Source organism: Aythya marila (assembly GCF_965140915.1).
Source record: "Aythya marila genome assembly, chromosome: 9".
Classification (NCBI taxonomy): Eukaryota; Metazoa; Chordata; class Aves; order Anseriformes; family Anatidae; genus Aythya; species Aythya marila.
This window is the reverse complement of record NC_139050.1, coordinates 5,202,755-5,267,303: the sequence shown is the minus strand read 5'-3', so window position 1 is coordinate 5,267,303 and position 64,549 is coordinate 5,202,755. Positions and strand designations below refer to the sequence as shown.

The 64,549-nt window shown below is 41.6% G+C and overlaps 1 protein-coding gene across 2 annotated transcripts; it reads left to right on the top strand.

Moving 5' to 3' along the window:
* The first annotated feature begins 3,897 nt into the window (after positions 1 to 3,897).
* ACSL3 (acyl-CoA synthetase long chain family member 3) lies at positions 3,898 to 51,148 on the top strand. 2 transcript variants are annotated; one of them, XR_014318121.1, is made up of 16 exons: positions 3,898 to 3,946; positions 14,300 to 14,401; positions 17,844 to 18,265; positions 24,279 to 24,456; positions 30,134 to 30,243; positions 31,984 to 32,122; positions 33,867 to 34,017; positions 34,609 to 34,732; positions 34,987 to 35,058; positions 35,889 to 36,028; positions 36,658 to 36,830; positions 37,880 to 37,954; positions 38,993 to 39,184; positions 40,417 to 40,531; positions 44,549 to 44,742; positions 44,941 to 45,061. XR_014318121.1 is itself a non-coding variant. In XM_082767275.1 (16 exons), exons 3-16 carry the CDS (start codon positions 17,915 to 17,917, stop codon positions 47,101 to 47,103), a joined length of 2,142 nt encoding a protein of 713 aa, XP_082623401.1. In that variant the 5' UTR covers positions 3,899 to 3,946; positions 14,300 to 14,401; positions 17,844 to 17,914; the 3' UTR covers positions 47,104 to 51,148. The 2 variants fall into 2 exon arrangements, 1 of the variants encoding a protein (XP_082623401.1); XM_082767275.1 differs by lacking the exon at positions 44,549 to 44,742 and adding an exon at positions 46,940 to 51,148 and having other exon boundaries at positions 3,899 to 3,946; positions 44,941 to 45,098.
* Positions 51,149 to 64,549: the final 13,401 nt, after the last annotated feature.

The window sequence follows — 64,549 nt, the reverse complement described above, 5'->3', positions numbered from 1 at the left end:
ATATTACCAATTGGTCTACTGAATAATTAATCATTTGGGAGATGTTGCCAGAGTTTGCTGCTTTCCAATTTCAGCTTAGCAACTTACTCATTTGTTCCTTTATTTGGAAACAAAAAGCTTCACGGATAAAAATGAGTCAAATGTACTGATACGTAAGTGGAGACTGTTCAGCACAGAAACCTCATGCTGCTTTCTCTAGGAGAAAAATAAATCCGTCTTTTAAAACAACACCCCCAAATTAGTAGTTGTGGGAATTGATCACTTCGGGAACAGAAGCAGCTTCTGCTGCCAGAACCTGCAGCCCAGCTGGTTTCCCTGCCCCCTGCACTATTGGTTCAGCCTTCTCCGTGTTTTAAGAGGGCATTTGGAATGCCACTGCCAGGCTATCTTTAGAAACAGAGCATTGCAACGCCAATTTGATTGTTTAATTAAGAAATGCAAGGTGTGCGTGCCCTTTTGCTGGATGGGTTATTGTTTGTAGCCAAAACAAAGTAAGTTCTAAGCAAGCAGTTTGAAAACTTCATCTCTTTAATGAAAATCATCTCTTTAGTTAACATCTTCTCTTTAGTTAAAATCCATTTAATTTGAGTAATACTATTTTCATTTGTAATGCTCAATAACTTATTGAGTCATGGAGAAAGCTTGCTAATTATAGAGTCATTTATTTTTCACAAGTCTGAAGGCATACAAAAGAAATACATTCTATCCAGACGAAGAGACTTGTCCTACCCAAGTCCTTTAATTGTCTCTGTTATTTCACATAAGAAGTCAATTTGGTTTTAGTTTAACCATATGCACCTTCTTGAAGTTCTTAATTTTGTTTGTGTCCCTCCAGGGATTTTTAGCTAAAAGCTTTCACATCTGTTATATCCGTGGCACTGTTGTTTCCCCCTCTGGCTTCTTCCTGAGTATCAGTACGCAGCAGTATGCTCATCAAAGATTAATGCCAGCCTTCCACACACATCTACCCATCCATAGACTCTCCTCTTTCAGTGCAGCTCTTACTTTTGTTTTTATTAATTCCCACTGGATATTAGTTTGAATTGGCCGTATTTAACAAGATAACATTGCTTCTCTGTTCTCTTTCCTGATGAGTCAGTTGACTGCATTTCCTAATCAGTATTTTCTTAAGCTCACTTGCAAGCTCCCCTGCTAGTTACTACTTGCTATTCCTTCTCTGTTGTTGATCAAAACATATGGCAGCGTTCCTTTTCCCTTCACTGGACGCCTGAAACTTTTTAAAGTGAGAACAGTTAATGAGTGTTTCTTACTGGAAACTGAAAAAAAAAATAATCAAGTGTTTGTGAATATATTAATGCAATTTGTAGGAGCCATGTATGTTTTCCCAGAAACTCCTTTACTGCCTGAATGTGAAAGAAACTCCTTTGCTGCCTAGGGTGACACAAGAACTTCTTTATTGCCTTTAATTGTGCTGCTGTGCCTTTTTATTTAAAATATAAACTAGCTAATATTTTAACTTGGCAGTTCTTATCATCGTGCATAGTTTGTATAGGAAAGCTTGCAACCTCCCACGGTCTCTAACACATGCACCTTATACAGGAAAAGCGTTCCAGTGTAAAACACACATTAATTACACTGCTATCCTCCACACCTTCCAAAGCCCAACTCTGTACCAAACTGTGTTCAAGCAGAATAATATGGTACAGTCCCTGAAATCAGGTAAAACTTTGCCTATGCTAGATGGGGAATCTATAAAGAGGTTCAAAAGAATACTGAATATATGTAGAAATCTGTTTACATCAGTATGTTGTCATGTGTTTGTGTATGTTTAAAACTTAGGTGTCTCTAGCTCTGGAGTTGCTTAATCAGCATGGACTGCAGGTGATCTTTCACCTCTGATGAGGGAGCACAGGGAATGGCAGGAGCCAGGCTGTCTTACCTGGAGCACTGCCTCCAGCAGCTGCCAGCACTGAACAGGACAGAGGAAAGTGTAAGAGATGTCACTGTAGATTAATGGAATTGGACACAATCGAGCCTTTTAAATCAGAACTCCTTAGAAACTGGTTTGATCGTTAATGAATGAAAACTTCAAAACCTGTCAAGATTTCCTAGTTCGTTCGAGGCATTTTTGTTGTTACTTGAATGGCTTACTCCCGTCTAAACTGTCTGAAGATACGGAGTGCACTGGACAGCTTTTGGGGACATAAAAAATGCTGTGTTCTGAATGCCTGACGTATAGTCCTGCCCATAGGGCATCCGGGTGGGGTTAGGCCACTGATATTTGTAGAGCAATGAAAGTACTTTGGTTGCTTTGGTTTTGTAGCAAGCTCATCCGATACAGGCATGGAGCGACTGTTTGGATAACGTAGCTGTTATCTCACTGAGTACTTCGATAGGATTCAGATCTAGCAGTTTAATGAAGGGTCGTGTTTAATTTCAAGCTGTGTTTTCCATGCCTTTCTCAAAGCGGGGCTTTTGCCTAGGTATTGTGGTGTTTGGGCACTGGTGATTACTCAGGAATTCAATGAGATGAGTTCTGCCCCGTGCCACTATCCAGTGTTACATTGTCCATCTTCTTTTCTGTAAAAGAGCTTTCCTTGTTTTATCCTGAAAATTCTTTGCCTTGATTGGAATGTGAAAGTTTACACGAGCCAAATGTAGGACTCCTTTCATATTGAGATGTCATATTTATTAAGTTTACTTTGTCTCTATTGATGTAAGTGAACCCTTTGGCAGAAAGCCATCGAATTCTCTCCTGTTGCAGAAATGCCCACATGTTCCATCTTTGAAAAAGGAGGTTCTTCTCCTGCCAAGTGTACTTATCTTTTTCGTTGTTGTTTTTTTTTTTTTTTCTTCCCCAATGGGTGTGAAACTGTTTTTCTGTGCTCCTACCCATCCTTCAGCTAGCATCTTTTTTGGCTGGGCAGTTCACCACCTCCGTGTCTCCAATGTCTCCTGTGGATAACGTGTTCTGCTTTTCAGAGCTGGTCTCCTGTGTTCCGCTTCTAAATACTTGGAAGAAATTTTTCCAGTAACCGAGGTGACTTCAGCTGCTCTTTGGGTGAGAAGTACGTACCCTGTTAGTTACCTTTTAGGAAGAGTCGGCATGTTTCTGCCACTCAAGGGCTCCACATGCAACCAGAGATGTAAGGCGTGTTTTTTCCTCTGAAATGCATGGTGTTTGTGAAGGGAAGGGAGGAGGGACTTGGTGGGACACATGCCGTGTGCTGCTATCCATTGCAGTGTATAAACGTGACTCCCTGCCGGGTGAGCTGCAGGTGAGGCTGGGCTCAGCTCTTGCCCTTATCACTGAAATGCGCCTTTCGTGGTCCTTGTGCTGCTCAGGGCTGGAGGCCGTGTGAGAGAACCCGAGCTGTATGTATGGGGAGAACAAACCCAACCCTTCCGACAGTGGAGGCTGCCACCAGGGCCGGTACAACCCCCAGCCTGCTTTAATTACATCTTCTGGGCTTGGGAACGCTTTTTCCATCTGTTACTTTTATTTGGTTCATCTCGGGCAGGTGCTCAGCGCCTGTCTGTCCGTAACACCTTACGCCAGTGGCTTTGTCTTACGCTAAACAAAAACCTTTAATTTCGAAGGAATCCTCGGAGGACCTGAAGAAGCCACCACTGACAGCACCCTTTCCGCTACTTTTAACCAGGAGCCCGGAGCCCCCCACCCAAAACGCGCCCCAGGTGCGCCAGGGGCTCCCTTCGTGCCCCCCCCTCCTCCCGCCCTGCCGCCCCCTCCCCTCAGCGCCTCAGGCCGGCGGGAACGCGCCGCGCAGGCGCAGTGGCGCCGCCCCGCCCCTCCCCTCCCCGCGCCGCGGCTGACCTGTAGTAACCCCAGCGCCGCCCCGCCCCGCAGCCCGGCCCCGCGCGCCACCGGGCGGCAGCCAATGGGGAGGCTCCGTGCCGCATACGGAATGAGCGCGCCCGGCGGCCGGGGCGCGGGGGCGCGCTGCGGGGCGGCGGCGGCGGCGCGGTGAGTGCGGGGCGGGCGGCGGGGCCGGGCCGGGCTCTGCCAGCGTGGCCGCGGCTCGGCCGTGCCGAGGGAGCGGCCCCGGGCAGGGGCAGGGGCAGGGGGCGGCCGGGAGGGTAGAGGGGGATTTTGGGGCTGCGGGGGTTTGGGGCTGCGCTTGGCGGTGCCCGTAACTCGCTGCGAAGAGCCCCGGGAGGAGCTCGGCGTGTGCGCGGTGGGGGTGGGTGGGTGGGTGAGGAGGGGGGGAGGTGAAATGCGGGGTGTTTGCGGCGCGTAGCGATGGGACGGCAAAAAAAAAAAAAGAAAAAAAAAAAAAGAAAAAAAAAAGTATTTTTATTGTATGGCTTTTCTGGCCTGCGAAACGGTCTCGCTGGCACCGAGCGTGGAGTCCGCGTGTTGACGCGCGTTCACTCTGCAGCTCCGGGGGTGTCGGTGGGGCCGCGGTTCGTGGACGGAGAGCACAGCCGGGGGCAGGCGGCCCGCAGGCACTGCGGGGGTCCCCGAGCCACATCGCGGCCCCGTGGGGCCAGCAGTGGTGGCCGGGCACGGTGGGGGCGCTGGGAGCTTCGTCCTGCCCTCGGGGTGCAGCCCGGCTGGGGCCATGGGCAACCCTGCGGGAGCCTCGTCGGGTTTCCTGGGCTCTGAAGCCGTGGGAGGTGCGGGCAGGGTGGCAGCCCTCGGGGCTGGGGGATCTGTGGTGGAAGGGCTCATCCCTGCTGGGTGTCCTGGTGGTGGCCGGGCTCTGTGCCTTGTGCTTGGTGTCGGCTGGCTGGCGAGCTTGAGTGGGTCTGGGGGATCTGCTGGTATCTGAGGCACCACAACCAAACCCTGTGCGGGTCCAGTCCCCATTAGGCAGCTGCTCACTGATGGGCACTGTCCCTCCGAGAGCAGCAGACCTACCAAATAAATCTGCGTTAAAGCAGCCCGCACGGGCCGCAGCGAGCTGTCACCTGGCTCTGAAGGCTGCGCTGGCTCCAGGCATCCCCTTCTGCCCAAAGTTACCACAAACAGAATAAACCCTCAGCCTCACCAGAACAAAGCCGGGAGCAGGCACTGGCGGCCTGACATCGTGTGCCTTTTGGGGCAGGGGGAGGCCTGCCGGGGCTCTGCCCGAGCACTGCCCCCGTGCTGAGCGTGTGCCGATGAGCTGAGCTGCCAGGACAGCGGCCTCAGCCCTGGTTCCTCTTCCCTGCGGTGGTGCTGGGCGCTTCCCGTCTCCTTCCTCCGTCTGGAGGGTCCGAATTGCACAAAACCGCTTGAGAGGAGCGTGGCGGGATGAGCACGCTGCTGTGGGTAACTCCTCGACTTGCGACACGTATACAGCCATGATGCCCTGAGGAGTAACTTCTCAAATCGAGGGGTCTGGCTCAGCCTGAATCCTAAAACAAAACAAAACAAAAAAAAACCATAATGGTCCTCACTGGAAAGCCAGTCGTCTTCAAAGGAGCACCTTCCTGCCCGGTGGGAAGCTCTGTGCGTGCACACATGTAGGGCTGGGCTAGGGCTTTTATTCCTCCTTTCAGCAGACCAGCGAATAATTTGGGCCGTAATCATATTAAAGACCAAGTTTTTATCAAAGAGTCGTCAAGACATCTGAAACAAAGCAACACGTGTGGCTTAGGACAAAACGTGAGGGCTGCGGAGAAATAAAGCATCCTTGTTCAGGGAGATCCAGATAAGGAATGAATTTCCAGGAGGGACCGCAAAGAATTAAATCCTGAATTGTTTGGAAGAGTGACTCAAGCCCCCCTTTCCCAGTCAGTGGAGAAATGGAGGTGTTTTCGGAGAGCAATTCAGAGAATTTACGTAAGATGCTGAATGGGGAGCTGCCTGAAAGCCAGCTAATGAGAAATAGGAGGCAGAAGGATTTGTGTGGAATTTAGGCCATCTGAATATGGCCCTAAGATGCGACTTAGTACCACTAAGTAAGGTGTATTAACACTAAGAAGACTTGGCTTCGATTTCCATCCATTTCGTGTGCGGCAGGTTACCGAGCAAATTCTCCCCGTGGCCCCGTGTTAATGTCCATGAGATGGGCAGCGAGCGGCCCCCCCTGCTCAGCAGCTCCTTGGCCATGTTCAGGGTGCTGCTGCCCCCGGGGCGAGGTGTGTGTTGGTACATTGGGGTGGTGGAGGGGTGCAGGGCCCTCTGCGGTGTAAGGAGAGGCGGCAGGACCCGGCCCCGCTGAGCCTGGAGGTGTGGGGGGCCTGCTGGTACCCGCGGGGAGGTTTTGGGGAGAGCAGAACCAGGCTCTTCTCAGCATTAAGTGGTGGGAGGCTTCTGCCCGCGGGGGCATCCTCGTGGAAGTTTCTGAGCCAGCACTCAGATTTAGGGCTTCGTGCAGGCTGGCAGTGCAGGTTTGCTTATCGTACACGGAGGAACAGAGCAAGCACTCCAGGCTATCTTAAGAAGCTCTCAAACGGCAAAGTTGTATTTGTTTAATTTTGCAGTTGGAGTTGAAAGAGCTGCTCTTCGTCCTGAGGTCCTGATCTACATCGTGGTTTGCACTGCAGTAAGGCCTGGAGGGCTCTTGAGGGTTTCAGTACTCTGCTTTGGGGAACCCTGTGGGATCTAACAACTTCGAGGCTGTTGAAGGAAACCACCTGGACAGGCCATATCTGTCATACCTCCCGAGTGACTGTTACTAAGTCCAGAATGACAGGCGAAACAGAAATCGAGATCTCTGAAGAAAGCTCAAGTCTCGTTCTGCGTTAGCTTCTAAATCAGTTAGGGAAAAAATGATCAAAATTCAGAACTGTTTTGCAGCACTCTTCATTGGTCCTTGGGAAGGAAGGGATCACCCTCACACGTGTCCTCTTGTTCCCTAAGCGAAGCTGTAGCTCGCGGGAAGTCCAAGTACTGCCTGGGTGTCTGTAATCCCACAGGAGGCGGCAATTTGTCAGCACGTGTGTGTGGGGAAGTCATGTTTCAGTGTTTGGGAGTGTTGTTTATTACAAAGACATGCTGTTAATTACAGCATCGCATGCGGGACAGACTGACTTGGCAGTTTTATCAGTTTCCTAAAAAGCAGGAAAGATAGCAAGGTTTGTCAAAAGTTATCGAGTTGCAGATTTTCACTGTTTATAGTCAAAAGCAGCAGTAACAAACTGCAAGCGTTTTCCCATTTCACTTGAAAACTGGAAACTGAGTTATTTTGTTTTTTCTGGGCACGGTGTAAGTACCATGCTTCCCCTGAATGTGTCTATCTAATAGGTGAAACCAGGGTAAGACCTGGAAGGGGAAAAGAGAGAATAAAGAGTAGAGGCAAATTGATGGAGATGAATATAATATAGCAGTAGCAACAGCTCTTCTGCACCCTTAAAGGAAAAAGTTTTCTGCCTTCCTGCTCCCGAGAACAGGGAGTAGAACTTGCTGTGTTTTGTTCATGTTGGGTGTTGAGAGACCTGCAAGAAACGTTGGTGTCCAGAGGGAGGTTTTGCTTGGCTTCTTTGCTTCTTGAGCAGACTTGAGAGCAGTTAGCACAGCATCATGCGTCTGAGTGCATGGTGGCATAAGGCTTGTTGGAGCAAACATATGGTGTGATTTCTACGAACCCTGGTTTTAAGAATATATTCTGTGAAGCGGCGCCGCATGGTCTGCAGTTGTTTCACCAAGCTGTTCCTAAAATCAAAATTTATGGGCTCAGAGAACCTACAAAAAAGTTGGAAAGTGGAGCATGCATGATGAGTTCTTAAAAGCTAGATGTGTGTAATTCATATTTGGTAAAGAAGTCTGTAATCTGTGTTCTCAGTATATCGGTGCACGAGAGAGGCAGAAGGGAACAGGGAGAAGCTGGAGGTTGCGAGGGTTTTGCAGGAGGGTTTGGGTGGTTATACTCCCAGATGTACAATGCGTCTGCTGCTTTTGTCTCCAGATTGTGTCAGGATTTGTATGGTGAGTGCTGAGGAGGAGACGGTACGGCAGCAGGCGTAGGAAGGAGGCAGAAGTCCCCGCAGTGCCGGGGCAGGGAGCTTGGCTGCAAGTTACGTCTGTTCTGCAGCCCCAAGTTCACAAGCTGCTTGGGAAGCTCTGTCGCCAGGGCTTGTTGTTTATTTCTAGCTTCATCTTTGATTGTTCTGATGAAGTATTGCTCCACTGTGTTGTTTTAGGGATGCTGCAACTAGAGAAATAATTTTTCTAATGGGCAGCTTTGAGATATCTAAAAATGTTTTGCAGTGGTGATAACTGTAGGTTTGCTTTTTTTTTTTTTTCTTTGTAGAGAACGATGCTTATGGAGATTTTTTTCTAGTTCTCTTACAATCTGCATAAATAGCTTAACCTGATAACGTCGAAGACTTTTGCAAACAGCACAAATCTGCTTCCCAACCAAGTGCAGCAGCGTTGTGACCCAGGCTTTGAGCCTCCTGGCCACAGAGGTGTTGCCTGACCAAGGCTGGTAGTGGGAGGTGGAAGGTGGCCGCAGGCCTTTTGCTCAGGAGCTAAGGCAGACAGTCAGAGAGGCACTTGTGGCAGATTCTGTTTTAAAAAATCTGTCACTTACCAATTAAAAAAAAATTTTTTTTTTCAAAAAGGAAAAAAATTCTGCCCACATCCTGCGTTGTGCAGTCACAGGTCCAGTTCCTGAAAGGAGAGATCTTTCCAGCTGGACGTCTTCTGTGCATGTGCCTGTGATAAGAGTTTGATGGTTGAATTTGTATATATTTTAATTACATAATTAGCTTCATCTTTCACGATTCTTTTGGGGATTTTTTTTTTTTTTTTTTAGTGAAAGATGTAATTATGTCTGTGTTTGAAGTGTATTTTAGCTGCTTCATGAGCCCCCAATTTTATTTCTGTTCTTATATTCTAGAAATGTTTAATAGTTTGTTCTGGACTTCCAATTGTCAACTTCTGTTGATCTAGTTTGACCATCTGCATAACGCAGGCAAAATGATTTTGGCTGAGCATATTCACAAAGTTCCTACAAGTGCTGTTGGTACACTGGCACTTTTCTTCTTAACAAGGTCAATGTTCTTGTTTTAAAAATAGTGGTGAAGACTCCGCACAGCCAGGTACTAGAATATTTTGGTCTTGTTTGTGTAACCAGAGTCTGAGGGTGTGTTTATTTTTCCCTGAATAGAAAAACAGGATTCCTTTCTGCCAAAAACTGTTTACCTACATAGCATTTGTATACCAATTCTGAACTAATGACTTAAATTATCTCCTGTGAGCAGGTAATTACCTCCTGCTCCTCTTTATCCCCTCCAGTCCACATCACTGGGTGCTAGATGTTACCCTTGTTTTCAGCACCTGGGTTTTTAAGTTTTGCTTTTAAGAGTGACACATGAGGAGCTGGAGCTGAGGATCACACTCTTCATGTTCCTTTGTCTGGAATAAGACTCCCGATAGTGTAATGAGTCCCTGTTGTGCATTTGTTTCATGTTGAGGAATTGTCAAGCACGTTCATCCCGGATCCTGCCTGGCTTTGCTTACAAAAAAGCAAGAGGGGATTATAAAAAGAGAGGAAATGATATTCACTCTGATGCAGCCAAGAAGGGTTGTCCTGATGTCCTCTTAGTTCTAGGGTTAGAAAATAGGATGGTATCTCAAACGAGATGCCATCGCTGAAATGCGTCTGCAGCCTCCTGGTGTCTCATAAGTCATGGCTTGGTTGAGTTTTAGCCTCTTGGAAATCTGGAGTTAAATAAGCCAAGTAATTTTTGAAGATGAGGTTATTAGGGGAAAAGTGTTTTCTGTACGTTGCAGCACGACTGGAGTATATGTTCAAATATGATCCTGAAGTATTTCTCTAAAAACACAGCTTGGGAGCCAATCTGTAAGCGTGTTCTGGAGATGGGATTTCACAGATAGAAACGTGAGCAGTCTAGTAAACAGAAGGCTGGTGTTGAGACTTTTTTGACTTTTGTAACTTGGGATAGAAGACTGCAAAAAGTGTGCTTCAACTTTTCACGTTCACAGAATTTAGGATGAGTGAATTTCATTTTTGCCCTTTCTGTTCATGCTCAGAGAAAGCTCCATGGCTTATGCTCTGCATTTATACGCTCTGTTATGGATGCTGCTTCTGGTACACCTTGCCTGGCCCTTGCGGAGAGGTTCCCTTCATGAGGCATCAAGTCCCCACAGAGTCTTGTGCCAGTGTTGTCCTGCGGCTGTCATTTTCCAAATGACAGCTCAAAAATGTGCCGTTTGCCTGTCTGCCTAGTGGCTCAGGGCTCTGTGTTGAGAGGGACTGCTACAAAATGTAGTCTGGAACCTGAAGGTGAGAAGGTGGTGGACCCCTCTGGGGACCTGGGCCTCCCAGCGAGGCCTGCCGGCCGGGGAGAGGGGTTCCTCCTGCCTGGGAGATGCAGACACCGCAGTGGGGGGAAGGAAAGCAGCTGTTGGTGGGAACAAATCCATTACATATTTTGGTAGCAAGTCCTTGTAGATGAATGGACCCCATGGTGTTACAAACAAGAAAATCCAGCAAGCAATCGGAGCCTTCCTGAGGAGAGGAAGTATATGGAAAAGTCAACAGCTCAGCCTTTTGAATGAAGTGGTGAAACGTGCCCCTTTATCAGTTGGATGGCTTTAATCATGCTGAGGATATCCTTATTGCTTTCAAGCGTGCTGTGGAATTCCTCTTGAAAGTGTTGTTCCACTGGCTGATATTTTTATTGTGAGGAGCTCCTTTAAAGGCTTGGAGTAAATCCTTCACTTTTTCTTCAGAAACCTGTAATGTCAATTTGGTGTCTCTATATTGCTTTGTTGCTTGAATTAAGGGTATTCATCTACTGCTTGTTCTCTGAAGAGATTCTGCGTTAAGGTTATCCCTAACAGAAGCCCATCAAAGAAAAGAAGTGTTAGAGAGAGAGAAAAATCTAACATAAATACATGTTCTTACCAGATTTTGGAGCTGGCCACTGATATTTTTTAAAAGGAATATAGGATAATGGGTAATAATTTTTACTGTCACACTATAGTAAAATAATTAATCTAAAAGTAAGTGAAAATGTTTTTGTGCATGCTAAAAATGGCTAAAAATTTCTGGTGTTGTTAGGTTAGATTTTTGTTCTGATCTGACAAATATGACTAGAATGCAGCATGCAGCCAGATTTTATATACAGCAACAGAACTTCTGTTTCTATTTTAATGTTTTAAATAACTGAGCCTGTTTCATACCTTGAGGTTTCAGATTTCCCATAAATAAGAGGACTGATCTGAGGCTGTATTTTGTAGTAGCAAATGGCACATCACACCATTCTGGTTGTTCCTTCCATTCGGAAGAAATGCAGTCTGCCTCCCAGTGGAAGTACTTAGGGCGATTGTTTTAAGTGACTGCAAAATGATGGAAATTTGGAGAATGATAAATCAGCAGTGATAACTGACTGGCTACTTATCCCCAACCTTTGGCTACTGGAGAATAATTAAGCTTCCATTTTATTTTTAGACAGAATTTTTCCTTACTATATGTGTAGTGATATCGGTGTCCTTGTTTAACTGCTCTTCCATATATAATTCATAGTGTTTTAAAAATCTAATAGTGGACTTGGGAAATGGGAATTTGTGTCTCTTTTTGGCAGCTAATGTGCAGATATCAAAGTTACTTTGAGATCTTCAGCAGTAGTAAGGTTCATTGCCCATTAAATTTTTCTTTGACACAGAAGTGAAAGCATTAGCTTTGTGTGGCATTAAATACATCTCTTAAATGCTGTATTAACTGCTTATGAGAAGGGATAAAACCAATATACTGACAATATCTGATGAATTAAAAGTGTCTGAAATAAGACACTTTTTTCCTATGAAGCAATACTATGTAGTGGGAGGAAAACAAGTCAAGGATGTAGTTGCAGCACTGGTTGTGTCCCTGGGCTAGCCATTACTTGGTTGAATGGCTTTGAGTAACTGTGTTTATTCCTCTGCTTTTTTCTCTGTGCTAGGGGTAGCAGTGTTGGCAACTTTCTGGGAAGTACTTTTGTGTTTGCTGACAACAGTTGCTACCTGTTTTTAATTTCTCTTCTTAGTAGAAGATATATATGTCAATCCATGAAATCCTTGGCTTTAAAATGTTCCGAATAGGACCATTCCTAAGATACACAACTGCAGTGTAGTTGTTTTTATCAGCTGATTTTAATATCTTCAAAGGTTATTAATGCCTCTTAGCTAACAGTAGCTTTAGGAGTGCCTGTTCAAGTATTGCTCCCGAATTACCTTTTTCTGCAGTATTAATTTTCTGGTGACTTAGGTTCCTGCAGTGTCTCACCCTAGGCTCCAGTAAGCGTCAAAGTTGACAGAAAGGAAAATCCACCCTTCTGCATTGACGGGAAGGTTTAAAATTGGATCAGCAAGCTAATCTGACTCCTTCCTGGCCACACAGGCGCTAGTGTGTCGGTACAATGGGGGCAGAGAGATGGATTTTGCAAACAAACGATCTGTTTTCATTAGCGGCCCAGCGTTAAATCTGCTTGAGCCGCATCAAAACCCTACCCTCATGAGCAACCCCGGCTGCCCCGGCGGCCTGTTGGATGCTTTTCCTGGGAGCTGCTTCATCCCAGGCCATGGCTGGTGTGTCTGCGGCCACTGTGTGGGCCCAAATGAGTCCTAACTCCTGCCAGTGCTGCCAGCACGCCTTCCTGGGGGTGTCTAGGTGGCTTGGGGAATCTGCTTGTGTTTGTAGGGTGTTTAATCTGGGGAAGAGGAGGCTCAGGGGAGACCTCATGGGGAGCTCTCTACAGTTACCTAAAAGGAAGCTGTGGGGAGCTGGGGGTCGGCCTCTTCTCACGGGTAGCTAGTGATAGGACTAGAGGCAATGGCCTCAAGTTGTGTCAATGAGGTTTATGTTGGAAATGAGGAGACGTTTCTGCTCAGAAAGAGCAGTCGGGCACAGGGACAGGTTGCCCAGGGGGGTGGTGGAGTCACCGTCCTTGGGGGTGCTCAAGGGAAGGTTGGACCTGGTGTTTAGGGACATGGGTTAGTGGGTGACATTGGTGGTAGGGTAATGGTTGGACCGGATGATCTTGGAGGGCTTTTCCAACCCTCATGGTTCAATGAAAGGCCTTGGGCTTGGCAAGCCCTGTGGGGCCAGGTGGGGCTGCTCAGGAAGGGGCAGGAGTGCGGGGTCCCAGCTCTTCCCTTCCACCCTGCTCTGGGGCTCTCAGGGATTTCCATCCTCTCCGTTTCCTCTTAAGAAATACGCAAAAACACTCTTGCTGGAGCTGCGAGGAACATCTGTTTCAGATATCACTGTCTGAAACTCATCTTGCGGAATGGATATTGGTGTATGTTACAATTTTTTCTCCTGACAACATTCATTACCTCAGGATACATCTCGCTTCATATTGAAGGGAATTTCCTGGTGAAACAGAGGCTGCTAGCTACTTCTGCGTATTTCATTTTCTTCTGTACAGACGAGTACATTAATATTTATAAATGAGTAATGGTAATTTCTTTTAGAGATCTTTGTAAAAATAAAAAGTGCACTTGCTGAATGCTAGCAACGAAATGTTTAAAGTCCAGATGGAAACTAGCAGAGGTTAACTTCTAATGCAGCTTAAGTGCTGTATTATGTGCTTTGTTACATTGTCGTGAGCTAGTTTTTTAACCAGGGTGTCAGACAATACATGCAGATGCTCCGATATTTTGTCCAGTAAAGCCAAACCCTGTCGCAAACCCTTTTTTATCGTTTCTGTGAATGTTAACAAATCAGTTCCTGTCTGTGAGATTCACTGATGTGAGAAATTTTGCGTGTGCTCCTGTGACATGAAAACATAGACTGAAGTGTTCATGAGTGGGGATGTTGGAGCCCTGGGGTGTGAGTTTGGTCATGGGAGATGGCTTAAGTTTGGTCATGGGAACTTGCAGGAGTTGGGTGGGAGCACCTTGGGAGCTCACCTCAAGGACCAACGTTTCTGGGAGCCGGTTTGCTGGACGGACAAGATTATCTGCTTAAGAAATGAATAGCTTTGTAAATAATAAGTAATGGGAAGTGTTTACATTTGCTGTGTATTTAAATGTGAATTGCTGGCACAGGTTTTTAAGTGTGACTTGTTTCCACAAGGGGTGTTAAATAATAAAGCCTTGATGTATAGTAGAGCAAAGTCAATGCGTGTGATGATTACCGTTTTATGTAACCTTCCAGGAATATTTATTACTAATGCTGAAATGTATTTTATGCAAGGATAGGTATATTTTTTTTCCACCCAGAATGGTGGAATCAGCATTACAGTGAGAGACACCAGAGAGCTGGAGTTTGTCAGGGAGACAAGTGGCACAGGCTGCCAAATCTGATGGGTGTTGTAGCAGATTTTAACTTGGATATAGCTGAGATTTACTTATTTATTTATTACAAAAGCCCAGTGAAAGAGCAGAGGATGTGTTTTGCAATTGCCATGTTTAATTGGGATTTTCCATTTTCAGATTTTGCAGTTGCCTGTGACAGCACCTGTTGAGTAAACTGAGACGGGAGCACCTTGTATCAGCTGTTGTACCAGTACCTGCCACAATGAGAAGTTGCATAAGGTTTTCTTTTCTTGTTACTTTGTGATTTTATTGTAGTGTAATTACTGTAAGCAGGTCAATTAGTAAACACATTCCTGTAAGGATTTTATCTTTCATTTAACAAAAGTTTGCTTTTAAAACTAAAGGGTGTAACAGTATTAGTGTAAGAAGTATATCAGGCCAAATCACTGATTATGCATTAAGCAGGATCAGTCGTGAGCACTGCCGGTTTACTGCCCCAGACCCTTCAATGAGTGTGCAGGTTGCCTTTTCTCCTCGCTGTTGGGGAAAAAAAACACAACAACAACAGGAGAAAAACAAAGCAAAGCATGGCCTTACTCTGCTCTTTGGTGACGGCTTTGTGCAGTAGAATTACATAAAACCAGAACAGCTGTTCTGTGCAGAAACATTTGCATCAACACCTTTTCTGTAAAAGTGCTTTTGCATAAATTAGCAGCTCTTTCCTGCAGGATTTAATCAGCCAGTCTTTCTTGCATCACTGGTCAGAGCTTGAAAACCGATTCCTCAAACCGCCCAACACTGTTGCATGGAACCAGAATACATGCATGTTATTTAAGAACCTGAATGTTTACAGCTACTCTGCAGAGCGGACCACTAACTTCAAGATGTTTTCACGTGCATCGTGTATTTTTATTTGTCAGTGACTAAATGGGAGTTAACCAAGAACAAAACTCAGGTATTATAAAGGCAGTGGGCTTTGTTGCAATGAAATAAACTAGCCAATACTCTACTAAAACTATTTCGGATTCCATTCTTCTCTGCCTTCTATTCCCTGACCCCGAATGTTGGGTTTACTTATCCTCCATCTCTTTATGATCAGAAATATGTGTATTAATAGATTGACTGCAAGTTGTAACTTCAAGGATATCTTCAAACAAATCTTAGAATATTATAAAGATAGGAAAATTGAGTCTTACTTGGCCCATAAGGCAAGAAACCATATTTGCAAAAGATACTCCCTATCTTAAAAAAAAAAAAAAATATATATATATATTTGAAGTGGAAAAATTCTTTTTCGTAAGGGTTAATTTTTAAAATAATCTGTTTGAAATAAGTTACTTGTAATAGCCTCAACTTAACAAAGGAGAAACTGCAATAACTAGCAACTTAGGGCAATGAAGGTTTATCAGAATTGAGTTCTAGAGCTGGTTTCTGTGCTGTATGCTTGATTTTTCTGAACCAGAGTGACATTCCCAAGTAGTTCATCTTCACCTGCCCTGTTGGAGCATTCCTTAGACCTTTGGTTGCAGTGCAGCCATTATGAAATAACAGGTTAGCACAATTTATGACTTGCAATTTAAAGAACTAATTTCCAAGTTTGTTTGTTGTGCAAGGCTCCAGTTAAGTCAGAGGAGAGATGTTAAGATCAAACCTTGGTGTATTTGTTTATTTTTTCCCCAGAAAGTGTGGAGAAGTTACCTTTCTCATTCTGAGGCAGGAATAAAGCTGTTGAAAGGTGTGCAAAATGAAATGGAAAGCTGTTATTCTAGAAGGTCTCGGTGCTTCCCTGAAAGTTATGAAACCTACTGGGAATGTTTTTGGGACAGGCCTGTTTATTTGTCAGGGAATTTTTTTGAAGAATTGTCCAAACGATATTAAGTCAGTTGTTCTTGTCTTTTCTTGTCACGGTGGTTAAACTCTTTTTCTACTTCGTAGACACAAAGAACTTCTCCAGCTTTATAAGGAGAAAAGAAAAAACACGTCTTCTCTTCCTTTCCCTGAGCTGGGCCAGTCAAGTTTATAGTACAATGCATACCTTTACGTAAAACAGGTGAACGTTTGGTGAACTCTGGATCCTGTTTTAAAACATCACATTCTGTGCTGCCATCAACAGCAACATAATTTTTCTGGACTGCAGTAGCTTATTGGCTGGCACATGATTATTTCCATTAAGTATCCTTCAGTGACAGCCTAAGAACATAAGTCTCTTCAAACGATTACTGAATTTACCCTTTAGCCTACTTAAGTGTTTTGTTTATGTCATCACTTGTTTTGCCTTTGATCTGAAAATTAAAATGTATGCATTGTTCCATTTTTGGTTTTAAATCCCTTTGCCCTGCTGCTGCTTGATCCCTTAAGTCTCTGCTATGAAGAGCTCCCATGTTTTGTTTAAGTATATATGGTCTGGGGGCCGTACTGCCTACAGTCAGGAAGTGTTAGTGACGAGGTTACAGTAGCTTGTTAGGGAAGAAGTTGATACTGAAGTATTTTTGCTGGCATTCTAAGAAATTAATTTAGAGAAAGGTAGAATTAATCCCATCCTACGAATGGAGAATATTGGATTGATTCCTTTAAAAAAGGACCTATACATCTAAGATTCGTAATGAAGCAAGTTTTCTTTCCATTACTGTGGAAGAATCATCTGTAAGCATTATTTTTTTTTTAGCATTTTTTTTTAGCATTTTCAAACTCAGTGAATGTTGTAAGACATCACCAAAAATGAAACAGTATTGGCATTGTATTTTATGAATGAAAACTTCATTTAGGGAAAAAAAAAAACACTCAAATTTGTGCATCTTACATATACATCAGTATTAGTCTTTTGATTTATGTTATTGCTCTTAATGTAGTTGTATCAATACCTTTGAACGGTTAACTAAACGAAATGTATTTATAGTCAGACTGTTTATTTTGCTTATATGTGTAAAACAATGATTTTTGTAACTGGTAGCTCATTCACTGTTGCAGAAATTCATCTTCAGCCATTGAGACAATTGCCCCTGATTTCCCATAATGATTTAAATTTTTTTTTTTTTGATTTTGTGGATCTTTTGTTTAGATAATTTCTTTCCTCCACAGTAGAACACAGTAGGAAGTTGAATCGTCTTTGTTAGATGTGGTAAATGATACTTTAAAAAAAAAAAAAAAAGTGTTGCAAGTCTCTAGGAACAGAAGATTCTTAGGTAGGTGTCCCAGTCTGTATGATGCTTGGAAAGCATTTGAACATACTTAGTGAGTAGGGTTCCCATTTTTAGAATAGTAGCATTATTTTTTTTTTTTATTTTTTAGGGCTTGTATGGAGGTTGATTGTTTCCAGTTGAAGGACGTGCAGATCACTAGGTAGAACAGGCATAGAGGACTTCTGGTGTGATTGGAGAGAATCTTTTGAATATGTGAATGGTCTATATTTATCTCAAAATGTTATGTGTAATTTAACTAAAACCCCAAGTCCCGACTTCCTTAACAATTCTGTATTTGTGTTGTACAGTATCAAAAGAAAAATACTAATCAGTACTGCAGTCTGTTAGATGGGAATGGAAATGTTTCCTCATGTATCAGTGCCTTGTGACGTTTGTGTTAAGGATTAAGACTTTTAGCCTAATTTCTGCATTAAAAAGGCCTACTTCTGAAGTAGATTGTAATAACATGTCTGAAAATACCCCCTTTTTCTCCAGTGTACATAGAGTTTACTGATTATTTTTTTTATTTTTTTTTCTCTCAGGTCTTTTTGGATCCCTGTCTGATTGATCCATGTTGTCAGACTCTCCCTTGTAACCTTCAGAGGCCGCCAAAATGAAGTTGAAGCATAACATCAACCCCATTCTTCTGCAGTTTATAAACTTTATAATCTTGGTGTACTCAGTTGTAACGTACATTCCATGGTACATATTTTCAGGATCAAGGCAGGCTATAGCAAAAGCCAAGCAGGTGAAAGCTAAACCTGTGAATAACAAACCTGGGGGTGCGTACAGGTCTGTTAACAGTCTACATTGCCTAGCTTCAGTTTTATATCCTGGGTGTGACACACTCGACAAAGTTTTTAAGTATGCTAAAACGAAATTTAAGGACAAAAAGCTCTTGGGAACACGTGAAATCCTGAAAGAGGAAGATGAAATCCAACCGTCAGGAAAGGTTTTTAAAAAGGTAAGTTTTTGCTGTCTGTCTTCAAGATCTTTTTTCAAAATGTTTGCTTTCTGTTGCAACAGTTCTAGCCCAGCGAAGCAAATTGTGTGAAAAAAGAAAGTTTGTCTCCTTAGATTATGTAGTTGTGGAAAGAATTAAGTTGTCTAATTCCCATAAAAGAAATCTAAAACTTCTTTTTGCATTCTTGGGTAGATATCCTTTGTTAGAATTTCAGCCAAAAAAAAAAAAGCACAAAGAGTTTCAGCCAAAAAAAAAAAAGCACAAATGTGTTTATTTAAAAAAAAAAATAAAAAAATAAATAGCAGATGACGTAAGAGGCTTTAAAGTTTTTATTTTAGGTGAATAAAAAAGGTTTCCCTTTGTATTATTCTGAACTATGTTAGATATAATAGAGAAAATTAGTAGATGCTTTATACTCAGATGTGCCTTTTCAGTGAACTTAATTATAAATTAAGGATTAACAGGTTTACCCAACTACTCCTCTGCTAATCTGTAATCATAGTGTGGGGAGGGAGATGCAATTTCAGTATAAAACTTCGTTTGGAGGGAATTAAGTTTTTGTAGCCTTTTTAGTTCAAGCCTGTGTTGTTGGTTGCTGATTCATGTTTGTTCAGAGGCATTTAAAAATGTAGTTTTGCCTCAAGAAGCGAGTCAAGGTACCCTAAAGAGGATATACATATATGCGCAAATAAGTGTTCAAGTTCTTTGTTTCTGTATTAGAAGTTAACTACATGCTCTTAAGACAATTCTTGGTTAAGATCAGTTTTCCTATAGAAGAAAAAAAATCTTTATATAATAAAATTATATTGTTTAAAGAATCCTTTAATTCTGATATAGGAGCTTAATGCTTAAAGTCGAATTTGGTTTATATGTCAGTGCCTGGCAAAATTATGTTAAAATCTTTACAGAAGCTTTGTTAGTGAAGCTTCCTCTCGGACATTAATTTTAACTGAGGTAAATGCTGTTTAACCTACAATCTGTTTTGATGCATGTTTTCTTACTTCATTGTCCTGTAAAGAAACAGAAAGAAGTTCATGTTGTGCAAACTGGGCTTTGAGCACAGATCAGAATTTTGGCTGCGGATGATCTGTGCTCTGTTCTTCAAATATAATTAGTAGCATAAGACTTAAGAACTTAGGAGTTTTAGCCTTTCCCATTATGCAAGCAATTCATTCCGAATAGTGGAAAGTTGAAGAATGTTGATGTTGACCTACTTAAATTACTTGGTTTTAGGCTCAGAAATTACTTAAGCTAGGTAATTCTATCTAAGCTTGACACAGCAGTTCATTCTGGTCGGTTACCATGCTTGCCCTAGCAGTACTCTGTTCCAGGTTGTGGCATTATCACGTAACTTTACTTTTTTATTTTATTTTTCCATTAGGAATACAGTGTTTCTTAATATCTCGTAGCATGTTTTAGCAAGTGAGTAAACGTGAAAATTTCACAAGGTGCCTTTGTTTCTGAATGGTAGGGTTCTCTTCCTTTGAATTTTTTCTTCCATACCGTATATCTTTGTTATTGCTTGCTTCCCTTTAGTGAAGGCAAAGACTAAGGTTTATTTGGTGCAAGTTTTTGAAAAGGTACATGACAGTTCTTAATTCTTATGTGTAATGCGTATAATTTGTATATATTATAGGAGTTGCAAAACTTGTTATTTTTTTCCATTCCAGAAATCGAATGGAGTGGTGGGAATGATTGATACATTTTTCTGAGATCTTCTGCAAGTCAGTGGCAGATCTCAATGCAAATTGTGGATCTGTGTACTGAATTGCATAATCTGTTAGAAGGTGTCTTTCTGATGTGCAAATTGCACGGAGTTAGATTAGCCTAATTAATGAGAAATTATTTGGGTAAATAAATATCCCCTGAAAGCGAGCTTCTGATTCTTAGAAGAACTAAGTGTATGCACACTTAATAACTCGCGCTAGCAAAATTATTTAAAGCTAGATATTTAACATCTTTAAGATCACGTACTACTGTAATATCTTCTGAGAGCAATGGTATCTGTGATAATCCGTAATTTCTTCAATTTTTGTGATACTGTTTGTAAGAGTTATTCCTTTTTACTGGCCAAAAAATCAGAAATTCATAGACATTAAAAACAACCAAAACATATTCTTCTGCTTGCTTTTGCATTCTATAAATTTTCCTACGTAGTCAATGTTCCTGTTTCCTTCTATGGTGTCCTTTAATACAAAGATTTGACAGCATACCTAATAAAAATTTCATAAAAAATGTTTTAATGTTGGGATGAAATAACCTACTATCAATTTCATAAAGTATGTATTCAAGTCAGGATAAAATCCTTGAGTTAAGATGTAAGAACTTGAGGAAGAAGTGCAGAGTTTATAAGTTTTTAAACTTTATTTGGTGCCCATAAGGTGCACTTTATTCTGCTGGTTGATTATTTTGTATAACCTTAGCTATAGGTTTCGTTGTCATGTGCTTGATATCATATATGCTGGTATGTGGATTTTGTTGGCTTGTAGATTTCTGCTCTATTTTCATAATTTTCTGGAGGTGTCTTTTTTTTTTTCATTTGTTTACTTTTGTTTGTTGCTTTAAAAAAAAAAAAAGATAAAGAATTGGTAATCAAGAGCAGCATTAGTGGAAGCATAGTGAACAAGACACAACTTTGAAAAGATGACATGATTTTGGTAGGGGAAAGGGATGCTTCTAAAACCTGTCAGGCTCTTTTGAACCAGTAAGCATGTGAGCAGCAGTGGTCCAGCTGAGGTGGTGTACTTTGATGGCCACAAAATGCTTGCAAAGAACGTCATCAAAGAGGCTAAAGAGCCTGCTGTTTCATAGCCTTGTCCTGGTCTGCTAAGTGCAAACAGAGGCAGGAAATGAAGCGTGCAGGTAGTTATCTGGTGGTTATGGTGGCAGGGGTTTCGTAATGTGAATTTTGTGCTCTCTAACACTGCCATAAAGCAATCTAGAAAGAGGGAGATGAGCAGCAAGGTAGCAACCTGTTCCTTGTAAGAAATGATGCTCAGGTTAGCTGGTACTGAAACCTGCTGTGGGGCTGCAAGAAGGATCTTGCTATGACAAGTCGTTGAGCAGTACAAGGGTAGTTGATGATGATGAAAAACATAGGGTGCTCTTATGTAAGTAATACCTTAGGCTGTTTTTTTCCCCCCAGAAGTGTTGAGTAACAATCCATGTTTTCATGTAAAATAAGGCCAAAAGTAGACATTTCAAACACCCTCTTTTGCATTTTTAATACGTTTTTCTACCATGAAATATATTTAACTCATGATCAGTGGTTTTCAAGTTGTAGCTGAGATTCTTTGCACCTTATAAGCTACTTTTCAGAAGATTGTGGGTGGTGACTGAGGTCGGGTAGCTTTGTGGCTCTCCGTGCACCTGCTGTTTCTTTGAGATCGTTTTATGCCACTGTCACACTAAGGATGTGAATACAGTTGCCCTAAATCCCAGGTTAAAAAAAAAAAAGTTAATCAAGTAGCAAATATTTATTCTTTAAAAGCTTGACAGCTTTCCAAATATTAACACAGTACTGATATTTAATAATATTGTCCAGTGCACCGAAGTACATAATTTAAATATTTTAATAACTTGCAGTTAAGTGTATTTAAAAACTGAATGCACTAGAGGGCAGCATTTTTCTATTAATATGCTATTTCTAAGAAAACATTCAGATATCTGTTGCTTCTGATTTAATGCTTGGTTTTATATGTCTGTTTAATTGGTTACGAATAATTTTGGCTGCTTGGGCCCTTCTCCTGCAAACTCTTGGACCGTTATGTTCCTTACATGTGTAAGTAGGAAGAAGTTCCGAAAGCTGTAAAATAAAGCATGTGTGTGGACACTCAAAAGATGATGGTGCTTACCATCAGTCTTAATGGCTGTTTACAATACAAACTGTACAGGGAAAAAATATTTGTGAAAAGCTGCTGAGGGAAGGGCCAAGGAGAGAGATGCATTTGGAGACCAGGACTCAAACATAAGGGTGAGAGAAACCAAAACCTGCTCTATGTTCCCCAAAGGAAGCGTACAGGGATGCCCAGAAGAAGGAGGCATATGGACAGAGGCAGTCTATGAATACGTTATAGGGAGGGTATAGAGGACATGAAAATTTCAATACATGGAAAGCAGCAGCAAAGGTAGACGTCAACATAGCCTGATTGGAAGAGGCCATACATCAGTGGTCTTCGGAAATGTGGCTTCCAGTGTGTTAGGCCCTGCCCTGTCTGTGGGTTGTTTAATGTCTGAAGAAGGGAAAGCAGCAGTGAGGCCTTCTGATACCATTCTGAAGTAGCGTAAGGTGGTGGAAACTGAGTTTTACCAAGAATTTGCGAGTCTGTCAAAAATACTGAGTATGGGGGAAGAACACCCCAAACTGAAATTAGAATTGGGAGTGACTGACGTTTTAATGGACTGGAAAATGTGCAGTCTTTTATTTGGAAAGATGAAAATATTTCCACACCAGAACTGCCGTAGTGTGTCAACCAGATGAAGTCTTAGGTCCTCCCTGGCATCCTACCAGCCGGTACCCAGGCACTGCCCGTGGTGTTGCGTGTGACCAGGTGGCATCACTGCTCTGGTTCTCTGCCAGGTACAGCAGAGGAATTGGCAGTCATCTTAAGGTTTTGGGCTCTTGAACAGCCTGCTTGCTGCTGAAGCAAACTCTGTAAATAAGACAGGAAATCCTGAGCAGATAATTCGTGTGAGATGTGCTTATTTTTTGTGGAATCGCTGAGTGTTGCTGTTGATGGCAAATACTGCTTTCCTGTTTTGATAAATGATATTTTCTAATGAAAACACTTGTGAAATTTCTAAGCATCTTCTTCTGTGTCTATCCTGAGTTAAGAAAGCATTGCCTTGCCGAACGTGTACGTTAACGAACAGTATGCAACAAGGCTGTAGGGAGTACAACGCAGTTCTTCAGAGGTTAACATCAGTCATTATCGTGACGAAGTGTTTTGATAAAAGAATTCTATTAGAATTTATTTTTCTGTTCTATTAAAATTTGAAAGAGACTTTCAAATCCATTTTGTTAGGAAGTTTGGAAATACAGCCTTAGAGATGTCAGAAAAGTTAGATTTTATAGCCTACAACATCAAAATTTAGTTAAATTTGAAGAATTAAGTCTGGAAAACAGAATGGGGTGATGAGGGAGACATTTTCTTTTTTTTTTTTTTTTTTAATCTTTTTTTTGTTAATGCATTGTAGTGAAAGGAAAGGTCTGAAATAATTGGCCAATGAAAATATGTTCCAAAACTGTCAGGGTGCTTGTATAACTAGCCAGGTAAGGTATAATCATTTAGACTCTGAATTTTCAGTGCAAAACATTTGGTAGTGCATCTGTATGTGAAAATTTCTAAGATATCCTCAGAATAACCTGTTGCTCTTTGAGAAAATGGTACCACAAAGTGCAAGTGTACGCACAGAAACCTGTTAGGTAGTGAACTGTAAATTCAGATTCAATTTTCCTGTGCAACAGCTTTCCCATGATGAAGAAAAATGAGATTGCTTAACTTTTTCCACATGGCTTTTCAGTGCTGATATTTGCCAGTAATTTCCTGTCCAGTCTGCTGTCCCACTTTTGTTTTAGCAGTAAAAAATGGCAAGGAGATTACTCTTCCCCCGACATTAGTTTCAGAACAAACAAAGGGAAGAGAATTTCACAATTTCTGACCAAGAACCCATTGATAGTGCTTTCTGAATTACAGTTTTCTTGGTGTTTTTCGTCAGATTAACACCTAAGTATCATATCTGCGTAGGACACAGTGGGAATGGTGTGTTCTCCTGTTGTGAGAACAGCCACAGAGGTGGTAACGTGCACAGAGATGTCACAGTATTTGTGTTGGAGCTTCCATAGCCCCTGTAATCTTGGGGAAGAACATCATTCATTACATTGAATGAAGTGGTATTATAATTCAAACAGTTTTTACTTCAAACATCTGTGGTTTATTCATGTGGCTAAAGATGAAGTAGGGCATATGCTAAGGCTTTTTGTTTTCTAAATTGAATTTATTGTCCTTATTAGGTCATCCTTGGCAAGTACACCTGGCTTTCGTATGAAGATGTATACGTTAAAGCTGTTAATTTTGGAAATGGCTTAGCAGTGTTGGGTCAGCAACCAAAGACCAACATTGCTATCTTCTGTGAGACTAGAGCTGAGTGGATGATTGCAGCACAAGCCTGCTTCATGTGCAACTACCAGCGTAAGTATGAGGCTTTCCTGGGATTTTAATGTCTTTTAACCTAACAGTGCGATCTGAAAATAAACCTTTTTCTTCACTTTACACACTAATAAAAGTTTATATGATGTTTATATAGAACACTTAAAAATTAAAAACAAACCCACAAAACCGCATGAGGTAGAAACTGTGTACTTGGTAGTTGCTTTACTAAATGGGGGAACCTGTATGTGTTTGCTGCTGGAGTATGGTTTCAGTAAATACATAGTGCTCAATGAATTTCTGAGAGAGGTTTGTTTTCTTCTAATCTCAAATCAGTACAGATTCCCAAGTTCCTAAAGACAAACAAACAAAAATCGCACATGAATGCGTTGACTCAATTTAAGGAGTTGACGTCAAACCTTCATCTGTGCCTAAGTTTTATTTTAACTGGGCATTTTGTCAGTTCTTCAATTTTGATTTTAGTTAATCACATTAAAAAGTGAAAAGGAATGAGTATGTCATGAACTTACTTCAGAGAGCTCTTTCTGATTTAAAATCTGCTTAGTAACTCATCTACTGAGCTGTAAGACACTCCTTAATTCATGCCTTAAGCAGAGACTGATACTTTTTTCATTTTGCTATCTCTTCTTTCTGCCTCTTGGCTTTCTCATAGTCCATTTTGTCATTTACCGAATTCTAATATTACTTGAATGCTAATCTGAGACTTTGTTTGAGAATGGCCCTGAGTCCTACTTGCTACTTCAGAAACTGCTGTCCTATGTTTAGTTTTGGTGAGCTATTTAAAGTCAGTCTCACTCTCATTGATAGTATCTGGTTTAATCATACAGTAACTGGATCCTTAACCCTGGCAGTGGTCTGAGACTCAGCTCTCTGAGCTGGATGACGCCCCTTATTTTCTCACGCAGTGACTGTAAGAGAGATGTCTTCTGGGCTCTTCTGTCTGGTGACGGTCTAACTTCTGGTTACCGATCCTTTAGTCCTCTGGGATTTCACTGCTGACACCACTACGAGTGGGGCAGTGCAGATTCAGTTCAAGGAGAAGGTGCTTTCCTGGCAGTTAGGTGCTGGCTGTGTACACGGGCTGGTTGCAGGCTGTGCTGGAGGGGCCTTCTGAAGGGCAGCAGACCAGGCTGGAGCTGTCCTCACACAGCTTCACTTCGCAGCGCCACACAGAGACAGATGTGAGGCCAGGCTGCTCCCCTCTCCTCATAAAGGGGCCACGAGGTGTTGGAGATGAATCCCAGCCAAGGCAGAAAGCCTGCTGTGTGCCCTATCTTAGCCTGAGCATAGGCACAAGGATGTGTGCAGGAGCTCTAGGCCTAAGTGTCTTGCGAAGAAACCCATCAAGTGCTGATCTCGGGTTGGTATAGGCGTTATTTTCTGATGTCCATTTCATTGCTGTGCCTTAATATGCCACCCACATAACTGCAGGCCTGTGGTGGGGGCATTCTCCATGAAGCATCCCTTATTTTCACAAAGGACACCCTAAAAGCTGCTGTTCTTTGTGGTCTTTGGCCTCTCCTATCCCATACCATGTTTAATCCTCTTTACTAAGAACCAGGTCAGAAAAGCCAGATGTGCAGAAATTTGTGGTTTACCACTGACCTACACCGAAGATGTGTATCATGCAGATTTTGGAAGTAAGCCTAGCAGAATTGTATCTAAAATGATCCCTCTCTGTTCTAACCATTTGCTTGATAAGCCGTAGAGTTATGACTATAAAGCAGTTTTCACGCAGTTCTGAATGGTTATTTTGTGTATTCCCTTATGCTGTATTATCCCCTCAGCTTTAAGGGTCAGGTTATTTACAGGATAAGCTACTGTAGCCCATACCTTTTCCACATCTGCCTCTTTGCCTTTCATGATGAGATGACTGTCTCTCTGGGCAAGGGGGAAGAGTGGATGTTTTATACTGTGACTTCAGCAAGGTCTTTGGTAGGGTCTCCCATAGTATCTGCTCAGTTAACTAGTGAGATAAAGACTGGCTGAGTACATGATACAATGGATGGAAAATTCCTTGGGCTGTTAGCTGGAAAGCCTGTGATCAGCAGCACAGAGTTAGCTGCCGGCCTTTTGGGATTGATGGTGAGACCACTGTTGTTTAATGCCTTTACTGAGGAGGTACCTTGCTGGCTGGAGAAGTGGGCTGACAGGAACTTTAAGTTCAACACAGGCAGCTACAAATTCCTGCACCTGTATGAAAATAACAGCATGCTGTTATTTTACAGCTGTTATTGTACAGGCTGGGACAAAGCTGGGAGGAGAGCAGCTTGCAGAAAAGGACCTATAGGTCCCTGGGAACAGTGAGTTAAACACAAGCACGTTGTGAGTTGTCGCAGTGAAGGCCATCGGCATTCTGGGCAGTGGTAGCACAAGGGCAGCAAGTAGGTTCAGGGAAATGATCCTTCCCTTCTGTTTGAACACTGCTGAGACCAGATCCACAGTGCTGTGTCCAGTGTGGGGCTTCCCTGTAGAAGAAGGACAGTGATGTGCTGGAATGAGTCCAGTGGAGGGCTGCTGGGGTGATGAAGGGGTTGGAAAACATGACGTATGAGGAGAGGCTGAGGGAAAGGGTCTGCTCAGCATTAAGACAAGTGAGTTGAGATCTCAGTGCTGACTAAATAAATCTACGTAATGGGAACATGCAGGGGGCGAAGCCAGACTCTGCTCAAAGGTGTGTCCTGAGAAGACAGGAGGCAACAGACGTGAGTTAAAACACAGAAATGTTTGATTAGATAATAGGGAAAACTTGTTCCCTGTGAGGGTGCTTAAATACCAGAACAGGAGCCGAGCAGCATTGTGAAATCTCCATCCCTGGAGAAGCTCAAAACTGGAGTGGATACAGGCCTGAGCACCTCTTTTGAGCAAGTGGTTGGACTGTGTGATCTTCCCAGGCGCCCTCCTACCTACATTCAGTATTTTTGATCCTCTCTTCATTGAATGACTGCTGCTAATTTTCCTTCCAGAGCAGAGATTTATCTGCACAGGCTGTTCTCAAATGTGTTGCTTTGTAACTACACTTCTAGTACACTGTGTCAGTTCCCTTTTAGCACTTTTGGGATATTAGATTCTCAGTGATTGTCCTGGGAATAAAATAAAAAGGCTTGCATCAGTTATTCTAACATTGGAAGTGAAGTAAGTTTATGAATACTAGGAAGATTTCATAATTTTTGGGGAAAAAAATAAGATAGTGAGTGGCTGGATGTCATGTGTGTAGAATAGTATGCATATGCTTTTGGTTTTGTTGTGCTAATGTTTTAAATTCCCTTGTTGAGATGTGCTTCAGCACACTGTCTGCTGTCTGACGTGGTGTTTAGCATGTGAGCTGTATGTCATCTTATGTGGAGTTGTGACTTCTGTGTTGGCAGGTGATAACATTACCCTGCAGCATTCATGCAGTCGTTTTGCTGAATGAATGGTAAAACTCAGCTTTTGTTGAAGTAGTCGTGTGGCAAGGCATTGTGAAATTGCCTGTATTAACATTTTTTGGTTTTCAGATATCGCAACAGCTAACTGCAACTGCCCTGGTAGTGTTGTGACACTTGCTGAATATGAAATGTTTTAAACCTGATGGTACGTGCACAGAATTCTTGCTAACAGAACAGGTTCACATGCTTTGTACCTGGCGCTGGAGAGAGTGTCTTTTGTATTTGAGAGTTAAAATGGAGAAAGTAATTCTTATGTTGTGTGTTACTCACACAGAAAAAGTGGTTTGATGATGAGAAATACTCTATGTTCTTGTTTGTTGTTTTTGCATCATTTGAAACTATGTAAGTCTTGCATTTGCCAGAGGTAGAACTGGATTGTTAGCGGAAAAACAGAAAAAAGAAAATATCTGTAGCAGAAATTGAAATTTGTTTTGAATTTAAGACTTGCTTTTACTATTGCATATGTAAAGATATGCACGAAAGATAATCCCTTAGGGGTTTGGTATATCTTCAAGACAAAAAGGAAGGGAGGGCTAATGCCTAAACAATTTTCAGACGTGCTGGAAAAAAAAATTAGGTGCCATTACGGAGAAGTGAGAGTTTCACAGGTCAGTCACTGCTCAGTTTCTTCCTCTCCATGACATCATTTGTGGACAGACACCATTTTATAAATGGTTTATCTGTCTATTTCTTTCCTCTATCGCACAACTCGAGGTTGTTTTTGATGTATTTATTTTGTTGATGAGTAATTAACTACATAAATGGTTAGTTTGGAGATTCTACTTTTTCTTTAGAAGCAGTGTGGCGTTTCGGTTGTGCTTGTTGGCTTGGCGAAACTGAATTTCTGCTAGATGTTTATATAGCAGGGGTCACCGAAGTAAGTAGGGAGAGCTCGTGGGAACTTGTAGAGGCACTCTTCTGGACTTTGCTCCCACCAAATTAAAGAAAACACAGTGCATGTGCATTTGCCCTGCAACAGTTCTGAACTATGATAGACTGTTTAAGGAGGAAAAAATAAGTAGAGGTCAGCTATTTACTTCTCTGTGTAAGAAATGTCTGCTTCTGAGTTCTTCTTGACTCTGCTAAACTGAGTTACTAACCCCATGGATTTCAAATCCTCAGGATACAATGGAGTTTGATCTGCTGCTGCAGTGCAGCCCTAATTTGTAACAGGGTGTCTTGTTCTAGTAAATATTGCTGTGTTGAAGTTTTTGGCTAAATTTAGTTAAATTCAGATACTTAATGTGATAGGACCTCCAGCACTGATGTTGTGATTCTCAGTAATTGTGATATCAGATCTTTCACATTTTTCAGGAGGTGAGCTGTAGTACAGTGCTATTCCCCTATTTAGCATTTTGCTTGGAAAACAGGAAATCACTTTTTTTTTTTTTTTTTTTTTTTTTTTTTTGAGAGAGAGTAATATCTCTTTTCCTTTCTGAGCTGCCTTTCTTTCCCTCCCAGTCTCTGCCTTTCTTTTCTCATGCAGATTCCATAAAAATGTCAGGAGATGGAATCTGGTTTTAAAATCGTTAATCTGAAATAACTGTGGTTTAACACTATCACTAATGAGCTGCCCTTAAATACCAGAAATGTCGCTTTTCTAATAGTCCATCTCCTCAATATTTTCTTACCTTACTGTTCTGTATTCTCATGGTGTCAGTTCAATGCTGTGGTTGTGGTGATTAAACCTTAATTTTGTTGTTTTAAATAGATGGGAGAGTATGATAGTCACGGATTTATTGCCAAGTAAGGGAACTAATCTGCTGGTAAGACGTGCAACAATAGTCTAATAATTTCTTCTTAGCACTCTGTTGTACGAGGCTAGTGACAAGAGTATAGGAATTCTGAAAAGTCAAATTAATACTGTTTCTTGCCTGTGTACAAAAGGACTATAAAAGTGTATTTATTAAATTGAGAACAGATGTGTACTTTTAAAATGGTAAAAACCATGAAGATGAGAGAGTAGATCTAGAAGAGAATTACAAAGGGTAATATGGTTATATACTACAAACTAGAGCATGAAAAGTAGCAAACAGTCACGCATACAATATTTGGTTTTTGTTCCCCCTGTGAATAACTGAAAATTATGCTGTATTTAAATCCTCATAATGTGTATTTTTAAAGTACAAGACTACACCACCTTCCTATTAGTTGACAAATAGTTTTACTGTTTTGCCTAACTTAGAACAGGTTAATCTCAGCCCTTTGGTATAAAGCTGTACGTGACAGTGTAAAACAAAGATTCACCTTTTTCTTTTTCTTTGTTTCAGTTGTTACTCTGTACGCTACTCTAGGAGGCGCAGCGATAGTACATGGGCTCAACGAAACGGAGGTGACCACCATCATTACTAGTAAAGAACTGATGCAAACAAAATTGAAGGTCAGAAAACTTATTGTTATTTGTGTGCCTTTCTCCAGGGTATCTCATCACTGGTAAAAGGCCTGGTAGCTGTATGGAACAGTGATTTATTGCCTTTCTGTAGTGCAGACAGTTCTTATAGAACATGAATTTTGTATCTATCTTCATATACAGAAAAAGTCAGCTTTGGGATTTAAGCTCCCAAATGACTTCTGAGAACACAATGAGCTATTCGCACTGCTGAAGATCTGTAATCCTGCCTGGAACAACACCTTTACCAGGAAATTCTGTGGTTTCTGGGTGGATTTAGTGCTTGTAAAATCAACAGTTTGAAGGAAATACGAAGAACAGAAAAACGTATAAACTATATATGAATAGCTAAAAGTGATCATACTCCTTGGATGTTTTCCCAGGAGAGAATGGCCCTTAAATCTAAAGATGAATGCTCAGAAAGTCAGAACTCTTTTCTAGCGCAGAGAAAGCTTAACAAACATTAGTATAGTCCAAAAAAAAATCCCCCCCCAAATGTATTTTGTATTTAATAGAATATTTTCTGTTAAATAAATCCCAGCAACATGGTAGGAGTAATTAAGGGTTTTAATTTCATGCCTTAACCACTTGTGATCCTGGGCAATTGGGAGACTGCAGAAACTTAGATGCCTTGCTTCAAACTCCAAAGTGCTGTAAATGACCAGTGAAGTTCCTTAACTGCTTTCGTAAGGAGAACTTCTCAGACCCAGTTGCTCTTTTCTCCAGAGGTTTAGGTCTTTAAGAGTATGATTGAGTTAGTGTCAGCTGCTGATTATTGTGTATTAATTGTTCCATGGTTAACTGTCCAGGGCATCCACAGTCCTGCAGCACTTACAGTTCTTACAATTTATGTAACTTACCCCTGTGTTGTCACTGCCAGTCCAAGAGGTGTCTGAAACAAGTGATGTGTGGTAACTTTGTGGTGGTCTGTTCATTCAGCAAAGCTGGGAGTGCAGGATGCCCACTGGTTTCCAAGACCTTACTGACCCAGATAGAATACAGAGATGGAAAAACAAACCTGCATGAGGCTGGTCGTAGTGTGTTTTGGAGGAACTAGACCTTTCACATAGAGGAGCTGTTTAATTAAAAGCTCTGCAATATTGATGCATGTTGAGAGGGAATTTTGCAAGCCTTATGTTTTTCTCTCAAGTTACTAGAGCATATGTACTGCAAGCTGAAAGAAGTGTGCATTGTAAGAGAATGAACTGCATCTGCTAGAGATGATAACAACATCTTTTTTCTCTGCAACTTTGATAACTGTCTTAAAACTTGGGTTTTGTTTGAAATACTTAACTATTGCTTACGTAATCATTTTATGTTTATTTGCTTGCTGTTGGTTATTTTAAACAGCATAGTAAACAAGGAATAACCAAAGTATTGTCATGATCTCGGTGTCGGCAGCTGCCCAGCACCTTTTCCTCTCAGTATTCTATGAGTGGAAAGTCAGTTATCTCTTCTGATCTTCATAGTCTTATTTGCAGGCTTTTCTTGAAATCAGACCCAGATTAGTAAATGGATGGAAAATAATTTGGACTTCTAAGCGGAAAGTTCAATTAATCCTACATATCTAAATGTGGAAAGTTTCAAGCTTTGCAGCTGTTTGAGCTAGATAGGTTTATCCTCTGATACTGTAAATGTTCAAATATTTTGTCTTTTTTAATGTGTGTAATAGATAAACTTCTTTTTTTCTTGTTGGCACAAATTTCATGATTGATGTCTGAATTTCCACAGGAAATTGTTTCTCAAGTTCCACTGCTGCGACATATTATTACAGTGGATGGCAAACCAACAACATGGTCAGAGTTTCCCAAGGGTGTCATTGTTCACACCATGGCTTCCGTGCAAGCCATGGGTGCCAAGGCAGATACTGGTAGGTTATCTTTTCTTTCCATTTGGATCATGTAAATTATTGTCCTACTCTGACCCTGTTGAGTAAATTTGGGAAGATTGCACGTCAGAAAATTATGCAGTGGATAAAATGCTTTTAATAAAAACCATCTTCTCCACAAGCAAGTGTCATGTATGTCAAAGAATAATTTTTAACATATCTATTTAGACCAGGATAGAAATCTAGCATGCATTCTTATGAATGATGAATTAAAAACAAGTTATTTGGAATACACAGAAGAAATACTTCTGCGTTTATAAAAAGCAAAAGGCATCAGTAATACGATACTGTTAAATCCGCAAATAACAAAATGTAAAATAGCTATTTAAACCAGGTAGAACTTGGTCACAGCTATTGTAAGACTAATAGTCTCAATCTACTATGTAATTTTCTTGAAATTTATTTCCAAACGATGTAACATTCTTAGAATTAGAAATAAAGAATTTCAGAAGGTGTTTTAACTAACTTGTCATAACAAAGTCTTTTACTCTTAGCACTGAAGGGCTGCTAAATCTAGTATCTTAAGGTTTCATTATATTCAATAGTTGCTTTTGTTCTTGTTCTTTGTGATTTCAGTCTTCTAATCATTGAAGGCACGTGAATGTTGCAATGAATTTTGTTTTAGGAGTGGGCTGGGAGTTTAATCTGCCTGCTGTTGAAGTTTAGGGGAATAGCAATTGTGCTGCCAACATGATAACCTCTCAATTTTTTTAAAAAAAGATTGCTTTCCCTTTTTGATGTACCGATTTTGTTTACTATTAAAATTGTTTAAGAAGGCATTGAATCATAGAATCAACACCAATAGAATAAATTATGGCTACAACTCATTAGCTCCTTGAGGCTTTTTAATGCATTTGCTGGGTAACAAGGTGTCTAATCCTTCTTCCTCCGGTCTTTCAAGCATTGCATACAATAAAGGAACGTTACCTCTGTTGAGTTAACCACTCATAAATTATGGAATACTACAAGAAATTTTTTATGGTCAAGCATGTTCTGCTTGTTACATTAAATCAATGAGGTTCTTGTTAAGTCGTTTCCTCTCTGCCGGTCATTGCACAGGATGGACAGGGTTCAGTGAGTGGGAAATATGCTTTCACTGTTCTCATTCAGTGTGTGCTTTGCCACATGTATTGTACATTATGTAGTTTTTCCTCTGAGTACACGCAATTGTTTTCATATTTTCTTGCTTTCAGTGCAAGTATTTAAAAATGCTTTAATCCTATTAAAGCTATTGAACTTGAATATTTATAGAAATTGGAGGTCATGTTGGCCCAGCAGAGCCTTGCTGTGAGCGCTTTGATGAGGCAGCGTGTGACTTCTGTGCTGCAAGTGCATGACAAAGTAGCTTTGCAAATACGGATTTGCCTTGTGCCAGCTTGGAACCACTGCAGCATAGCTTCATAAGCATATGGAGCTCTGGCGTTTTGGAGAAGTTGAGTATCTGCCCATTTTTCTGTCTTCGGCAGGAATACAGGAAACGTAACAGGAACCAAGTTGTTTCCTAGGCTAGGGCAATCGCTGGAAGTATTGCTCAGCTCACACAAAGAAGTCCCTGCTCTTCTTGAAGGCACTTAAGCTTGCCCACAGACTTTTCAAATGAAAGTAAAATGTAATGTCAATAGTCATGTTATATTAGAACAATTGCTATAATATGTTAGCGTGTAAGATCTCCCAATCTGATAGGCTTTCCGCATGTCATATATTCTGTTTTTAATGACAATTACAGGGAACAAACAGCAGGCCAGGCCTGTACCCTCAGATATTGCAGTGATCATGTACACAAGTGGATCCACAGGAATTCCCAAAGGAGTAATGATCTCCCATTGCAACATAATTGCTGGTATAACTGGAATGGCTGAAAGGATCCCAAATCTGGGGTACGTACCAACAATTACTTAACAAAAATAAAGAAGTTGGGTAGCTGCATATAATTTTAGATGAATTATTGTATAAAATATTAACAGTTTTATGTTGCTTTGTCTTTGACGCATCACACTGTGCACTGATGTCTGAGCATCTTCCAGTACTGCATTAAATGACATGATTGCTCCATGTGCTGTCTCTCTCATCTTCTGTATGTGGGCAAGACCGGGACACAAAAGCCTGTGAGGCCGCCTTGCAGTAGAGTGGTTGAAAGCTACCTTAAGCAGTACTTCCTTTGGTTAGTGTTAAATTCTGTGGTTTCTTTCTGTTTGGTGCAGTTTTTAATCTTGTCCACAGAGCTGCCTTTGCAACCATAACACACGGTTAATTGTCTTGGGATGAGAAAACATCACACTTCATTCATGCCATAAACCTACAGTATGTAATAAAAGAGCTTTGAAACAAAGTCCATCGTATTTGAAATACGTTCATAAGCTCAAATGCATTCTTCCACTTTTCTAGTTCTTCAGTAAGCTTTGTATAAATTTAGCTTAGTGACTCTAATGGTGTGGTATAAGCCTATTTCTTAACATTTTTTTTTACAGGGAAAAAGACATCTATATTGGCTATTTGCCTCTTGCCCATGTTCTGGAACTGAGTGCTGAGCTCGTGTGTCTGTCTCATGGATGCCGCATCGGTTACTCTTCACCACAGACATTAGCTGACCAGGTACAGTGTTGATATAAGCCCATGTATTAGAAAATTACTTGTGTCAGACCTTATTTGGGGGTGTGTGTGTGTATATATATACGGTGTGTTTGTTTGATATTGCAATACATTTCCATTTCTACAACTTGTGAAACAGAGTATCAGTTATTTGTTTAAATTAGAATTCAAATAACAATGATTGGAAGATGTGCTATGTTGTTTCTTATGTCAAAAGTCTTGAATATGTCTGCTAGTAAACTTGTTCTTCATTTTAGTCCTCTAAAATAAAGAAAGGAAGCAAAGGTGATGTTACTACACTTAAACCAACACTAATGGCAGCTGTTCCTGTAAGTAACTAAAGAATGTTATAACCGGTTAAAAATAAAACTCATCATTCAAATTTTATCAGTAAAATAAATGCAATGATCATTTAAAATATTTTTTAAGCTGGCTTAAAATAATATATTTGGTACTTATTTATATGTTGAAGATAAACATACATCACGTGAGTGTCAAACTTGGAAGAAATTTAATTAGGATTTAAATAGGATAGAGGATTAGACTGGCACTTCAGTAATCTGTTCATCATAATAAAAAGTGTGTGTGGTTATGTACATACATGCTGTGTATTTATATGTTTATGATATGTACTCTCTTCCTGATCGCTGTTTTTAAATCACATGTATGCAAAAAGATATAAACCTTATGGAATAATATGTACATGATGTGAAAACAGTCACAATGTAATAAAAACAGTCCTTGACACAGGCTTCTCTTTACCTTATTAGACCTTATCTGGGAAGAGAAAATAGGTTTCCACCTTGTAATATGTTAAAGATCGTGTTTGCCTGTTTAGCAAGCAATGTGCTGGCTTTCACACTAATTTTTGAAGTGAGCATCCGGTGGTAGTGAAGAGAAATGGACTCATACCCGTGTAATACTTCATTGAACAAGGATAGTTAGCAGTAGGGAGCTTGGGGTTGAATAGTGCTTCTGCTCAGATTTCTGCTTTCCTCCTTTATATGAGCATCTTGCTATTTTTTAGTAGTGGAAGCGAATGCAACTGGGAGTGGTCGGTCATCTGACCTACATTAGGTTTTCTAGATTGTTTCCTTTTTATTGTACTGAATTTAAGATTTCTCTTGCTTTGAGTTTAAGTTTTTCTTTTTATAACCAGGAAATTATGGATCGGATCTACAAAAATGTCATGAATAAAGTGAATGAAATGACAAGTTTCCAGCGGAATCTATTTATATTGGCCTACAATTACAAAATGGAGCAGATTTCCAAAGGTTACACTACCCCGCTTTGCGATAGGTAATTTCAACTTTTTTCTTAATGGTATCAGAAAATACTTATCAAAATCTTACTACATGACCAGTATCTAATTTTTATGCTTTTCTTTGTTTTAACGTTCATCCTTGGAATAAAACATGAACAGGCCTGTAATGAATTGTAAATTGAAACTACAAATCTGTAGTTTGTGAGATGGCTTTAAATATTTACTGATATAATTTAAAAGACTTATGTAACTTGAAGCTGATTTACATTCATTGCATTATGTTCATCAGGGCTTTAGTGATGAGTTTACACAGTTCTTGGGTAAGATAGGAAAGCTATAGATATTTGCAGTCTTTACATTTTCACAGAAGTCAGACTAAAGGGTAATTACAAAATCTATAGTTCATGTAAAATATTTTTGAAGAAAAAATCACAACTTTACCATCTTACTAAGACTATGCTTTCAAAATATTTAATCCATCTTCAAGTCAGAATGTAGAAATAATTTTTTGAAATGTTGTTTTTTTATGGAAAATCTTTAAATGTGCTCCTGCAAGGTTTTCTGAAGTTTATATGAAGATGGATGAAACTTAAAGCTTAAATACAAGATCAGGTGCTCTTTTGTTTTTAAGCAACAAATTCATATTCTCATCTTTGTATTTTAGCCTTATTTTCCGGAAAGTACGAATGCTGCTAGGTGGAAAAATTCGCATCCTGCTTTGTGGAGGAGCTCCACTCTCTGCAGCAACCCAGCGATTTATGAACATTTGTTTCTGTTGCCCTGTAGGACAGGGGTATGGACTAACTGAATCAGCTGGAGCTGGAACCATCACTGAAGGTTGGTGTAGCTGCATCCTTGCTGAGTGCTCTGTGGGGATAATCTTTGACAGTCCCTTCATTTGTTTTTTGCCTTAAAACATAATTAGGAAATGCTGTTAATCAAAAAATTTATGAAACAGTAGGAGTACTAGGTTTCACTTGTTGTGCTAAAGCTCATGGGGTACATATAAAATCAATGTTCTCATTTGTAATTGAGAAACTATTAAGAGCGTGAATGAGATCTTGGCAGTATTGTGCTTACTAGTTGAACTGAATAAAGCATTAATTTTGGTGAGCATATTGAGACGTTAGGAAAAAAAAAAAAAAAAAAAAGAATGAATACAAAAACCTGTGCTGAATTTTAGCTTTATATAACATGGAACTTCATGGTTACAGTTGCTTTTTAATCCTAAAATTCCACTCGTATTCAGTGGCAAAAACAGAGCTGCTGGTTTTTGTCAGTGGTGCGATACAGCTAGGAGTCATATGAAAAATATCTGATGTTCATTGCGATTATGCTAGATTGTAGAACATGTATCGTTCCTTAGTCATCCGCAGACTATTGGGATGTGGCTTTTATTCCAGGAGGTCTTTGGTAACGGCTTCTTCAGTAGTTTTGGAGGCGGAAAAAAATCACTCTAGTAATTTGGGAAGGTGCCTGGATGCAGAAGCACTGGGGATTGAAACCAGGAAAGTGAATCAAAATGCTGAATCTCTGAATTGCTATGAAATACTGTTGCTTATTTCAAAGTCGAGCAAGCACTATTAAAAGTTGTGCTGTTTCTACAGTGTGATCCATGTGGACACAGAGTCAGAGCTGTGTTGATGTGGCTGGAGCTATCTGTAAATATAGCCATCTACTTTAGTGCAGGATGAGGAATTCATCTGTATTACATTGATACATCCACTGGTATTTTTGGAAGTTCTATTGTGTACATTAACGTTAAACTTCAGAAATAAGTAGTTAATTTTCACTAAATGAAGTGCATGATGACAAAGATTTTTCTTGTCAGTTTTGGTGATTTTATTTATTTATTTATTGAAAAATACTTTTTATTTTAATTTTAGTTTGGGATTACACTACAGGAAGAGTGGGAGCACCTTTGGTCTGCTGTGAAATCAAATTAATGAACTGGGAAGAAGGTAAGAATTTATATGATTAAATTATAGTGCGTTTGCAAGACATAGGGCTAGTTTTATGTAGGGTTTTGCTTAGTAGTACTAATTAGAAGACTGTTTCTTGCCTTTTTATTTTTTTAAATCCTACTTTTACGTGTATACATTTGAGCCTATATACATTTGATCTTGGAGGGGGAAAAAGTAAAATAAATGCCTCTGATTTTTATATGTAAACGTATCTAGACAGAAGCTATCAACACATCAATAGTGTTTTGATTAGGTTATATTATGGCTTTTTTTGCCAATACTTTTTTGTTTATTTCAGTCACTTCAAATGCCTATTGTTTAAGTGTATACAGCATTGCACCTTTTTCAAGTTTGGAGTAGTAGTCTACCAGGAGAGGTTGTAAGTCTTGTATGATGCATCTTGGAGTTGGTTTCAGTAGACTTTAACTGAAATCTATGCACAATACCTTCTGTTGTCATTAAGAAATTTTTTAACAGACTTCATAATATTAATAAAATAAGACTGACATATGGAAAGGTAGCTTAATGGATGCTGTATAAAATACAATTAATAAAATGTGAAGTGTGTTTAGACTATTTCTTCTAAGGTAGGCTTTTATGTATTGCAGAGTAGAACCACATAATACTTGAGGGAGTTCTGGGGCTAATATGAGACCTTAGATTTTGGTAGTTTTTCTTTCTAAAATACAAGATGATTTTTTTCTTTTTGAGCCTGTGTGAAGCTTATAAAGCATGTTACTCCTGACAAAAATAAATAAAAAATGCATGGGTGTGGCATCTGCCCTTCACATGCTTGTGAATTTCATTGTTTGCAAACACATATCTTAAGCAGCTGCTTATATGCTGAAAAGAAATGGAACCAGCTCTTCTCTTACTTTATTATTCAGGCAGTATTTTCAAGTGGTGACTAAGTGTTTTTTCAAGTGATGGCTAAGGGCTTATTAATTTTTTTGTATTTAAATAGTAACAGTGATAGGAATTCTTGCTTTGGAATGTATTTTTAATTCCTTCTAACTTAAGAAAAACTATTTTCAGGTGGATATTACAACACTGATAAACCATATCCTAGAGGTGAGATTCTTATTGGGGGTCAAAATGTGACTGTGGGCTACTATAAAAATGAAGGACGAACCAAAAAGGATTTCACTATTGATGAGAATGGGCAGAGGTGGCTTCATACTGGAGACATTGGAGAGTTTCATCAAGATGGATGTCTAAAAATAATTGGTGAGTTCACAGATTCAGGTAAACACATAAAAACAGATTATTTTCAGGGCTGCTAAATACTGTAGTTAACAAAAAAAATAAAAATCTACATATCTTGCTATGCAGTCCAAAATCCTATGATTTATCCTAAGAAAGTTCTTATCTTAACATATAAACATAATCATGTGCTCTTTAAAGCTATTTTTTAAACATTTGATTCCTTTCAAAACGGTCTGAACATTGACTCCAGTCTGCTAGCGAGTAGTAAGTAGTTATATGTAGGCTAACTTGAGCTAGAAAAGTGGTCTTAGATTTAATAACTTTGTAAGTGTGAAGTTTGATAAATGTGTTCTCAGGAATTATTATTATTTTTAAATCTTACCGTTTTTTACAATACAAGTATTCCTTCATCATAAAGTAACTAAGGGAAGAATATTCTAAGGTAAAGATGTTACTCATAAGACTGTGATAGTCTCCTAATGCTTTGACATCAGTAGGCACAAAAATAGGTGCTTTATAGACTGCCAAGTGTCTCTCTTGAAGTCAGTGGATGATTCAGCATGCTCTTTAATTCTGAAAACTAAGCTTACTTGTTTTATTAAATGAGTAAAATCTTAGGTCCCATTGCAGCTGCCTTTCCCTGGTCAAACAGGTAAAATCCAAAAAACAACTTTGCGTGTTTGAACACTTACACAGGCATATAGCAAAGGAGAGGTATTCCTGGCTGCTGTCACAGCTGAGTGGTACAGTGCTATAGTCACCTTGACTTTGTGTCTACATACAATAAGCTCAAGTAATTTGGGCTGAATTTTCAGTTTCAATTGTTGTGTTTCAAATAACAGATGGACAGTTGCACTTCAAATATGGATTTAGCCTAGGAATAAATAGCAAAATGTCACCAAATGCTGCATCTGCTGCCTCAGGCATCTGGACCAGACAGCACAAAACGCGTGCTTCTAGCCAAACTCTGTTTTTTACATAACCCTAGTTGTCTTCCGTTCACTTGCTAGTGCTACAATGTAGAAGATGCTGTTTAAAGGCAGGAAATGCATAGAATTGAAGTGCGGCTCGTGTTTAAGCAAAGGACAGGTTGATGAGATTGAAGTCTGGAAATCTGCTATTAACTGTTTCTGGTACATTTACCAAACATGAGTCAGCATTCCTTTTGACATTTAAACATTTCAGAAAAGTATAAATTCAATGCCTAAACTTTTGTGTTGCATAATTAACATTTATTTTTCTTTTCTCGATAGATCGTAAAAAAGACCTTGTAAAACTTCAGGCAGGAGAATACGTCTCTCTTGGCAAAGTAGAAGCAGCTCTAAAGAATCTTCCACTGGTAGATAATATTTGTGCATATGCAAGCAGGTAAGAGGCAGCTGATGTTTTGATGTTGCTATATTCTTTGCCTATCCTGCTGAAGTCACATGCAAAATGTTTTTCTTCAAAGTATGGATTTTTTTAACTCATTGGAAAAGGATTTTATTTAATATACAAAGGAATAGCTTTCTTTATCAAAACTAAACATCTGAACTATATCCACTGTTTCTTGGAAATGCCAAGAATGAGTCTTTCACTCCCTTTTTCCCAACCTGAAAAGCAGCTGAGCTTTGAAGGCTAACTGCATTCATAACAGACATCACTCAAGCACTTTAGAGATACTACCTATAGAAGCCCTAGTGGACCTTGCTCCTCGCTGTATTCAGCTGTGAGCTGTTCTTCAGAGGAAGGAGGAGATTGAAAACAAAACCCCAACACCTCAGAAGCTGCTTTGTGTCCATGCAGAACACCAGCAGAAGCCTTGAAACTGGAGAGAAAACACAGTAAATCCTATGCAGAACCACAACTGATAAAAAGTGAGGAAACATCCTTTCTGTTTCCTAAGTGTACTACCAAGTTAGGCATATAAGGGCTCAAGCACGTCTGAAGTTTCTATTTGTAGAATTTCCGATCTGTACAGAATATAGACTTAAATGTACAAATATTCTTCAGATGCTTTTGGTTTCCTTTTGTCATTTTGAAGTTTGGAAGGTCATTCTGGAGCATCTGAGTGATCAGAAATATTCTGTTCAGTATAATATACATTCAAAATAAGTCCCACTTAACTTTGAAGGAAGCCAGAACAAACACACCAGAGAATTGCTCACTAGTAATAGTAAATTAACTTTCGGTCTATTCACCTGGTTCTTTGTGTTTTTCTTAACTAACAGTATTCATCACAACTTTAGTTTTGACAGTTTCATAAAAATAGGCTAAGACATATTGAACATACTGCTGCTGAGAAGCTTTCATGGTATTAGGCTTTTATTATGGTTTTCACCTAATGAGCAAGTCTCTCATATTTGCTTACTCTGCCTGAGGTTACATGCATGTTCTGAACACTCCCTGTAATCAATGGAGAAAGAAGCCCCTACAGATGCTGATTGCTGCCATGCTATGATTGAAATACATTCTAGAACTGTACTGTCAAATTTTTTGTTAATTTTGCCAGGTCAACGTAGCATTTACAGTGTACTAGAATACTTAAAGGACCTGTAAATTTCAGTAATTCTACTATCAATTCTTATACAGTTGATACCTTTATATACTATAATTCAAATACAATGAAGTTTTAAAATTACTAAGACTGGAATATCTGAAATATCTAACTGGAATATCTTCTGTGGTCAGTCTGTAGCATAACTTCAGTCGGGGAGCCATCCATTTTACTGAGCAATCTTGCAAAAAAAAAAATAAATATATATATATATTGCTTTTCCTAATAATAGCTTCTTAACTGATGCACTTTTTATTGTGTCATAAGATCATTGTCGCAAAAGCATACTGTTATTTTTTGTGTGCTTTTGTTCAGCATAATTTAGAGAGAGAATTTGGCACTAGAAGAGCTGTATAGGAGTGTAGGTAGAGTAAACAAGAGAGTTCAACTTTAACAGATCAGCTTTCTAGATATACTTGTTCTTTAATGGTGTTATGTTTGCCTTTAACATTTATGAAAGTTTTGAGATTTTATTTTTTTTAAATATTACAGTGTTTGTACAGTCAACTCCATATATTTGGAATATACACCTGACTGGAGTTTGAAAAAATAAAATGTTAGTTACCTCTACTAGTTGCAAAGTTATTTGTGAATTACCAAGATAAGGAATTTGTGGCCAAATCTGGTTACATGTTGCTGCAAACATTTTTTTTTCTTTACATCTCACAAGTTTCCACCATGTTTGGTATGCTGACTGTAAAGAAATGAATTGGGACAGGAGAGCTGATCAACCTTCCATTAGAAATTAGGACAGATAGCATGTTCAGTGAATCTCAAGCATCATATCAAGAAACAGAGTAGTTCAGTCACCTGAGGAACAGGCAAACTTGGTGAAAAAATGAGTTCTCAGCAGGAGGCTCTGGGATACAAGGACCAGACTTTACAGAATTGGTGGTACAGACGTGCAGTACCACTGCAGATATCTTCTGGGGAAGTCTGAGGGCTGTATTCAAATAGGATCTTAAGTACAGAAAGGTAGGAAAGATGTCTAGTGTAGGAGAGACTTTGGCAAAAATCTCTTTTATAAAATGAAAAAAATAAAGTGAAGAACTACAGAGAGGCTGTGAGCTCCAAGTGGCTTTTTCCAGGAGAAAAAAAAAAAAAAAAGTATTTGGATGAACTCATTTGTCCATAGGAATTTTCAGATGAACTGAAAGTTTGAGGCTTACCCAGCCAAGTGATTACTTCTGTTTGCTGCTTTTCCCTGGAGATGCTGAAGTATTGCTGAACATGGCCTTAAACGTGTCAGAAGAGCATAGGAGCCAGGGATGGAAGTGCCAGAGTCCTCTGTGTTCTGCATAGAGGTTAGTCAGGAACAGCCGTGCCTGAGGTAAATACATGGCTGCAGAGTAAGCGATGGAAAGACATCCTAGGCAGAAGTATCCAAACACAAGAAGGGAGCAGGATCTGGATGTGTTTGGATATATAATATACACACATTACAGAGCAGATGCCAAGTGGAGTCACAAAGGGTTTGGTGCAGCATATGGGAGAGAGGCAAAGACAGAAGGGGAGATGTAAGTAGTAAGTGATACTGAGGCGAATGTGAAGTCTTTCTGTAAATATATTAGAAAACTAAGATTAGTTTGGAGCCAGCCAACAGACAAAGCTTGTCAGCAGGTGATGCCAGAGGAGCCTACGTTTGTGATGGACTTTAATGCAGTCTTCACAACTGCTGTCATATGTAATTCAGATCAGTGACAAAAGAAAAAAAAACAGCTTATATTGACCAAAAGAGTTTTTAGAATTAGTATGTTAAAATTATCTTACAGTCCTTGAAAGATAAACTAAAGTAATCTCCATACTAGGGGTATGGTTCAGTATTTTTTGCGTGAACTGTCTGTGTGGTGGAAGAGAGAGCTGAAATGACTTTATAAGTCTGTAGATGGGTTAGGTAGGTACAGTGGAGGACAGAATTAGAATTCAGAGTGAGCTTGACTGGATGGAGATACTGCTTAAAAAAAAGTCAGTTTAAGGGAGAAGATATGTAAATTGTACACCTAAATGTACAGGATAAAGAACCACCAGATGGTAGCAGTTGAGTAGGAACTGATACGGGTCTGCAAGTGCTGTGCTGTTTTATGCAGATAAATTGGATAATATGGCGTAATCAGATGCAAAATGATCTTTTTTCTCTAATAAACATTAAAGGGTTTCGGTTCCATACACAACGCTTCAGAAAAGGTGAACCTCTTGAAAAGAGTCCCAGAGGAAACGGAAACATCTGGTCCCAGCTCTATGAGGCATGACTTGCAAGGAAGGGGCATTACTTAAAATCCTAAAGAAAATTAAGAAAGGCAGGAAGACTAGAAAGCTAAGAAGGGGGAAAAATTAGTAACAGTATGTGAAAGAATACCTAACTTCTGTGGAAAGGAGAAGAACATCTGAGTGCTGGCTGTATGGCAATACAACTGATGTAAACTGCAGAAAGGAAAAGCCAGGATAGCCATGAGAAACAGCTTTCCAATGGTGAGAGCAGTGATGTGTTTGTAATGCTCAAGAATGGGTTAAACATCTTTTAGATGGGGCTGATCTTGCTTCAAAGCAGGTGAATGAATTAGATCTACTTTACTCCATCTCAAAAGCCTTGGTTACTCATTTCAGGGCAGATTGTGCTTCAAATCTGTGTATTCCAAATATTTAGAGGTCACAGCTTCATCCATTCCAGGTATATCAGAAGTAGGCAAAGAGTGCCAGCAGTAGCGTGAGCGTATGGACAATCACTTGAAAGAGAAAGAGAAGTCACTTCCCTTACAGACGCAGGCGTTCTTTGAGATGTGTTGTGCATATGCTTATTCCACAACCTGCTCTCCAACCCCTCTTCACTGCAGTCCTCTACTCCTCTACAGTAACTGGATTCTGCAGTTGAGAGGAAACTGAGGTAGGGAAGCCGCACTCCAGTCTTCATACCGGGATGCAAAACATGAGGAGAGGCAGGGCACATTGACATCGTGTGGGTACTGCTTCCCCAAAGCCTTGAGCATGAGGCACAGTGGAATATGCATATAGACAGCACACCTTGAAGCAATCCAGTTGCTGTAAGGTAAGTAGCTTCTCTTTCTACTTATTTTGAAGCAGGCAAAGGTAATTTGTGTGCTACTTCAGAAAGATTACCAGGGGAACAAAAATCAGCTCTTAAGAGTAACAACTGTATGAACTGCACCCCCCCTCAACATGAAACGTTGTTTATAAAGAGTTGTTAACGTTACAAAATTCATACTAAAATACATGTACTTCTCAGTTTCCATTCTTATGTCATTGGATTTGTTGTGCCAAATCAAAAGGAGCTTGTAGAACTGGCTCGAAAGAAAGGATTTAAAGGAACCTGGGAAGAGATCTGTAACAGTCCTGAGATGGAGAAGGAGGTACTGAAGGTGCTAGCGGAGGCTGCCATGGCAGGTGAGTGGCTGGGTGGTAAATATTAGCCTTGTGGACAGTGATGTCTGTGAAATGGATAAGCATGTGCCCTGAAAATACGTCCTGGTGCATGTGTATTTTACTATGTTGCATGAGAACATAAATGAAGAGAAGTTCTCATACAAAACCCAACAACAGCAACAACAAAAAGAAGAAATGTGGGTAGGTCACAGAATGGGGTCAGTTCTTTTGGTTGGTGTAGTCTTGTAACTTCTCTGTCTTACTGTGGCCAATACCTAAGCAAAGAATGTAAGTACCGGGCAAATACATCAAGCATAGCTCAGTTCCCTCTCTATGTGTGTCTGATGCTGCTCAGGATTTCCTGTAGTATCTTCTCGATACGTCTGTGGTGGGTATCGGGCAGCCTTACATGCTACATATCTCTGGGTAGGTGATTGGGGAAAAAAGTCCACCGTGAAGTGGGCTCTCCTAGCCTCCAGTGATTTGTCTGAGGGATTTCCTAAACAGAAAGCAGAGTCCTTGTAGCTAATGGTTTTCAGTAGGCTTCTCTTCATTAACTCCTCAGCCCTATTTTAAAGTTACGTCCGTATCTGTGCTATCTCGTGGCAGAGTTGCACAGCTCAGCTATGTTAAAGGTGAAGAAATGCCTTTTGTGTATTTTAGCCCAGCCATCTGCTAGTTTAATTTAATTCGGCTGAGCTCTTGGCTTGGAAGAGCCAGCGAACAGTCACAAACGCAGTCAGGGCTTTTCTCTGTCTATTATACTTCCCCTCAGCTGTATCTTTTTCATGCTAATTGGCTGTGGTCTATTTAGCTATTCTGGAGCTGAATTATTCAGTGACACTGTGATGCTTTTTCTTACGTAATAATTCTGCCTTGTTTTTTTTTTGCACTTGCCTATTACCAAGAACTGAGCTTTTTACAAATAGCTGTCAGTTACAATGACAGAATGTTTCTTAAAATGGTCACGGAGTTTAAACTTGTTTTTCATCTGCATTCTCTTTTATATCTTTCTGCAATGAGTGTTTTCTGCTGTTTTGTTTTGCAGTCACACAGTATCATGATGTCCTTCTGCAGCTCTTTGCAATTTGCCTTTATCTTTTCTATCCTCGATAACTTCATACCTCCAACAGTCTTTGTCCTGTTAATCTTCACCTCTCCTCCATATTGCTTGTGAATATTTTAAACCTCTGAGTAGTATATCTGCAGAGTTCTGTTACTGGAACATCATCTTACAAAGAATGCAGTCTCAGTGCTGCAACAGGGCTTTTTTCTTGCCCTGTGTCTCTGATAGATTTTCGTTCAAGGCATAGAACGTACAGGCAAAATCTTTCTAAGCAGCTGCTGTGGTGGAGCTCATGTACAACATCCCCTTATTTTTCTTTGTTGTGCAACACTAAGTATTTTAAAGAGAATTGTATTGTTGCAAATAGATTGGTAAAATCAATGAAATTGAGTATTTGATCTAATCCTGAGGCATTTCTACATATATTGTGTCGATTTATATTTTTGTCTTTCCCTTTAGTATCAGGCTTTAAAGTAAGCACTGAGGCTTTTCTGAAGTTAGGGAGCAGCACAGATACTCAAACGTTGGGGGTTATTTCAGTGTTTCTGGGGAACTGGAGAATAATCAGTGCTAGATCCTGTAACTCTGCTTGTGACCATGCTGGGGTTTTTAGAGCCTGACCATGGGGAATTTGTGGAGCACTTCTTCAGTCATATCATATGCTTTTGTGGGTGAGAATATGGTGGTGTTTGGTTTGGTTTTTTTTTTTTTTTTTGGTTAATTGTAGAGAAATGGTTATGTTTACATTTTGCATTAGAAATGGTTGTGTGATTTATTTTTATTTTTATTTTTGCAGCCAATCTGGAGAAGTTTGAAATCCCAGTAAAAATCCGCTTGAGCCCTGATCCTTGGACACCTGAGACTGGCCTAGTGACAGATGCATTCAAACTAAAACGCAAAGAGCTTACGGCGTACTATCAACAGGACATTGATCGAATGTATGGAAAAAATGTAAAATAATTCTTTTTTCTGCACCACTTTGCTACGGTGAGCTTGGATCAAATAGGAAATACTTGAATTGCCTGTCTCAGCACTTGAGATCAACACACAAAACCACCATTCCTCATTTGCAGCATAAACTGCTATTTCTGATAACATCACCCTGATGACTGGCAAGTTTAGTAAAATGTTACGGCAGCAAACTTGTGTCTGTCTCCTTTTTTTTCCCAGTTTTCTCTGCTACCTTGTCAGTCTGTGGATTTTCCTGACTCTTTTTGGGAAACCATGATTCTGAAGCCTCAAGTTTTTAAACATTTATAAATCCTGTATAATGTTTTATTTGTATCTTTAACATTTGGATGTATATAGAGAGAACTTGGCTATATAAGAAATGGTAATACTGGGGGCCTTTTTTACCTAATTATTTAAAGATAAGGAGGTATTCATGTTGTGACATTATGTAAATTAAAAATGCTTATAATGAGATCACTGTTGAACAGGGGACCAGGTTCTTTGCTGCTGTGCTATTTTTCTGTGTAAATCTGAGGGAGAAAATGTTTGACACTATAGCTTGTGTAATACACCTTTAACACGTGCCTAATGGTTACTTTTATTTTTACCTGTAAATGAGAAGATGGTCATGGCACAGCTCTGTATAAAGGCGGGTACTCCTGCAGGTGTTAGCTAAATCTCTGTTAATACAAAAGATGATATTAACACAGCAGGAATTACACCTAAGAATCTCTCAAGTACAGAAACTCCTTTTTGAACTAGCGCATGACCATTCCATCCAGTAGCTGAATCGCGTAGAGCTAGTAAGAATTCAGAGTTAATTTCACTTAGCGCTTTGTAACTTTGACTTTTTAGCAGAGGGACTGTAACAAATTCTGTTCTGTGATCTTGTTAGATTTGGGCGACGCACTGGGTTTGCTCTTCTGTTGTTTGTGAAACTCTGATAAGACCCCTCTTCTGTGCTAGCTGCAACCCAATCTTACTGGGGGGGATTTTTAAAGTCATAATGACAGTTACGTCCTCAGCTCACACAGTGCCTAGCTGCCCTTTGTGCCATTAAAAATCTCCCTTCTCATTTTGTGTTTTTATTTAGTGTTTCTGTTTTCCTTTTAAAAAACAAACATTTAAAGTATTTGTCAGCCAGAGTCGTGTTTGTTACTTGTTTGATCATTACACCCAACTTCTTACTCTGGGAAGGTCACAATTCTGTTTTACTGCAGATACGTGAATATTGTTTGAAGAGTTATAAGGGATCTTTCTGTCTTAATTGAGAACGTTTTAGATTTGTTTCAGATGTGAATTTTATTTTCAAAATACTTCTAGAAAGAATATTTTAGTCAGGGTTACATGAGAATGTGATAAAGCATACATCTATCAACTTTGTGATGGGGCAAATATTAAAACAGTTTAGTAATAGTTAATTCTCATGTTTTATCTTTACTTAAAGGTCTTGATGCTTACTACTGCTTTGTGGTAGCATACAGCAATTCTGAACAGCACAAGCTTTATCTGGCAGAGGGAGTTCCTGCTGCTAGCATTTGTGAAGCTTTGATGTAGCAATTGTGGAAAATGTTTGATTTGCAAATTCTTACTGAAAAGCATTCTGAAATACATTATTTAAAGTAACACTTTCCGTTGGTTATAGAAAACAGTTTCATAGCAGTTCAGTGTTACTAAGTAGTTACTCCAGTTCTGGTAAAATGATGAGGCTTGTGCTGTATTTCATGTTATGTCGTCGTCATGGATTTCCTCTGCTGCTGTCTATGAAAAATTGTTACATTTGGTAAATTCTGGTGTAACAGGTCAAATGGAAATACAGTTACATGTATAATTTATTTTTGTATTTAGAGCATTAATGCCTTCAGCTGGAAATGTTGGAAAAGGAAGCATCAGAATGTGGAAATTGCCAGGTCTGTAGGGAAGCGTCACATCGTGTATTAGGTTCTAATACGGATCTGTGCTCCATCAGCAGGTTCTTGAATTGTTTGCACTCAGCGCAGGATGGATGTTGATCAAATGGTTTTTGTTTCACTGAAAACTAATAGATTGCTGAGGTACTGTGTATGTCACTTGGTGCATTGTGCAGCGGATTTAAGAAAAAACAAATCTGCCTTCGGCAAATACAGAAGGAATTAGAAAGTAGTATTTCATTCTGCTAAGGGTCTAAATGCACTTTTGAGTAAATAGTAAATGAAACTCAAATGGTTTGGAAATAGTTTTTTGTTGTTTGCTTGTTTTTGTTTTTTCTAATCCAATCTCAAGATTGGGTTGCAGTCTAACAGTGCATTTGATCTTTCAGTCCATTTTATATTTAAAATTGATGTCAATGTATGTAGTTCCTTAGACATCAGATTTGATGTGAACCTTTATTTCTTCTACAGAATGTGAAAATAAAGCGGTTCATTCATTTTAGCTTCAGCGTAGAAGATTAGAAAGACTTTTTAAAATACTTGTGTGGGCTTAAAATCTTTGTGATGAGCGTGTTTTCCTTTCAAGTTAGAACGAAACAGGGAATTGAATACTTCTATGTTCTGCATTCCTCCAGGTCCCACTGAGGCCACCTGTCCTGTGGGTGTCCGTGCTTCTCAGAGTTATCTGGCCAGGGCTGTGGTGGGACTGGACTGTAAGTCACAGCTGATTTTCAGGTGCTGGGCTTCCTTGCTCCTGCAGTCTTAGTCCTGTAGCCTACTGTGGCAGCCAAAATCCCCAGCAGGCCCCACGTTCTTACCCTGTGCTCTTACATTGCAGAGCACAGAGGCAGCTTCAGGGGAACTGGAAACCCTGGTGGTACCAGCATAGACCCACTACTCACCAGCCAGCAGTTTGCCTGGTCATTTTTCCTTTTTCTCGTTGTTTTTGTCTTCCCATGCCCAGTGTAACAAGAACAAGGTCAAAGCCACCTGGTGGAACGTGTTGCACGTGTCCCCTTGCACGTGTAGACAGCTGTAGAGTAATTCTGAGAAGTGCATGGTTAGAAGTAGTGGTCTCCATCACACGGGGGATTTTGTAGTGAGAAGAGCTGTAACTTTCGAACAATCTTTTTGAGCTCAAAATAAGAACAAGGGTTATATACCTCATCCGAGGGACCCCCAAAGGGGGTGGGGGGGATTTCTACTAAAGCTTTTGTAAATATAGGACTTGCAGGATTCTGAATTGGGAACTGTAACTACTTTTCCTGTTGTGAAAATTTATGTAGTATAAAAACACATTTCATTGTAACGACCAACCAAGAAATTCCAAGGATGCTGTGAATTCCAAGGATCTCCTTTGAATTCCTACAGTTATTTAAAAAAAAAATAAATGTTTCAGGCCTTTAGACTAAATTCAATCTAGGTGTCATAAATGTTCTTTGCAGAGAATAGTATTTGTGGGGTAGGTTGGAGAATTAAAAAATTACGTATCAGAAAAAGACCTTGCAAATTAACTGATGCTGCTGTTACTGCTGATTACACACAGCTTGCCACTGAGCTGTGGTCCTTGTAGCTTAGCAGTAACATATTTTGCTGGAATGAAAGCAAAGAACAATGTGCAACTGGAGCTGAGAACATAATGCCTATCCTCATGCTGCTGGTCCTTTAGATAGGATGTGGACAATGTTGTGGGATTGAAACCATACGTAACAACATCCTGTAAAGCTTGTAAATTCATGCAGAGATTGCTCTAGGACATCCGACTCCTTTGCAATTACCTTTTTCCTGCTAGAATTCACAAGCTTTTATTCTGTACTAAAACCACATCTAGGCCATGCAACGCAGCATTTTTCATTTCTTTAATGTGGTGCATTAACTACTTCAGGCTTTCTATCAGTGTGTGTCCATCTGTTTCCTTACCGGTGAGAGGAACAATCGTCAACTTGCATACACCTTGGGCCAGGCGGAGAAATGAATCGAATGACCAGTTGTATATTACTGTAATTGGTTATTTAATGTAAACTCATTTTCAGTGTGATCTTGGTTGTTACTATGACCTGCCTGAACATTGTATATCCTAATTGAGTTATATTGTATGAATTATTTATTTGTAATTGGATATCGTGTTTCAAAAATAAAATTAATTTCACAAATTAGGCCCCATATGTCCATTTTTTTTTAAAGTGGTGTCTCATTTTTATCAGGCTGAGCCTAGATAACGTACAGCTGTAAATGAGTGAATTGACTAACAAATTAGTTGGGAATGTGGCTGTTCGGGAATGGATCAAAATGTTGTGTTACGAAGGAGGTCTGTTGCGTGGTGATGTCCTATGTTTTGCTTCCTGCCTCCCAGTGCTGGTACTCCTGTTTAATACCCTGACAGTTGTCGGTGTTAATAGCCACGCTCCCGTGCTTTGCAGGTGGTGAATATTCAGCTTGACTGCTTGCCCGTTAGTGCTGTACACACATTGTTGATTTATTTATCTCGATGTTGTTGATAACCTTATGTATCTGCACAAGGTAACAGCACACCCTTTATGTGTAGGGCTTGCCAACTCGCGTGTAAAGAAAATGACCTGCCACTTCTGCTTTCTGAGCGCCAGCCGTGGTAATACCTCATGTGAAGCTGTAAGGTACTGGTAGCTCTTACTGTGCTGGTGCATAGCTTACAGCTGCTGCTAGATTTTTAAGTTTGTGGGCTGAAGGGTCAGGTCCCAAAGTGATGCTAGTGCTCGCAATTGGACTTCTTGAGATCTTGGGCAGTTAGACTGTGATCACAAGCTCACAAACTGTTGATGAGATTTTTTTTTTCTTCTGTTTTTTACTTACAGGTTCCTTAGATGTACGAGGTCCTAGTGCTGGCTGGATGTGAAGCCTTCCCTGCTGAATAGATCTTTATCCCTTTAGTCAGCCATGAGAATCTCCAGTTTCCTTCTGGTTTTAAGCAATATTCAAAGTAGTTTTTTTTTATTTTTTTATTTTTTTATTTTTTTTCCCTTCAAAGGACTGACTTTTTTTTTATTTAAAAATCATTTAAGATAATGTGACTTGATTGATTATCCCCCCCCCCTTCCCCCGGGCACCTATAGCTGCTAAAATGATTTTAGGAGGCTCTTTAATAACATACACAGTTCTAAACTCTTATAGTAGGCAATTTATTATAGCAAATAATTTCAGCAGGATAAATACGTAACCGTGTTAGGAGTTTTACTTCTCAGGAAAAAAAATAATTCTGTTAAGGAACCCATTGAGAAAGTGTAGATTCAAAATACCGAATACAATAAAATTATAGCTAAAGTATCCTGAAGTTCTGAGTTGCTGTTGTTGTCCACACCAGAAAAGTCTAGGGGAGGTAGCAGGGAAGGGGAATACCAACATGGTTGAAAAACTGAATCAACTGTCCTGATGTGTGAATGCAATAGAATCCTCTTTGAACACTTAGGAATACTTCTGTATATGTTATTCCTGTGCGTATTCATTTTCTGTTTGGGGCATAAAAGTTAACCCAAGAACACCACCGGGGCTCTGTGCATACCTGTGGCCGTGCTGGTGTAGCATGGCCTCTGAACAGCCGAGGCATCACCTCGCTGCGTGCAGCTGGGCATCTGGTGGTGCTCACCAGGTGGATGAGGTCTTCCTGCTGCCCGAGTTACAGGGTCTCCTGTGGCCAAGAGCAGATGAAAGGCAAATGGTGTGGGAAATTGCCACTGCGTTTTCCCTTATCTCACACGCAAAGTGGATTTGCCTGCACTCTGCAAGCTAGGGGAGCAGATGATGTGTGTGCCTTTGCTTTGTGCTGGGGGATTAATTAGTAGAAATATTTCTTGCCTAGGAGAAAAGGGCTGAGTAGTTCTCATATGCCTTCTGGGGTACAAAGGAGAATTGGGAAAATGTCAAATGCTACCAGGAAAATACCTCTTGCCTTTGGATAGTTCAAATGACATCAGGCTGGGACAGCTGCAAGCACCCCCGTGCCTGTGCCTGCGGCGGTGGCACCCCAGCACTGCGCTGCTTCGGGCACGTGGCCACAGGTGAGAAGTGGCTGGCAGAAGAGAAAGCACCGTTTCCCTATGAGTATATGTAGGCTGTGTTTGCTGTGACTGTACGTACCTTCAGGAGTGACACAGCCACCTACAATGAAATATTTAATGCAAGGAAAACTAAAAACAAAACAAAAAACTCACAGCCTTTATTTTTAACTTTGGGGTTATGCAGTGCTGCCAAGCACAAGAGCAGGAAAATAGCCACGTGCCATGTTTCAATCTCTAGCCCATGAGTATAGTCTCCAAATATAAACTCAACTGAATGAATTAAAATAGCTCTACCCTTTAAAAAAAAAAAAAAGTGGAAAAACAAAACAAAATGACACAAGATATGGACAACCATTTAGGGTGCAAAAAGACACAATGAATAGAAAGGAACAGGGATAAAAGAAAAAAAATATATTTTTTTTTTTTTCCCAAATGTTTTTGATACAATCTTTCTTTCTCACTTTATTTAAACAACCTGCTTTAGTTTTGCTCTATAACATTTTCTATTAGCAGTGGGTGGTAAGGGTTGGTAATTGTTTCCAGGTAATTGAGGTACAACTTCACTAATGTAAATGGTTTCAATGGAAAAATTTGTAGTTTTCCTTCAATACGTGACGGCAGTGACTGTTTTGCACAGGCCTGGCAGATACTGTCTTTAATACCTCTGGAACAGAAAAATCTTGGTGTGGATCCCTACAGATATCCTTACAGATATCCTTACAGATATGCAGAGTTCCTGCTACTGAAGGCACCTAGAGAGGGTGGAGGAAAAAGTGGCATCATCCTGAAGTATGAAAATACTAGTAACAAAAAAGAGTGGCTATTGTATCCAGCAACCATACAACTCACTCTATCCCAATCTGGGAGAAAGTTCTGGATGGTTACCTAGTTAATGCAGACATTGTTTTAAGATTTCCCTTAGTGGCACTGATAGATACGGTTCAGTCTTTTCTAAATTAGATTTGTATCAGATTTTGCTGCCAAGACACTATTTCATTACCATTCCTAGTACCGTATGTATCTGTTGTAGGCTATAAAACTTAATTGTGTAATGCATTAGAGTTAAGAATGACTGGGAGAGAGTCATCCGGCATATTTTCCATTATTTGTTGTAGTCAGAAGGTATGCTGTGGATGCCTTACAGGCTGTAAGGAAGCTAATTGTTAAAGATTAGGAACTTTCTGTCTGATCAGTTCACTGCTCTGGAATCTCACCCACGTTTACTGGCAGCACTACTGCCAGTGTTCTTGGAAATGAAATGTTTTTGCTCGATTTGTTGCAAGCCACAACTTAGTCTGTTCATGCTGAAGTTGTGTAACAAAGCTATCGGGAAGGCTGAGCGCCGATGGGAAGGCCAGCGAGCAACCTGGCCTGTTCAGCGGCCACCTCCTTGTTCTTCCCCCACTGGCCAAAGTTGTGCAAGAGTCATACGACAATAGAAAAAGGTCAGTTTTCATAAGTGATTTCCACATCAAAAGGGACTGATTGAATTTGGGATGTATCGTGACTCCACTAGGATATCTGCTTGTGCATACACACACCCAGAGACATCCAAGCTCACGCCGTGCAGGTCTGGAAGGGGGGCAGGTACTGACTGCGTTTAGGGCCAGAAGATTTCTGTCTCTGCATGGTGCAAACCAGCGTGGGGCTGCTGGGGGACGGGGGTTGAGAGGCCACCTGTGGCCTGCCTGTTCTCCCTCTGCTCCACATCTCGCGGGTTTGAGCTGGGTTTGTTCAAATTTAATTATCCTTCTAATGACAATTATGGCATTTCTACTGAGTATGCAGGCAAGTTCCTGTGCCTTTGCGTGCTCTCCAGTTGCCCAGATCTGCTTGTTGTGTATTTTCTTGGTTTTATCCATGGCCCATGGATAATGTTTGGCAATAGTTTTCCCAATGTTTTCATAAATAGATGTGATTCAGGACTTTCTCTGGGATTTTTTCCCAGTGTTGCACAGGGATACTTACTTTTAAATTTCCCCAGGCTGCTTTCCTTTGATGTATTTTTTGCAAAATTTCTTTTGCAGAAAGCAATGGCTTTCTGGTTGCAGGATCCAGGCAGGTGGCTGCTGCTGCAGCAAATCTGTTGCAGTCGCTGTTCCCTGCTCAAACTCCCACTGCACTTTGCTGTGGAATATGCAAGTAGGGGTACAGCAAGCAGAGGGCAGTCTTTATCACTTTATCACTTTGTCTGCTGAAGTCGGGCAATGAGCAGAAATCCTGAGCGGCAGGCTGCGAAGGGACAGCACTGCTCCTGCTGTGCAGAGGTGTTCCCAGCTCCCCAGCACTTGCCTCCAGCCCTGCAGTTCCTGGACCATCCCCCCAGCACACCATACAGCTGGATTAAATTCTTCAGTTCAATTAAGTACAGCCTGCCTTGTGCTCTTACAGCCTTCTACATGGGGTGTGTGATGAGCAGTGCTGGCATTGTCGCTCCTTTGAGCCCATGGACACCCTCTGTGCCGATGGCCGGTGCAGAGGGCAACGAGTCAATCCTCCTCCATCGGGCACATGCACGGGGAAGCAAGAATTGCTGAGATATGCCCGATGAGCTGCTGCTACCACCTCTCCATAAAGATCTTCCTTCTTCGACTACCTCTACTAGAGAATGTATACGCCTTCCATGCCTATGTTAATGGTGTATACAGGGAAATGCTACGGTACAAGCTTCTGGTCCAGTGGTCAGGACATGGAGTTGGTTGGAATAGCTGTAGCATGACAGGCTCCATCACAAGAGTGATGTGGGCAAATTGGAGTACGTCAGACAGGCAAAAAACTTTATATGATGAAATTGCTGCAAATATTCAGTGTGCAGGGGTGATTCGGCCCCTGACTGAGCTTTGCCAGGGCTCACACACAGGCTTTGTGCTGCTCAAAGCTGCTGCGGGGAGCTGCAGGGCTGGGGACCCGGCTGGCTGTAGCAAAGACCCACGAGCAGAATCGTGGTGGGATAACTTGGTGGTCCTGCCCCAGGCAGCTGTTGGGAGCTCTCACAGCCCTGGCACCGCTGCCTGCCCTTGCCTCGTGTCTGAGCCACAGCTCCCTGGCCCTGGGGTGTGCTGGGGCTGGGTGTCCCCCACCACCACCCAGACCCCTGTCACCTGCCTGTCCCCAGCCCCACGCACATCCCAGCCACCGTGCTCCTACCAAAAACACCTCGGTGCAGGGGATGGGTCCTGCTGCTCTGGAGCAGGGATACAGCTGGTGCTCCTGCGGCTCTGGGGACCCGCACCTGCCTGCGCCAGCTGGGATTTTCCTCCCCTTTTGTAGCTTTAGATGTTTGGAGCAGCTTTTAAAGCCCAAGCCAATCCGGGGTAATTGAAAACTGCACTCCTACGATTTCAATCATTCATATTCTAATTATTTCCATCCGCCTTGATTTGTTTATTTACTTTTTCTGGAAAGCTCTAGTAGTGCTTAGAACAGCTTTATAGTGCTGGAAGCTCCTAGCCCCCTGCGATTTGTGGATTGCCGTGCGGACGAGGCGCAGCAAAGGCTCAGCGAGCCTCTGGAGAGCCCCGGCTGACACCGCCGAACGTTTCCTTTCCCAGCTCCGGCTGAGGCTGCGGAGCGCTCCCGGGCTTTGAATTTTTGTGTAATTAAGACTCATCTTTAAGTGCTTGGCTGCTTCTCTCCCATGCTCTTATTTTTGCTTTTGCGTCTGGCCGCGTCTCCAGGTTCCACGTCGTATTCCCCGTGCGCTTCAGGTCCGACCCAAGGTTTTGATGACAACCCCACTGAGACGCCAGCGCTGAGCAAACTCTTCAGATGATCTCGTTTTAGGAAATCTGGCCACACACTTCAGCTTCTCCGTCACTGAGCAGACCGGCCGCACGCGGTGACGCTGATCTCTGGGCTGGGAGCACGGGGCTGCCGCGTGCTTTCCCATAAGAAGTGCCACAGTGCTCATCACCACATGCAGCCAGCTGCTGAGCAAGGACTTGAGCCAGAGCCCATTAAGGCAAAGGGGACTTTGTCTCCTGACATCAGGAGACTTCGGATGGAGCTCCGTAAGGGCCCGTTATGCATAAACAATGACTTTATTCAGTGAAGGACTCTGTTTTGGCTTGTAATCCTTAGAAGAGACTTCAGAAAATTATACCCAGCTTCCCCTGTTAAATGTTCCCACTTGGATTTTCATCGCGGTCTCATTTAAGAAACCCGTATTATTATTGTTACTGTCTTGTTTGCCCTATTTTTTTAATGTGATTATTTTTTTGCCTTTGTTGCCAAGACCTTTGCCATAGTTTTCAGAGAAAAAAAAATAAAAATCTCTGGAGAGCACAAACACTTGTAGAATCTCTATCTCTGATTAATTACTCACAATTTATGTCTTTTGAAATTAGGAAGCACATGTGGAGTGAAGTGCAACTGACCTGTACTAACCGAGGAGTCAGAACTCTTTTCAATGTTTTCCACAAATTTAGCAAGTGCTGGCCTACAGTGGTGCTGCTCAGCACCCTGCTTCTCCTCAGCTCCCTCTGGACGTGGGTTCCGTGGTCCTTGTGGATCCCTTCCAACTCGGGATGTTCTGTGACTCCATGAAAAGGTAGACCAAGGGTAGAAGATGCTCTGAGTTCAGTGGCCATCACAGCACTTCCTCTTGGCAGTGCCAGAGCCTCCATATCCCTCCTTTGCTTTATTCAAGCTCTTCCTTCATATTTTACTTTTTCCTCCTGCCCTTCAGTATGATATTATGGGTTCTCTCTGCCCTGGCATGGAGCTGCTCAGCCACGTTCCTGTGCAGCTGTCCATGGGTCCCTGCAGGGAGAGCTGTCTGCTGCAGCCCACAGTTCCCACACAGCTTCCTCTCCTAAGGACACACATTGAGCCACCAGGTATAATTAAGCAATGATAGGCTGTCTGTTATTTACTAAATAAAAATATTTTTCTGCATTCATGTGAAAGAAGCATAACTATGCCACACTGCTCAAGTGGCTGAGGATATGGGGAACAGATGGGGTGAGAAACTGCAGAGGAAAACGTCTAGGAGTAATGAGAGCAGTCCTTTAAGGAATCTAATTGTACAAGGCCTTGTTCCACATCAACTCTTCTGGATGAATTCTCTTCCCCCCTCTCTTTATTTGTAGGCCCATTTTGTTCCAGTGCTGGCTCCCAGAGCCTACTTGAGGAGCTGTGCAACGGGGTCAGACATTGCTCCCAGCGGTGGTCCCACATCCCCTGCCCTGCGAGTGCTGCCCACCTCCACCGACAGGGTTCCTGGTGCGCGTGCGGTGCTCACCGGCTTAGGGCATGCATCTTGTGCGGCCTGTGCAGCTCCTCTGGCAGCTGGTCACTGCTTCAGCAGTGCAGGGAATCAATAACGCAGTCCATCCGAGGCTAGGATAATTAACTTGTGCTTTTTTTATTTCCTAGGTTAATAAACTGAAGTGTTGGTAATTTCAAAGCATGCCACCTCTACCGATTTCTTCCACTGGTCTGTGTGATGATCTTAAAAGGGAGTTGTATGGCCATCCAAAGGCACAATCTGGGCGTGTTCATACCCTGAAAACAAAGTTTAAGAAAATATGGATGACGGTAAGTATGATGGATGGCAACAAGTATTTATACAATTTAAATACCATCTAAGCAATACTTAACATGTCATTCAGGGATAATTTTCATGCTGCTTTCCTCACAGCTCGGCCTGTTCCAGCCTTGGCCGTGCGAGCAGAGGTGTGTGCATGGGTAGCACGGTCCTGCGGTGTCCCTGCATGGGGCTGACACAGGTTGGCAGCCCTGAGGAGCTGCTGGTGGTGATGCACGGGCTCAGTTCAATCTGCTCCTGTGCACCGCACTCGGTGTTTATCTTCTGGTTGGCTTGTTCTGTGTGTGTGTGTGTGTGTGTGCGCACAGGGGCGGTATTTTAAATATATGTTTAAGGTTTCTTGTGTGTGCACAGCCAGCCATTGCACAGCAGAAGTGCTGCTCCCCCCTCGACATGTGCCTCTTCTTCCAGCTGAATAACCTATCGTAAGAGCTTTAGAGCTCCTGGTACTGTGAGTGCTGCAGTCTGACATATTTACCCTTAGCTTGTCTTGGACGCTAGTGAAGCTGGGCTGCAGACACTTGCAGACAGAGCCGAGGCACAGGATGCACTTTCCAACCCTACTGCTAAGCACATAGATTTCTACTCTTGTTGTTGACACGCTCAACCAGTATTTGCATTTCTTCTTCTGAGGATCTGTTTGCTAATGTCACTTTGGGGTAGGGCTTTTGCAAATGATCTGTTCATTTACTAATACATAAGCACACACTGCTTAGGATCCTGAACAACTATTCTGTGTCTTGAGGCTGAGGAGGGCTTATACATACGCGAATGGGCTTTGTATTCCACAGCAGTGTAAAGCTTCTGTAGCTTTAATGTTCCAATACCTGCAAGCTGCTCGTGAGGCAGAGCCTCCAGGGCTTGGCCATTGTCTGAGAAAAGCTGGGCTAATTTCTTCTGATAAGATGTTTGTAAGAAATTCCCTTCCAGATAATCATCTGTGGTTTGCTTTTTCAAGGTTTCTTCTATCTCAGCCACCTGATATTTTTGCTCTTTCTTTGAACTACAGGAGCATTTCTGCCTGTAAAGGGGAAAAACAAATTTATGGGGCTAACAAGTTGTGATGAGTGTTTGTAATTTGCCAGTGAATCGGTTATAATTGCAGTCGTGTGCAACAGGTGACTCGGTGAACAGCAACGACTTCCATTTTCCCATTAATTTGAGAAGCTTGAAGGTCAAAGAGCAGTGGTTCTGACATGAATCCTTTTTGCTTTGGATGTAGGGAGGCTTCACACCTCTTCCATTTTGTGTGTGATACTGCTTTTGTCGATATAAATTCTTTTTAAAAAAATGTAACAGAGCACTGCTTTGAAGGCTACATCAGGTTACCTGAGGGTGAGGATAGCCTTGTTGGGCCTCCGTTCTCTGGTCCCGCATCCTGTTGGCCTTGGTGCACATCTCCACCATGCTGCCAAACCAAGGGTGAGCTCGTGCCCTGCCTGCAGCCTGAGCGGTGCTGGGCCTGGGCAGGCCGCACCGCACAGATGAGGGTGAGGCTGGCCAGGACGTTTCTGTTCCTCCACACTAAGCCGTGTACGGAGCCCGGCTGCCCAGGGTGAGCCATTTCTGTGCTCCCCGTGAGCCTTGGTCAAAGCACCCCCGCTCAGCGCAGCCGGGGAAGGTGGCTGAGAAATGCAGGGCTCTGCTGCGGGTCCCCGGGGAGCCAGGCGCGGGTGTGAGCGGGGACAGACCTGCTGCTCCTCGAGGGAGAGCGGGGTGGAAACTCGTGGTCGTGTCCGCATTGCTCACGCGAACTCCAAGCACTCACAACTCACATTCCCGGACGATTAGGGTTAAGGAAGTAAGGGCTTTGGGGTTGCATTTTTTGGTTATCCGGGACTCCCAGAGCCATAGGCTGAACTCTGAGTGCAGAGCAAGCCGCTTCTTTCCTCTGCCTGGTTCTCTCAGCAGCCTGACTCCTTCTGGAGCCCTCTGGAAAGCAGCCAGCAGACAGTCATTAGCCACAGCTAACGGGGAAGTGGGAATGGTGCCCTGACAGTGTCTGAGCAGCACAAGGAGCAGGAGTATCGCCACAGCACCCTGCTCCTCCTGAAATGGCTGAGGCCGGGAGCGTGGCTCCTGCTTGGTAGTGCTGGTGCAGCCCAGCACAGCCCCAGCCACGGACGGGTCTCTGGGGGCTTGGATGGCACTTGGCTTGTTGCTTGGTGCCCTGTGCATCACAACTACCCCCCGACAAGCCCTTTGTCTCTAGAAAAGCAGTGACAGGTAGTTAATATGGATGCAAGAGGTTCTCATTTGGTTTTCACTTGTAATTAGTGCATATGATTTGTTTTCTTTTTACTGTTATAAAAACGCAAATCTATTCTAGTTGTCCTTACTTTGGTTTGTTAACAAGATCTTTCATTTTGCTGTTCATTTTTTAAAGACAGATGAACCCCCCCCCCAGTTTAACGATGCTAGCGGATGCTACCAAAGCGGCACTTCTCTGCCTGTAAGAGACCACGGTTGGTTCCCTGATTAATTAAAATGCTGTCCAGCATTCAGAGCGCGTTACCTGCGCAGCGCGGCATCCCGCTTGCCTTGGTGCCATGGCAATGTCATTTCCGCAGCAGCCTTTGCTGCCGAGCCTCGCTCGTAGCCACGGCAACATTCATGGATGGGTGACGCCACGCTGGGATGGGTGACACCGTGCCGGGCAGCCTGGGGACAGGGTGGCTGCTCCCGCAGCAACTGCTGCTTTTCGGGCTCCGTTGCAGTCCAGCACATGGCTTTTTCCATGTGCTACTGAACCTACTTGCTTTAAAATTGACCAGTTCTGAAATGAAGGGCTGAGTCAGATAACGGAAATGAAATGAAAGCCCTAATAAATTAGAGGGAAAAGCCTCGGTTCACTGTACTAACAAGACTTCTGGAAATTTAATTTAGTTAATTTGGCTCAGGAAAGCAGATGATTATTGAGAGGAGCTGGGCAATTTATTTGATGTTTCTGAGAGCTGGATAACTGAGTCAATGCTTCTATCTTATTTTATTTTTTTCCCTTTTGAGATTCATCATACCCTGAAACCATTCATTAGAAAAAAAATACCCCAAAACTACACGGGTATCTCGGTATTTTGGCAATGACCTAGGCTTCCCCCAGGGGACTTTTCATCTGTGAGGAGGCTCTACTACCTGTAGGAAGTATTGCAGACAGAAGGTGGGCTGTGCGTGAGATGGAGGGAACGACAGGGCTATACCAGAAACTGGCAGTAGCAGTAGACCCTGAGACCTGGAGGTGCTACAGCAACATCTGCAGTGAGACGGATGACAGATTTGTAGTCAGACAGTCGTGTTGTTTTGGAGTGCTATGTAGAGCTGATCGATCGTCATGCCTATAGACATCAATGGGATATGATGTTATTAGGCTGGCAACTTGCAGAGCTAGTAGGGTTGGTAGGAATTTTATCTACAAAGGGATTTAGGTATTAAGCCTAAAGGGCAGAATATGATTCACCTTATAAAACAAACAAACAAACCCAGCAACTTCAGTGGAAATGACCCCTGGGAGGATTTGCCGTATCTAACGGAAATGAGAAGTTCACAGGCTAAGCCTGTGCTTCTTGACCGCCTGTAATATAGCAGATATTTTCTGTCCTTAGAAATGGAGCTCAGTGGGAGCTGGAGAGAGAGCACTCCTGGGGCCATGGGCTTCCTACAGGGGCTCAGCATCCTGTGATACGCAGTCTGCTGAGTGCCACAGGGACGGGGCTCCTGGTTGTGAATGATTTTGCAGTTGCTTTTTATCCTTCTCATAGTTGAAAGATAAGAGTTTTGTTTTATTCTGGTCTGGTTCTTTGCAACCGTGTCCCACAGGAGAGGAGAATAAGGTTTTTCTCCCCTCGCTGCCTCCAGCCTGCATCCCGGCACAGCTCATCATCCAGTGCCTCAGTGACCGTATGCTTTCTGCTCTTTTGTTCTCTTTTGCATGCTCTTCCCAGAGAGCTAGATTGGTATTTAAAAGAAGACTTTATGATAGACCAAAACTTTGATGGGAATTTGGGCTTATCTTGTTAATTCTTGGGTTTTGGAAAATAACAAAGGGCCATTTTTATTTGAGATGCATTGGTTGGTTCAGCAGAAAATCAAAAAGCTTAATCACCAAGGCTCCTTAATCCCAGAAAGCTGATGTTTTTCTTGTTTTCTTCTTTCCTCACTTATGCTGGTAGCTAGTCCTAATGCCAAGATATGTCCACAGCAACTAAATCTGCAGACATTTTTTTCATTTGAAGCTGTTGCTTACAAACAATTGATTTAGGTTGCATGTTCTCTATGTCTGGGCTCCAGTCCCAGTACGATGTACCAGGCAGCAAGGACTGGAACCTTCCAGATAGATATACCCATTTCTGCTCAAGAATGAGCAACCATTTAAAGAATTTTTTTTCTAAAGGCCTGGCCAAAACATGTCCCAGCCTTTGGGAGAGACAGGGGAGAGCAAGACGTGGGTGCTCCAGCTGGAAGCATTCCTGGAATGTGCCTTGCGCCAGCGCCGCTGCCGACGGGGGCAAGGAGTGGGGCTGGCCCCCCAGGGACATGCGGCAACCAAAGTTTATCGTTTGGGAGCAGGAGGGAGCCTTTTCTGGCAGTTTTCTCATAGAGGGCAATATTTAGAGAGCGCTCAGAGCTTTGCTAGGCTGCCCCAGCTGAATGCGCTTGGCAGATGCTTGGTGCTGTTCTGGGGCTCGGAGGACGCGAGGTGTCTCGCTCACGGCAGAGCCAACCCCATCCCACAGCAGCTTCACTGTGATCCGATGTGGCACAGTAAGTATGCTGATGAGCAGAAATGCCACAGAAAAGCTACAGGGGACATGGGAAAGCAATGCGAATGCGTGGTGCTGAGGAACATATCTGGATGTGGCTGGGTATTTATTGTCTTATGGTGTTATTTAGACTGTCCTTAAAATCTTTCCCACATCCCTTCCCCCTTACAACTACAGGCAAGCAGGTGGTTTTTAGAGGGCTTTGAAGAAGCAACTTTGGCGGGCTGGTTTGTGAAGGACGTCAGTGTTGAAAATGGGATAACGTGGGAGAAATCAAAGGAGAGGGACCAGAGGTGCAGATGCAGAAGGTGGCGAGAAGCAGGAGTAGCTGTGACCCCACCACGTACCTACAGACTGCATGAGTGCTGGTTTTCAAAGCAGTGGCATCTAGTTTGCAATTTCAGTTGATGGTTGAAGGACTTGGGATGAGAATGGGCTGTGTCCCCTTGCCTGTACAATGCACGTAGCCTGAGGGTGAGCCCATGGGGCAGAAGGAGCCTGCAAAGTAGATGGCTTGAGTGCATCCCCAACTGTGGGGGAGGCTGGCAGGGAACGTGGGGGCTGAGTGAGCACATGATGGGCAAGACAAGCAACGTGGCCTTTTCCCTCTCTGTATTCATCTGGGAATGGGTAGCAGCATATCAAAAAGTCGTCGTCATTCAGGATCCTTGCTGCAAACAGACCCCTTGTCTGCAGTGCAACAGCAAAAGGAACAAAGCCCGCTGTGCTGCGCCCTTCTGCTGCACGCTGCTGCTGCTTCCCAGGCTGAGCAACCACTGCATACCATGAACTGGGTTTGCTACACACCATACACAGTTACGGTGCCTTCAGGAACTCTTCTAACGTTTCAGTTTCAGGCTTGATTAGCACTCCACTGATATGTGAATATTCAAGTGTGTGTTTGTGAAAGTCAGGAAATTCTGTGACTATGGCCACAGCAGGATTCTTTAGTTATGTAACTCAGAGGAGTATTAATTAATTCTGTGTGTCTAGAGATGTTTTTCTTGTATTTCCCCTCTGGAATAGCACTTTTTTTTTTTTTTTTCCAAAACATGTTGCTTTTCTGGAGCTTGCTAGGAAAGTGCAGGATCATCAGTATCTGTGCAGAATTCTCAACTTCCTGTCACTTCCTAGATTTGAGTGAAATACCAGCTTAATATGAAGAGCAAAAAGACCACACAAGACCACACATTGTTTACTTTGGGCTGA

Excerpts from the sequence above, each read along its gene's own strand:
- ACSL3 (XM_082767275.1), top strand. The coding sequence starts at position 17,915 with ATGAAGTTGAAGCATAACATCAACCCCATTCTTCTGCAGTTTATAAAC. Across the intron at positions 18,266-24,278 it reads CAGGAAAGGTTTTTAAAAAG|GTCATCCTTGGCAAGTACAC; the intron begins GTAAGTTTTTGC and ends TGTCCTTATTAG. Across the intron at positions 34,018-34,608 it reads GAAAGGATCCCAAATCTGGG|GGAAAAAGACATCTATATTG; the intron begins GTACGTACCAAC and ends TTTTTTTTACAG.